The sequence below is a fragment of the Pinus tabuliformis genome, chromosome 7 (assembly GCF_031772625.1).
Source record: "Pinus tabuliformis cultivar Carrire ecotype Pingquan chromosome 7, CPIR1, whole genome shotgun sequence".
Taxonomy (NCBI): domain Eukaryota; kingdom Viridiplantae; phylum Streptophyta; class Pinopsida; order Pinales; family Pinaceae; genus Pinus; species Pinus tabuliformis.
Window position 1 is genome coordinate 1324637780 of NC_142293.1, and position 72089 is coordinate 1324709868.

Consider the following 72089-nt stretch of genomic DNA (forward strand, 5'->3'; position numbering starts at 1 on the left):
ATTTCATGATTTGCAAACTGACTTCATTCCATGGTGGCAACAGGCTCGTTCTTCGCACCCCATTTTTGTCCTCCAAGAATTCTTCCTCAGGTGGAAAGAATTCTTTCTTTGCCTGCTGGCTCAGCTTTCTTTCTTCCTTATCCCACGGCAAACCCATAGGAAGTTCTGTGATCCGACTGATATGTTGTGGGGTGAGATTGAGGCTTAGACCTCTGAAGTTTACTGTGGCCAGTGTCTGGGATTTCGGCCTCAGAGCCTGCAATAATTCTTTGGCCACTTCATCATCGTACCCTTGCAGCTTATCACAAAAAGACATCCATTGTGCTCGTGTGAAGAGCTCTACCACTGCCGGGTTTTCCCTTAATTTGGTTGAATCAGTGGGTTCCCGTCTTATAAACCCACCCAGCATGATGAACACGGTTGTTTAACTAAAGGTGGCAAATGTGAAAGAGATTTGGTCTATTGAGACAGAGCATGCACATAATCCACAAAATTCAACACAGTCTAATTATACTGACATCCTATAGAACGACAGTATAGGCACAGCAAACAATTTCACCCGCTTTCCTGTAGAAGACTGCGTTCCTGTAGAGACTGCGTTCCTGTAGAAACTGTGTTCCTGTAGGAGCAGTGCGCAAATTTCGGGGAGGACTGTAGTTGGCCTGCGCTCGAGGTGTGCTTCACCGGTGTTCTGGTAGCCAAAAGCTCGGCGTATCAAAGTGCAGAGGAGATCAGAATAGCCACTCGAGTTTGAAGTGGTGGTTGATAAATGCATGCGCATGATCTAGCCGATTAGATTTTGAATCGGCGCAATCCGTGGCGTGGGGGGTGAGCTGTCCCCGCCGGACCATTGGGCAACGTCATCCATCATTCGCCTGCGTATTCACTTGCTGCCGCATCCATTCCCACAGATCTGCCGCCGCCTTTTTCTGTTAAACTCATTGCTTCCGACGGGAGTGTTCTCACGTGCGTGCCGCTCATTCTCTTTGTCGTGGCCGCCACCCAAACATCCAATTACCATAACTAGCCGACGTGGCCAGTCGACTGGCCATACGGCCGCTCAACCATTCACTTTTACGCTGTGCAAACAATTCAAAGTAAAATTCATGCGATTTGATGGAAGGAAGGGTCGAGACACTTACCTGCGTGGCTGCACACGATTTTTCCAGTTATTGGACGATGGTGAGTGGATCTACCTGCTGCATGCGAACTTACACAGACCCGGAGGCTCGTGGTTACAGGCTGCCGACGATGGAGTGGATGCTTTGGTTGCATGCGCCCGCGTTTCATTGCAGATGGCGGTGCTGTGAATGGTATCCACTCTAGCAGGTTTAACTGTTACAGGATCCCCGTGGGGTGTCTCGTAACAGTTCTTCCTCCTTAGGTGCATGCTGCACGACGGAGGATCTGGCCTTTCGATCACGTTCCCGGAGCTTCTGATGCCTGTGGTATGAGATCTCAGCACTTGTTTATCTTCGAAAATGGCTCTTCCCGCGAGAACTCATTGATCTGCTTTGTTGGTGCAGAGAACTTGGTTGCATGTCGACAAGGATGGTGGAGCAAGGTAACAGCAATGTGCAAGGGTGCCAACAGAGGCTTGCATGCGTCCAAACCAATCCGTAGTCGCTAAATCTCCTTTTAAGATGAATTCTGGGCCGTCCCAAACTTCTACAGGAAGTTTCCTGTAGAACACAGAGCTTCCTGCAGAAAGTTCGGGCTTCCTGTAGAAAGTCTGCACTTTCCTGTAGAAAATCCGCGTCTTCCTATAGAAAGACTGCATCTTCCTGTAGAAAGACTGCATCTTCCTGTAGAGGACTCAAACCATGATAAAATTGCACATACCTTGAAAAAACATGGGTACCCTTGGAGGAGGTGCTGGTGAGGTCTCTTGACAGCATGATAAGGACCCTTGGCTTTGAGTTGAAGGGCTTCCTCTCCTCCATAGAACATCTCCAACTTGCATGCAATTTTACCATATTTTGCTTATTGTTTTTTTCTCTTTTTTTTTTTTTTTTTTGAAAGATAACAGGGGCGCCTCAAAGAGGTTTTCACCCGTGCCATCTGCCCTGAGCACCTCAGAGAAGTTTTCACTCAAGGATCTTTTTCAAACCTTTTCTCTTTCTTTTTTTTGAAAGACAATAGGGGCGCCTCAATGAGGTTTTCACCCCTACCACATGCCTTGGGCGCCTCAGAGAGGTTTTCACCCAAGGATCTTTATTATTTTTTCCTTTTTTTTTTTTTTTTTTTTTTTTCTTTTATATATCCCTCAGGGTATGCCAAAAGCAGAGGCAGAACCCCTCTCTAGGACCAATACAGATTTCTCCATAGTTTTGATGAACTCTTGTCTTGAGAGAGGTCTCCTGTAGATCTTCAATCGATGCCCATTGACAAGCATGGGAATGGCTTCCTCATCAATGGTTTGAATGAGGACAGACCCATTGTCATGGCATTTCTCCACTGCATATGGTCCTAGCCATCTGGTTCTCAGCTTCCCCTTGAAATCTTTGTATCTGGAGTCATACAACAAAGCCCAATCTCCCGACTGAAATTGCTTGTCATGGAGATGTTGGTCATGCCACACCTTTCTCTGAAGTTGAACCACTTCTAAGTGAAGGAGGGCCTGCATTCGGTGCTCATCCAGGCCATTCAGCTGCAGTAGCCTTTCTTGTTGTGCATGGCTGAGATCTAGGTCCAGCTGAGCTGCCATCCTCAAAGTGTTGTATTCAAACTCAATGGACAGCAAAGCTTTCTTCCCATAGACCAGCTCATACGGTGTGAAGCCGGTGGTGGTCTTCCAAGTGGTGTTGTAAGCCCATGTGGCTTCAACCAGGCGATCTACCCAGTCCTTTCTGCTGCTGCTCACCACCTTAGTCAAGATCCCTTCTAATGCTCTATTGGTGACTTCCACCTGCCCATTTGCTTGAGGGTGATAAGGGGTGGAAGTCCTATGCTTGATCTTGTGATGGGCTAGTAGATCTTCAACCAGGTTGGAGGTGAACTGGCTCCCTTGATCGGTGACCAGCTCTCTCAGATAGCCAAACTTATAGAAGATGTTTTCTCTTAGGAACTCGGCCACCTTTTCTTCTGTTGCTGCTTTGATTGCTTTGGTCTCTGCCCACTTTGTCAAATAGTCAGTACACACAATGATGTAAGTCCTTTGCCTCGAAGAGGGGTTGATTGGGCCCACAAAGTCCATGCCCCACTTCTCAAATGGCTCAAGAGTCACTTGAGGTTGGAGAGGCATCTCATCCCTTTGGGTCGGTTTCCCCATTCTTTGGCATTGGTCACACTGACTGACATATCTTTTGACATCTTGATGAAGTGTGGGCAAATAGTAGCCTGCCTGCAGGATTTTGAAGGCAGTTCTCTTTGCTGCAAAATGTCCTCCACAAGGCCCATCATGACAAGTGAGGAGGATATCAAAGACTTCCTCCTCCCTTACACAACGCCTTAAGATCTGATCGAGGCCAAGCTTGAACAGATTGCCCCCGATCCAAGTAAATGAGGCACTTTTTCTGATGATTCTGCTCTTCTCTCTGGAAGATAGGTGCGGAGGGAACTGTGCTGAAACAAGATAGTTTGCTATATCAGCAAACCATGGAGAGAGTACTGAAATAGCAAACAGATGTTCATCGGGCATCTGGTCATCCACTGTTCCATCCTCATCTGCAGACAAATCCAATCTAGATAAAAAGTCAGCAACAACATTTTCTCTACCTGGTTTGTCAACAATGGTCAAATCAAACTGCTGCAATAAAAGTAACCATCTAATAATACGAGCATTCACATCTGGTTTATTCATTAAATATCTAATTGCAGCATGGTCAGTATGTACAAAGGTCTGGTAACCAGTAATATAATGTCGGAACTTGTTCAGTGCATGGACCACAGCCAAGAATTCTTTCTCGGTTACAGTGTAATTCAGCTCAGCTTTGGACAAGTTTTTACTAACAAAGTAAATGGCATATGGAAGTTTTTTCTCAACTTGTCCTAAAGCTGCACCTATGGCTTTGTTCGAGGCATCAGTGTGGATGTGGAAAGGTAGGGCCCAGTTTGGACCTCTCAGGATTGGGGCTGACACCAACTTGTCCTTTAATTCATTTAAAGCCCTCTGACAATCGTCAGTCCAATTAAACTCCACATCTTTTGCCAACAGACCAAACAATGGCGAGGCTAGCTTGCTGAAATCTTTAATGAATCTCCAGTAGTATCCTACTAATCCCAAGAAACTCCGGACATCCCTTACCTTTTGAGGAGGTGGAACCCTCTTGATGAGAGCAATTTTGTTAGGATCCACCTGCAACCCTTGGCAAGAAATGGTATGGCCTAGCACGGTTCCTTCAGTCATTAGGAATTCACATTTTTCAGGACTAAGGGACAAGTTCATCTCGGTGCATTTGGTTAGGACTTTTCCCAGGTTGGCCCCATAAGGAGTAAAGTCATCCATATAGATTTCTACCGCATCATGGACCAGCTCCGAGAAGATGCTCAAGACAGCTCTCTGGAAGGTAGCAGGAGCATTGCATAGCCCAAAGGGAAGGACTCGGTAGGCAAAGGTACCCCAAGGACAAGTGAAGGTGGTCTTATCTTGGTCTTCCGGGCTGATTTGGATTTGGTTGTACCCGCTAAACCCATCCAGGAAAGAGAAGAACTTCTTTCCTGCCAGTCCATCCAACACTTGATCTATGAAAGGTAGAGGGAAATGGTCCTTCTTGGTAGCTTTGTTCAGTTCTCGGTAGTCCACACAGATTCTCCATTTCCCATTTTTCTTGGGAACCAACACTAGAGGGGACACCCATTCACTATCTGAGATGGGGTAGATGAACCCGGCATCCAACAGTTTTTGCAATTCTTCCTTGACAATGTCCTTAAGGGCTGGATTCATCCTCCTCTGAGGTTGCCTAACCAATTTACAATCCTCTTTGATGTATATATGATGGGTACAGACCGAAGGATGGACTCCTTTCATTTCCTTATAGCTCCAAGCAAAAGCATCTAGGTGGTTGGCCAACAGACTACACAGCTCCTTTTCCTGGGAAGGAGATAGGGAGGAGCTGATCTTCAATGCTTTCTCAGGGCCGAACTCCACATTCTTGACTCTGGGAGTAACAGGGTTGGTTGTACAAAGATCCACTAAGGTGCTAGCTTGGGCATCCTCCACCAATTTCTCTAAGGGTAGTGCACTGGAAGGTGGATTCTGGATCAAGGTCTCGATCAAGTCATCCTCAGTTGGGGGGTCTCTTCTAGTGGTATCTAAGGTGCACAGAGGTGCTGAGTACACCTCGTCTTCTTCTCCTTCTTCCAACCAAAGTGGTAAGTCATGCTCTAAGGAGGGTTGGGCAGGAGGGTATAGGACTAGCTGCTTGGACATGGGACCATTTTTGATGGTCATGTTTCCTGCACGACAACTTATGTAAGCATCTGCAGTAGCTAACCAAGGCCTTCCCAAAATGAGAGGATATCCAGTAAGCTTGGCCTTTGGTTGCAGAACCAGGAAGTCTGCAGGGTATTCCCAAGAGTCAATAGAGACCAAGACATCCTCCACAATCCCTTCGGGAGTCACGGTGGAACGATCTGCTAATTGCAGTACTGTCGAGGTCTTCCTCAAGGAACCCTGAAGATTAAGTTTAAGCATGGTATCCCTGGTCATCACATTAATGGCAGCCCCCAGATCAATCAAGGTGTGAGGTATAATGGTGCCATTGATGTGAACATCTACTACAGGACTTCCAGGATCTAGGTACTTTGGGCAGATGACTTGTCCTAACATAAGGTCAGACAGTTGTCCTATGACATTGATAGTTGAAGCATCTTTCTTCCGTCTGCCTGGGTGTTTGAAACACTTCTCCTTAACCAGTTTGTTGTATATTGGCACATCCTTGATGGCTTGGAGAAGTGGTATTTTTACACACAACTGCTTGAGCTCACCCAGAAGCTCATCCTCCTCTGGGTTGGGTTGTGTGGTGGCTGTTAGTCTCTCAGGAAAGGGTGGAATAGCCTTTGGTTCACTTTCTTGTTTATCTTCCTCATCCTTTGGGGGAGGAGGTTGGCGATCTGGTAGAGTCTTTCCAGATCGAAGATTGATCTCCTGGATCTCCACAGCATAGGTAGGGCATGAGGTTTCCCCAGTGTATACCTGCTGGGCCTGTCTATTGTTGGGGTTCGGGTTCGGTTGAGTAGGCATTTGAGGTTGCCTTGGAGGAGCAGGAGGTAATGGCTGAGGTTGAACTGGTGGTGGAGGCAAGATGGCAGGAGGAGTGTTGTATTGGGGCCTCCACCCCGACTGAGGTGCATTCCATTGAGGCTGTGGCTGGGCATGTGAGTGATATGAATGAGAAGTAGGTTGAGTGGGGTACTGAGGTGGATAAGACCATGGAGGAGGCATGGACCATGAAGGATGAGCAGGGGGACCCCAGGAAGGCATAGGAGTCGATTGGTTGGGGCTGTAATAAGCTTGAGATGCCCCTTGCATCCCCTGCTGATAAGGTCTAGATCCTTGTGGCCTCCTTTGGTTGAGGTAATAGAGAGGTTCTGTGGGAGCTTCTGTCCCTTGGTACATGGCTTTAAACCCAGGTAAGGTTGGACACTAATTTGTGGGATGGTCCTCCTCACAAACGAAACACACTTCAACCGAATGCAATGGACATTCGTTCTTAGGGTGTCTCCTTGTGCACCTAGGACAGAAGACAGCCAAGGCTCTCTCAGCTTCTTCTTTCTTTTGCTGAATCCTGAATGTGTCAAGCTGCATGGCAATGGTCTGTCTCACCTCACTCTTAAGATCTTCTAATTGATTTGCAAGCTCATGTTTGGAGAAAGGGACACTAGTTGAGAGGTGGTTTCCTCTACCTCGTTTCCGAGCTGCCCTGGAGTGGTTTCTAAACACAGTCTTGATGTCCTCATAAGGCAGTTGGTAAATGTCCCCCCCAGCTAACATGTGAAGGGTATCTAAGAGGTCTTCAGGGACTCCTCGTAGCAGGACCAACTTGAGGGATTCAGGGTCAAGTGTGCACCTGGCCCGCTTATAGCTTAGTTGGAACCTCTCCTCATAAACCTCTAAGGACTCATCATTTCCCATGGTCATCCGAAAGATTTCCCCCTTTGTTTCCTTGGACCTACAGTAATCCCGGTACTTGGTATTGAAAGCTTGCTGCATCTGAGCCCAAGTGGTGATACTATTCCCAGGTAAGCCCATGAACCAGCGTAGTGCTGCATCCTTAAGAGTGGAAGGGAAAAGTTTCAACTTTTGCTCATCTTCAGTATAGTCATAGGTTCTACAGAGGACAGCAAACTCAAACAGGAAGGTATCCGGATCTTCAGTGGTCAGCCCATGGAAGTGAGGTAAGGCGGAGGGGCTAATGTTCTTCATTTTCATCTCTCCATTGGTCTCTCGGATGGGGAAGGCACCTTCTATTCTCTCATCTTCTCTTCTATTGTCAGCCATAGCTTCAGATGGAGTGGTCTCTAACTCTTCTTCTACTATAGGATCTTTGTATATCTCAGGATGTTCACCTATAGGTTCCTCTGGGTCACTGTCACCAAAGAAGAGAGAAGGGTGACTCAGTGATGTGGTGGGGGTGTTTGGTAGGAATTTGCCTGATCTATCTCGGTTCCTACGAGGCATGAAATGGGAAAGACTTTCTTTTTCTTTTGATTGTTTTTGCTTTTTTCTTTTTGGTACCTGTAAAACTGAAACAGATTGATCTACAACTAACTATGAAAGATGCAGAATTAAACTGAAAGCAGGAAAGAACTAATCTACTTTGCTCAAATGAAATTGCAAGAATGGAAATGCTAGTCTACGCTTGCAGAAAGGAAATGCTAATCTATGAAAGCAGGAAATGCTAATCTATGAAAGCAGGAAATGTCTATGCTACTTTTGCAGAATGGAAATGAAGTAAACTACTTAGCAGAAGGCAAGAGTAAGAAAGTAGAAGAAAAGCAACAATTACTAATACTCTGACGCTTCCCCGGCAACAGCGCCAAAAAGATGGTGGGCTCCAGTATTGTAGCAATAATGCTACAACTCCTGGAGCTTCTTATCTCTAATTTTATCAACCCGGTAGTTCGTACAAACTTGGAAGCGACGGTGTTGTATGCACAAGTACTAGCTCTTGTCGCAGCTGTCACTTGGTCAGCTGGCACAAGTCCGATAGGGCTCAAGCCAACTTCTATATGCTCACAGAAGAAGCTTTATGAATGATGGATGAAAGCTAACTCAAAGGAGACTAGTCTATTTGCAGAAAGAAACTGAAAGCCAACAAAGCATGAAAACCCTAGTAAACCCTAATTTGACTAGCTAGGCCCTTACAATGGAAAACTGTGAATGAAACTACTACCAATAATGCCATTACTTGCAGTGAGCTGAAATACATGCATCTAAGCTACTTGCATCTGAAAAGACATGTTTTTGTATTTTTTCATTGAGTGGTTGGATTTATTGTGATGGTGCTTTTGATTAGGGTTTGGTTGTGCAGGAGCGGTTTGAATGGAAGGAAAGCATGGGCAAGGTCAGGATGGCTAGGGGAGGTCCCAGAGGGTCTCTAGCATCAGTCCACAGAAGTCTACCACGTTCAGATGCTCAGCAACCGAGTTTGCAGGCTTCTACAGGAAGTCTGCAGGGGATCCTACAGGAAACTCAGGGATTCTACAGGAAGTCTGTGCAATTCTACAGGATGTTCGACCGTGGGAGTTTTGGGAGATGGTGAAGTGTTGGAGTGGTGTGGGAGGATAGGTGAGATGGAGATGGAACTGGTGATGTCTCAGGAGCAGAGAAGTCAGATGGAGGAAGAGTGCATGCAGTGGGTTGATGGCTGGAAGGATGGGATCAACGAAAGGTTAAGTAAATGGAGCTATGTGAGTAATGGGAGAGCTGGAAGGTAAACGAGCTGAACAGAGGTCGGTTGAGTGGCTTCAGGTGTGGTTGAAAAGACGAGGAAGGTAATGGAATGGTGTGGAGCAGTGTAGATGAAACAAATTGTCTATGAATGTCACCAAAACGAGAACTCTTTAACCTATGTTAACTGTGCTATTTTGAATCAATGAACAACAGTGAAATTTGTGAAAGAAACTCGTGCATGGGAGTGGAATGAAGAAGTAATGATCAAGACCAAAGTGCATGGATGGATCTACGACTAAAGTAACTGTTGCAGCTTGCATGGACGTGAGAAGAACTGCGTTTCTTTTTGGTGGTTGATATGGACTGCACCCCAATCCCTAAGCAGAGATGGCAGTGATCTCTAACAACCTTTTTCTGGAGCTCCAATAAATTATAACGATCCTCTTCTAACCTAAGCAACTGGAAGCAAATTCACCATAAACTAATCCTATTCAATCTCATGAAAAAGACTAAATTAGCAGACTGTAAATTCGAATTGCATGTCAAAGTAAAGAAACGAAGTGCTGGAACGAAATGCAAATAACATTACAACACCGAGGAGATCTATTGCTCTCAGGTTGGGCCCTAACCTGAGAGCTATAGCTCCCTTAGAAACTCAGAATGAGATCAAAATCTGCCTGCCTTTATTCATAACCAAAAATCTGATGTCATGCCAAAACTGGCTTACAAAAAGAACCAACACCGAGTTGTAGCTCGTACTTCCAAATTACAAGAGTAATGCAAAAGTTCAAAAAGCCTCTATCAAAGGCTACGGCCTCAGTACTTATGCAAAATGATAGTCCAACAGGTTTCCTTGATTTGTGGAGCTCGGCTGTCCAACTGAAGGTTAAACTGCTGATCTTGTAGAACAGTTATAACTGTTGTTCCTGTAGAACAGTTGGCTGCCTCTAAGCTCGGTGGGGAGATTGGTTGGAGCTCGGAGCTATGGTGGGAATCACGAGGAAGGTCCCCAAGACTGTGGACATCCTCTCCTAAAAACCAGCAGTGCCACCTTACTGTCTCCTTGTCTCCTTTCTCGTGGTCTTTGCTCCCTTTTAATGCCAAAAACCTGAAATCATCATGTATTAGTCACGTAGATAGAATGCCTACCCTTCTTCCTACAAACAACACGAATAAACCAAGAAATGAATGCATAAGCAATAAAAAATGAATGGTTTGAGCAGAGCAAGTAGGCCAAATGAGCCCAAATTGTATCAAAAATTGGGGCTCATCAATCACCTTTAGAATCTTCACATTCTCCTGCAATCTCTTTTGCATGTCATGCAAAGGCACCATCACCTTATGCAAAGTGATCATATCTTCATACAGTTGTCTCCCAATGATTTGATTTCATCATATATCGTTGATCATAGCTCCTTCAAGTGAGACTTAGCGAAAGACAGTCTTTGGTTTCAGCTTGGAGATGATCAATCTATTCTTTCACAACAAATAGATCCATTATGAATCGATTAGTATTCTCCATCAATAAATTTGTATTCACTTTTGTAGCTGATGCAAACACCAAATTTTCTACTACAATTGTCTTCAGATTTCTCCTGGTGTCAGTTACAATCACCCTTTCTATGTGAATGGAAGCAGGATGAACAAGGTCATTAGGAAAATACTTCCACCTTTCTTGTATGATTTAGATCTTTAGTTGATCAAAGGTCGAGTTGAATATGTCCATGACCATATCTTCATTTGTAGGAGATATTCCCATTTCGCTAAATGCGATGTGGGCATGATTAGGTGATTAGTATTTAGCTCAAAAATAAAAGTGCTTAGAATCACTCAAAACCTAAACGACTGCGCCTATCTCAGTGATACGATCCCAACGCAACTCATTTCACTCAAAACGAAACTCATATGACAAAGATATCGTGTTCTGTCCTCTTTGCCAAACAGAGGAATTTTGAAAAAAAAAGTGCAGTCGCTACATAGTCAACAGTCTATATTGTTGACATGGCAGGTGACTGTGTAGGTCAAAGGTATGGTCAATAGCTAGTGAGGTCATGCCAAGTGGAGCATTTTGATTGGTCTACATCTTGGTGAGTTGGCATTTTTTCATTGGATGGGGGAAGGACCAATGAGAAGGAGACATGTGGCAAGCTCGGAGGTTGCCATGTGTCCCTCCCCAACAACCTATCAGAATCAATTCGCAGTACAAAATTTTATTAGAGGGTCAATGGAGTCGAACACGTGACCTTGCCCAAACAAGCCACATGCTCCAACGTTATACCACACTATGTTACTTAACATATAAGGGGCACGCCTTCCATTTAAAGAGTTAAACCATGGCGGTTGGGGGAGGAGAGGGCCAGTCCCCTCCACATGTGACCACCACCACAACATCAGAGGCAACAGAAAACACTAACCATGCGCTTAGTACACCAACTAAAGATTAGTGTTAATTAAATACATGTTTATCCATTAATTTATGGTGGTTTAACTTGGAGGATCTTTTGGCAGGTACAATAAATTGGGCATTTCTCCAAATTTGGTAGGATTAACTGGAGTTTCTCTAGTTTTGGTGGAGTTTTCCTAGGGAAAACTGAATAGGTTATAACTTTTGCAAATTTCGACCAATTTTGGCTCAGAAAGAGTCATTCCTATATGATTTTGATGTTCTGAGCACATTGAAGCAGTTTTAGGAGTAGTAGAGCATTGTAAACAACATTTTTTTCCATTTTGAGCTAATACAGAGGCCCAAGCCATGGAAGTTGGACCAAGGAGATGTAGCCCAAGAGGGGTGAACTCCTTCATCAAAACACTGTGTTAAGTGTTCATTTTGATGGTTTGTTGTATATTTGTTTTTTGTTGTTCAACACTTTATTTACATGCTATTTTTCTCATGAATTTGACATAAAACTTGACAAAACTACCTGTTACATTCACAAACACCATAAGGAAACCTATGCACATAAAGAAAATGATAAGAACTTGTTTTTAATTCTGAAGTTGAAATTAGCACGGAAAAACTAAGATTCAATAACAGATCAAGTTGGTATCAGAGCAAGGTTTTTTGCTTGATTGCTTGAGTTTTGTGCAAGTAGGGTTTTAATGGTTGCAAATTTGTGATGCTTACAAGGTTAAAGTTGCAGAGATGAGAAGGGAAACTATTGGTTGAAAATCCTGAGGTAATTCCCAGAAGAAGGAGATCCACAAGGCCACAATATCCACCCAAAGTTTCAATCCCAACTGCACTTGAAGCACCTCAAGTTTTACCTTTGGTTGAGATTGAGGAGGTACAAGAAGTACCAAAAGCTGAGCTTGAATCCAAAGCCATCATCTCTGGAACAAGAGAGACTGAAGGTATTTTAGAAGAGGAAGTGTTCAACAAATATTTCTATGATTTAACTGACATGGTTAGATTCCTCTATGAAGAGAGGAATACTAGAATGGTTGGAGAGAGGTCTAAGTCCCCACATGGAGAGGGAAGCTCAGAAGATAAAAAAAGATGAAAAGAAGGATTCAAAGGGTAATGGAGGAAATCCTCCTCCATCTCCACCCTCTTCATCATCTTCCTCATCATCTTCCTCATCATCTTCCTCATCATCTTCATCATCCTCATCATCACAAACAACATTATCCTCCACTTCCACCATAAAATTGTTCATACTCATTCACAAACCCCAAAAGGAATAACTCCCTTAATCAAATTGGAAATTAAGTTTGAAATTCCCATGTACAATGGTGAGGTAAATGCAGAGAAGTTAGACAATTGGAATCGACAATTGGAGTTTTATTACATAATTCATATCCTTCAAGAAGATGACATAAAGATCCAATTGGCTTCAATGAGGCTAGAAGGAGCAGCACTAGTTTGGTGGGAAGCAAAGACTCAAGAGGAAATGTGAATTCATGGTAAGATATCCATTTCTTGGGTTGAATTTGTTTCTTCAATTAAAAGATAGTTTTATCCTTTAGCCTATATGAAAAAATCCATTATGAGTTGGCAAAATTTTAGGCAACTCAAGGGCCAAACAGTTCAAGAATATACCCAGGAGTTTAAGAAAAGGGCTTTGCTGTTAGGAGTAAACTTGAATTCCCAAGATACACTATTGAAAGACAATGGGGGTTTACATTCCTAATTAAAACACACTATCCTGATGTTAAATCCAAGAAATTTAGATGAGGTATGTGTGGAATCCATGCACCTTGAAGCAAGAGGAAAGAACATTCAGGAATAGGGTAGTAAGAAGAAGTCATTCAAGGGTAAGGAGAAAGTGAAGGGTGGAAAATGGAAAGGAAAGAAGAATGCAGGTGTAAAGAAAGAAAGGGAGAAAATTACATGCAAACATTTTTCCAAAGAGTGGCATGATGAAGCCCACTGTTGGAAATTACATCCCAAACTAAGGCCTAAGAAGCCAAACAATAAGGGGAAACAAAAGACGACCACTACCACACAGCATGATCTTGGAAATGATTCCGGTGATGAGACCAAGATTTCAGCCATGGTCACAAAGGTAAAGGAAGGTATAGTAAGCACTAGTTCCTCACATAGTCACAATAACGCTCCAAATGAAAAATCAAGGATATAGTTGTTCCATGTAAGGGTAATTTCAAATCATACAAAGATTGATGCATTATTTGATAGTGGGCCACAATCGAACTTAATTTCAAAAGAATTGGTCAAAAATCTTAACCTTAAAATTGTACCTCATCATAAGCCATACCCTTTGGGTTGGATAGTCAATAATGAAAATTTACATATTACAAGGAAATGCTTATTCAGGTTTGCCATTACTGAAAAATTCATTGATGAAGTTGAGTTAGATGTAGTTCCACTTGACATCTCAGGGATTATTTTGGGAAGCCCATATTTGTATGATAGGAAAGTAGTATTTTATCGCCATGAGAAAAAATATCAATTTCTCAAGGATGGAGTGGAGTATATTGTGAGAGCCCATCGCAAAAAGTTAAACATTTCTTTGGTTAATACAGGGCAGATGAAGAGACTAGTAAATGCAAGTAAAATATTTGTGCTTCTCATGATCAAGGAAAAAGAATGGTATAGATTATGAATCTTTTGAAGGATGTGATGATAAGTTAAAATATGATTTTTTTGATGTGGTAAGCAAGCATGGCGAGATATTTCAAGAACCAAAGGGGTTACCTCCCAAGAGGGGAATTCAACATGAGATATAGCTGCAGCAGGATGTTCCACTTCTAAACATTGGCATGTATCGCATGTTGATCATGGAGAGCATGGAGAGCATGGAAATCAAGAATAAAATTCAAGAATTGTTGAACAAAGGTATCATACGCCCATCTACTTCGCCATGTGGTTCACCAATTGTTTTGGTGCCAAAGAAGGATGGGACTTGGTGCATGTGTGTGGATTTCCGTGCACTGAATAAGATAATGGTAAAGAATCATTATCCACTCCCAAGAATTGATGATTTTCTTGATAAATTGAGGTATGCAAAGTATTTCACTAAGTTAGACTTACGAAGTGGTTATCATCAAGTTAGAATAGTTGAAGAGGACATTTGGAAAACCGCATTTAAAACTAAACAAGGATTGTTTGAGTGGCTTGTTATGCCTTTCGTCTTACAAATGCTCCAACTACTTTCATGAGAGTTATGAATGATGTATTGAGACCATTTCTAGATGATTTTGTCATTGTTTACTTAGATGATATTCTCATATTCAACAAATCCATAGATGAACATGTCATGCATGTGAACAAAGTACTTGATGTCTTGAGAAAAGAACAATTATTTTTAAAGATGTCAAAGTGTGAATTTGGCAAGACTTATTTAGATTATTTGGGACACATAGTTGGAGGAGGTGAGCTGAAGATAAACCCCTCTAAGGTTGAGGTCATTGTGAATTGGCCCAAGCCCAATACAGTTACAGAGGTAAGAATCTTTCTAGAGGCAGCACGATATTGGAAGAAGTTTATTGCTAATTTGTCTTCAATTGCAGCTCCACTACATGCATTGAGTAGTGTCAAGAAAGGAATCCATTGGGGAGATGTACATCAAAAAGAATTTGATGCTTTAAAACACAATATTAGTTCAGCACCAGTATTGGCTCTTCCGGATCTTTGACATCTATTTGAGATTCAAACAAATGCTAGTGATTACACAATGGGGGAAGTTTTCATGCAACATGGTAAGCCCATTTCATTTCATTTTGAAATTTTTAATGGTGTTGTGACTAACTATCCCACTTATGACAAATAACTTTACGCATTGGTACAAAGTGTTAAAAAATGGAAACACTACTTTATGGGGAAGGAGACCATTATCCATACGAACCATCAACCATTGTAGTACTTACAATCATAGTCAAATTTGCAGCAATAACAACACTTCAAATGGATGGGTTTTCTACAACATTTTCATTTGGTTATCAAGTACAAAAAGGGAATCTACAATAAGGTAGTTGATATGCTTTCTAGGCCTATTGTAAATTCATCTATTATACTCAAGCATAATTATGTTTTACATGAAAGTTACATTGAGCAATATGCATATGATAATGACTTTGAATATGTGTATGCAAGATTGAGGCAAGGAAACCAAATTGAAGAGCTAGATTACCATGTACATAACAATTTGTTGTATCACTTGGGAAAGTTATGTATTCCACAGGGATAAAGAAACAATATCATAAGGGAGGAGCACACTTCATTGATTGTTGGACATTTTGGTGTAGGCAAGACAGTGGCAAATCTCTAAAGGTATTGTTATTGGCCATGCATGTTTGATAATGTATCTCATTTCATTAGAGGATTTTCTTTGTGTGAAATAAGTAAGCCTAGCACTAGGAAACTAAGATTTTACACTCCACTTTTGGTACCTTAACGTCCATGGAGAGTATCTCAATGGATTTTGAAGGAGGTCTCCCATTGTCAAGGAAAGGTCATGATTACTTGTATGTAGTTGTAGACAGGTTCATCAAGATGTGTATTCTAACACCATGTAAAAAGAAAATTACAGCTAAACAAATAGCTCATCTTTTCTTTGAAAATGTTTTGGTTCATTTTGGTCTTCCTAATTCCATTGTAAGTGATCAAGATTCTCGATTTGTTGGGAATTTTTGGTCAAATTTGTGGGACATGATGGACACTAAGTTGAAGAAGAGTACAGTCTTTCATCCACAAACATATGGACAAACTAAGGTGGTCAATAGGACAATCATTCATCTTCTTATAGGATATTGCAGCAAACATCCCAAGTTTTTGGATGAACAGTTGCATTTCATACAACATGCGCACAATAGGGCAAAGAATTCTTCTACAAACACATTGCCATTTGAGGCATGTTTTGGGTACTTGCCAAGATTGTCGTTGGACTTCATCTTTGAGAAACATGCCACTATTTATGGTCATAGCGACATCGATAAGGCAAGGAATTTCATTGAGCAAATTTAGTTGATACATCACACAGTGCAAGAATAGCTTGAAAAGAGTCAAAGAAGCTACAAGGAAAGGCATGACAAACACCGTGTCGATCATAAATTTCAAGTTGGAGACGAATTTTGGTTATATATTAGCAAAGAGAGACTTCAAGGGGAAGGTAAAAAGCTTAAGCCAATCTGTTATGGTCCTTTTAAAATTTTGGAAAAGATTGGTAACAATGCATTTAAGCTAGATTTTCCTCCTTATATGAAAATATACTTTGTTGTTAATGTTAAGAATTTGAGAATGTTTGAGCCTCCTTTGATCGATGATCAAGGAGAGCATGTTCAGCTGCCATCAATAGATTATTTCTTGCCAGAATATCTTGATGAACTATAGCAAGATCTCATACTTGACAGAAGCACCAGAACTTCAAAGAGAGGGAATGTTGAATACCTTCAAGTGGGACTCAAGGGACAAAATCCTTCTAAGGCCAAATGGATGCATATTGAGAAGTTGAGGGAGTTGTACCTCACCTGCTGAACAATTGATAGTATCTTTTGGGGTCCAAAAGGCTTCCAGTGGGGAGGAATGATCAAGTGATCAATATTTAGCTGAAAAATAAAAGTTCTCAAAATTGCTCAAAACCTGAACGATCGCATCCATCTCGGTGATATGATCCCAAAGCAACTCATTTCACTCAAAATGAAGCTCGTATGAGAAAGATATTGTGTTATGTCCGCTTTGCCAAACAGAGGAATTTTGAAAGAAAAAATACAACCATTGTACAGTCATCAGTCTGTACTGCTGACGTGGTAGGTGACTATGCAATCAAAGTTTTGGTCAATAGCCAGTGAGGTCACACCAAGTGGGGCATTTCGATTAGTCTAAAGTTTGGTGAGTTGACATTTTTTCATTGGACAGGGGAAGGACCAATGAGAAGGAGACATGTGGAAGCCCAAAGGCCACCACGTGTCCCTCCCCAATGGCCTATCAGAATCGGCGCGCAGTGAAAAATTTTATTGGCAAGTTGGTGGAGTCGAACCAGCGAACTCGCCCACATAAGCCACATGCTCCACCGCTATACCACACTATGTTACTTAACATATAAGGGTTGTTCCTTCCATTTAAAGAGTTAAACCATGGTGGTTGGGGGAGGAGAGGGCCAGCCCCCTACGCATGTGACCACCACCACAAAACCGAAGGCCAGCAGAAAACACTAATTGTGCGCTTAGCGCTCTAACTTAAGATTAGCATTAATTAAACACATTTTTATCCATTAATTAATGGTATTTTAACTTGGAAGATCTTTTGGCAGGTCCAAATAAATTCGACATTTCTCCAAATTTTGTGAGATTAACTGGAGTTTCTCCAATTTTGGTGGATTTTTCTTAGGGAAAACTGAAGAGGCCATAACTTTTGAAAATTTTGACCAATTTTAGCTCAGAAAGAGTCATTCCTATATGATTTTGATGTTCTGAGCACATTGAAGCAGGTTTCAAGGGCATTAGAGCATTATAAACAACATTTTTTTCCTTTTTGAGCTAATACAAAGGCCCAAGCCATGGAAGTTGTACAAAGGAGATGTAGCCCAGGAGGGGTGAACTCATTCAAAAACACTATGTTAAGTGTTCATTTTGATGGTTTTTCCTATATTTGTTTTCTGTTGTTCAGCACTTTATTTACATGTTATTATGCTCATGAATTTGAAATAAAACTTGACAAAATTACATGTTACATTCACAAACACCATAAGGAAACCTATGCACATAAAGAAAATGATGAGCAATTGTTTTTAATTCTGAAGTTGAAATTAGCACAACAAAAATAACATTCAACAATAGATCAAGGCACCTATGAGAGGAGGTGAGGGTTGACTGTTGAATGGTTCTGCAATTGGCATAATGTTAGCCTCTTGATTTTCCTCTTCCTACTTAATCCCCATGTCTTGGGCCTGAATCTGCTCCTCAATCTCTTGTGCAAATTCTCCATCATGTTTTTACCTGGCTTCTTCATCTTCCAACTATTTGTGTTGTCCCTCTTCAAGTTGTTTCTGTTTTTCTTCTTCTTCTTCCTTCTTTCTCCTTTTTTCATGTGCCAACATATCTTCTCTATCTTTCCTTTCTAGCTCTTCCTTCTACATTTATTCCTCCTCCTACTTTTGTTCTTCCTCGTGGATTTTCTCTTCTTCCTATTGCTTTCTTTTTAGTCCTTCCAATTGTTTTCTCCTCTTTTTCACTGCAATGGCTGCTCTCAGGATAATGGGATTTGCTTTGAACTTGCAGCCCCACTCTGCTTATGTATTATGCACAACCTTCCTCTTATATTTTATACTAACTGGGATGGGAACTTCCTGCTACTTTCCTTCTAATGTAACACTCTGTTTATGTACTAGCACTTGTTGGATTTCTCATGTGTTTCTCATTTTTCATGTATTTCTCATTTTTCATGTAGTAGGGTCCATCGAAAGTATGCAATATGGCTACCCTTTAGATGAGGAATTAAATTTTGCATCCAAAGACTGATCTCTCTCAAAATTTGAGTAAAACCGTAGGGTGATAAGTTGAAAATACGAGTTGAAAAAGTCTTTTTTTTTTTTTAGTTTTAAATATTTTTACATTTCACTCCAAAAATGGTGAATCATCCTCCATGGTTGACATCATCATCTTGAATGCTTATAAAGTTTATTTTGGTTATACATTTTTGTTTTGAGACCCCTTTTAGAGCACAAAATTTCTCTAGTGACTTCTACTTTTGCGGCCTTTAAGCTCTTGAACACATAGCATCCCACCTGTAGAGGGAAGCAAGGCCAAGGTTCCTTCTTATTATTTTGTAGCAACTAATAAATAAATGTGCTAAGGTGGTAGAAACCTCCTGCATGACCACCTTATCTATCACATATCTCAACAAAAGATGTGGGGGTCGTTGCAAACCGAAAACTCTAAGGTATGTACCACTAGTTGAGGAAAATCAATCTGCTACTTCTACCATTGTCTTCATTTCTTCATGGGACATTCAAGGATCTTCTTCCTCAAATATCATCTAATACAACACCTTGAATAAATGCTCAGCAAGGTTGTCATGCATTCCCTTATAGTTACTCTAAAAATAGTTTGCAATATACATTGGCAAGGTGTCTCTTGGGGTCCAATTCCATTTAATACCTAAGAATTCATGGAGAGCACATATTACATCAAGTAGATAGGAAAACATGTAAAACTATGGTTGCTTTCCTTTAGGTAGCTTTTTTACCTTATTCAAATTGATTTGCAGTTTCTAAGACACTAAATGCAACCAATTGGATATCTTCCCTTCTCTGATGTTCGAGTACAACATGTAGATCCATCCTTCGGGAAAGGATTCATTATTCTTGTGTCCATAGACTCGGCAACACATAGTCATCAAGTATTGACACATCATTCTAAGAGACTTGATTTTGTAAGTATTTCTTGGCTTCTGGTGAAATTTAATTGGTTCTTTCAACCATGAATTCATCACTTCTTTAGTATTCATATAACTCCAAGTTACATAAAATTGAGAACCTAAGTGTTGCTCAAGCTTCGGAAAGTTGTAAATCAAGTGAATGTCATGTGGTCGATAAGAGGCAAGTTGCTTCCCACTAATGTTGTTCAATGCCATGCTCTTAGTGTTTAGACCTTGCAATATCCACTTGATAACATTTGCACATGGGAGAACTAGATATTTGCAAGCCACCGTATGGAACCATAATCGGTGTGCGTTCATATAGAATTCCTTATACTATAACTCTTCCTTGAAATCTCACGTGGTGAATGCATATCTGATGGTGATCCAAGTGATAGCAGAATCCTTCTCAATATAGAAATGTGTGCTTGCTAGGATAAGGACTCCTATCATGCTATTTTCAATGGCCTCTTCGGTACTTCTCTTAGTGACTTCCTTTGATGGTGCTTTATTGGGAAGCATGGTGCTACCTGATGATGAAAGAGTGATATGATCAAGATCTGTAGTACTTGTTACAAGATATGTACTTATGGAAATATTAAGTTAGTTCAAAAGAGATTAGCTGGAAAATCAACTTTCAAGTAGAAAAACAGTCACTAAGGGATAGGAATGTGCAATGTTGGGCATCAAGGAGACAATCTCATCATTGGAATTGTGCATTGTGCAGTTGTGGAGGGAGACTATGCAGTTTTGGTTTGCAAGGGAGCTGACAATGCAGTGGATCTGCACAATGCATAGTTTATGTTGGGGAAGGAGGCTTTGATTACGATGTGTGTAGTTTTAGTTGGAAGATAGGGGTCACTGCTACCTATTATTTCACAGTGCATAGTTGAGTAAGGTTAGTGACTGCAAACTATGTAGTTGTAGTTGGCAAGGGAGGGCCTCTACTGAGAAATATTGTGCAATGTGCAATTGTTGAAGTTAGTGAGGCTTAAGGATTGTGCAGTTTATTCCAGAAGAGGGGCGGGTTCCATATCTGTGAATGAATAGGGGAAGGGTTTGGATCATCCCAAAAATTAATTGGATCCACCACTAACATCAAGCAAACAAGATAGTGAAAGAAAAGGAACATGCATGCATAAATACACCCAACAATAATAACTATTGGTAGGTGAAAATACAAGAAACATAATGCATCAAATGTAAATAAAATCGAAAGACTATAAAGACACTTGTAGAAGTTAATAATAACATGAATTCCACTTGTTACAAGACGAATCGAGAAAAACAACACTTGGAAACACAAAAGCGACAGAAAAGTAGCAAAAAGCGACACTTGAGAAAGTTACCTGGAAAAGCAGTGAAAATGGGATCCAAAGCTCCTTGAACTCGTGAGGAAGGCTAGAACTCCAATGGGTAATGTGAGAATGAGTTCTATGATCCTTTATTATATATATTAGCACTCACAAAATTAGGGTTAGGGTTTCTGTCGTGGATGCCTAAAATCAAGGAGGGATTGACACTTGTCTTTAGGTCAAACTTGGAAACTTGTGCCACACTACTGGATGGATATGCACAAATCCTATTTTCTAGGAGTTCGCAGTTGACTAATCCTAGGGAATTCATAGTTCAATAGCTGAAGAGACTGTGTCGTTCCCAGTGACAAGGGATTATGTAGTTCTATTGCATAATGAGTTGCACAGTTTCATCTCACAGTGATGATTGCGCAATTTCTATTCACAGTAACTGCATGCATCCATCATTGCACAGTTTAATTTAAAAAAGAGTTGCACAGTTCACTGCGACAGAGGATTACGTAGTTTCTCAAGGCAAGGCATGCAACTGGTGCTAGATTAGGATGAGACTTAGCTTGTGTTTGAGAAGTGTTTGCTTGTCTTCATAAGTTGTGCAACTATTGTTGACAAGACCTAATTTTCATCATAAAAACATAGTTAAGACATCACAAGTCTAATAATGATTGGATAATCCATTGTGACACTTAATAAACAAGAAAAAAACTTGACGCCAATTAAAATGATAATTCTTATGATCAAAGGTAGGCTCCAAAATCGAAGCATAGGAAAAAATTGGAGGGGGTTTGTAGTACCTACAACACTTGGTGACACACTAGTAGAACTAAAACTTATTTGTATGGGTCCAACCTTACAAACCAAGTCTATCTTTTTAGGAAGTATTGTTTCATTATTTTGATCACCATAGTTTCCCTACTTAGATCGATTAAAGATATGGTTTCTTCTATTCCTTTCATCAACCAAACACTTTCAACAGCAATTCAAATCTCAGTTGTTTTGATAAGGGGTTATGAATATATAAAAACACAAGTGAAATATTTCAGAGTTCTAGCACCATCTCCAGTGTTTCTCTACTATCAACAGGCCTATTCAGTACCCCGATGGAGTCGCTACAGGAACACAAACATTTCTTCGTTGTCATTGACCCTATTCAATACCCCGTCGAAGTTATTTACTTCACCTCTTTGCACAGGAAGAATTTCTCTTCTTTCACCCATTATTTATTTTATAACATTATGCTCATTAGCACTTTATCGACATTTATATCACCATGAGCAGAAGGGGGATCCCAAATTATTGAGAGTAGGAGAGGTTGTTCCGTCAAACATTGTTATATATACCTCTGAAATAAAGTTTGCTCACTGTGGTTTCCTCCTTTCCCTTCTTTACTCAATTGAGTTGACGAGTTAAAACCAACCAAATATAAAATTTTGACTCAAGAAAGAAGACCCTATTAGATATATGAGCATCGTAGGTCTGCTAGGTTTTCTCTAAGAAAGAAATGTATTTTCAATCTACGCATCATGGACTGAAAGATAGAAAGCCCTTGAAAGGAAAGGGATAGAAAATTAACCAAGTGTTAATAGTTACACAATGTCCTCTTTAACTTTTTCCATGCTTGTGTAGAACCAAAACACACAGTTGTCATAGAAGGCTTATTACAAACAAATGTGAAAGAAAAACATGAAATTAAAGACAAAAAGAAAAAAAAATCAAGTCAAACAAGCACAAGACTATGTTATGTTAATTTTTTCAGATTGTTCTATGTTGTATCAATTACTTTAGCCCAATTTACTTCTTCATTAATAATGCATCTAATTATTAGCAGTATAACAAATTATAAATGTAATTAAAGATATTGCATTATATTCAGTGACAAAGAAGACAACAACACAACCATAAGAGATAGTAGATTGGTCTAAGACCAGGGGAAAACCCCACAAGGGGGAAACCCTTTCAAATCTTCTTCTTTTCCTCTTTTCTTTGGTAGGTAAGCACCCCCAGGGGATTTGAACAAGTGACCTATCGCAAGGAGTGCCTTAACAGTGCACCCATTCACCGTCAATCCAAAGCCCCATGGGCTTCCACTCAAATCTTCTTCTTTAATAGATCGTCATAAAAAGTTTTTATAAGAGAGTACAATGAGCCCAATATATAAGTTTGCAATGGATATTTACAAACCAGATCTATAGATCTATATAATAGAAGAGAGAAAACTAGATCCACCAGATCACTGAAGCCAACTTAAGCCAAAATGCCAAACCCTAGATCTTAACCCTGGACGCTGTCATTAAAACTGATTGTGTGTGTCTGAAATTCCCTTGACGCTCTCTCAGACACTGTGTGAGGGCGTCTGTGACTGCTCGGATGCTCTCGGGAAGACTTTATGCATGCATCCGGGGTAAAACACACCAAAAACCCTTGGACACTCCCTTACAGTTAATCTGTGTGTGTCCAGGACAACCTGGATACTCTCAAGACCACTCTGTGCGACATCTGAGGACTAATGTAGCCCAATCTATCTCTGAACCCTTGGATGCTCCCATAAACCTGTGTGTCAGCGTCTAGGTCTCTCTGGAAATTGTCTTTCCCAATTTTTTCCAGCGTCCAGTGACTAAAATGCCCATTTTTTTGCTAGTGTTCAAGAACCAGAAAACCCTAACTCAAAGTGAGCCTCACATCTGTGCTTTTGGACCCTTGTGCGAACTCCTTCCGTCGAACCTCTGCGAACCACGACAAAAGAGAGAATAGAATATGACTTGATCATTGTATGAAATGAGCTCGAGGTCGCTTCTATTTATAGGCTTCCTAAGGGTCCACTTGGGGTTAAGGCCAACCTAAGCAGTTACACATGTAGTTAGGGTTGACCCTTTCCATAATACATATATGAAGAAAATAATTCAAAACTTAACTTTTGCTTGAACAAATTGGGTGATCTTTAGGTTGATTTTTGTCCTCTTGAAAAGAGGAATTTAATGCAAGAATCATCTCAGTCATCTAAGTTGTCCAACGTGGAATTTAACCCTAGGTGAAAAAATTAACACTCCCACTCAACTAGGAAGAATTCCACCTGCCAATATTTGTTAGTTGATCTTCACATCATCCTGTCATGTTGTCGTAATGCTTTGATTGTATTTGATCAACTCTATCTATTGAAACTTTCTTGGATCTAAAAGAATAAGAATCGGGGATCAATATATTCCACCCATACCAAACAATAGGATAACTCATCATAAATGGGAGCACATCTTCGACCCTGGAATCTCATCGAGGAGCACATCCTTAACCCAGAATCTCAAAAGGGGAGAAAATATCAACCCAATCCTATTTCCTACCAATCTTCCCATCAATGGCTCTCAATAGTCATGTGGTAGAACACCTACATCATAATCAAATTGGGTTGTACACCCCAAGTAGACTCTCAAGTCGTTGACCAAACGAGGAGCGGTATTACCAACAAGCCTTACTTGTGAGTATGATGCCAACTAGGGTATAATTTACAAATACCAAACAGGGGAGAAGAATTATTTGACCCTATGAAGATAGGGGAGAAAAAACTTCAACCTTACGGGTAACAGATAGGGGAGTACCCTATTATCTAGAGATCCCTCAACCCCAAGAGCCCTCTAGCTTAATTCCTCACCCTGGGAGTTCAAACAGGTTAGTAAGAGTTATCGCAATGTCCTCGATCAGCGTTGCCACTTATCCAGAGGGGCCACATCCATTATTCCAAGTTTCTCTTTGAAGACCAAGAACTTTCCTTTCAGTAATGCCTTGGTGAGAATATCTACAATCTATCCATCTGTCAATATGTGATGGAGCCTGATAGCTCCTCTCTACACCATGTCTCGAATGAAGTGATATTGAATTTCGATATGCGTGGACTTGTCATGGAACACAGATTCTCCACCAAATGGATCCCACTCTTGTTGTTGTTGTATATCACTGTAGTGTCTAGGACCTGCTCAAATAACTCTCCAAAGAGATTTCTCAACCAAGTTGCTTTGCAATTGGTCATACTAGTGGCTATGTGTTATGCTTCAGTGGTGCTCAATGCTACAAAATTTTGTTTCCTTCTCATCCATGATATCATGGTAGATCCAAGGCTAAAACAACATCCATATGTACTCTTCATGTCGATAACATTTCTTTCCCAATTAGCATCAGTGTATCCATGAAGTTGAACATCTTCAACAGAATATCTCAAGCCAAGTGTGATCGACCCATGCAAATATCTTAATATGTGTTTGGAAGCTATCCAATGTACGTGGAGGGGTTGGTCATGAATTGAATTAATGTGTTTAATGCATAGAATATATATGGATGGGTGTTCGCAAGGAACATCAAGGCCCCAATCAGTGGTTTATACTAGGATGTATTTTCCAAATCGGGTCCTGTAGCTTCTCCACATAAGTTCTTGAATTTCATTTCCATCAGTCTAACCATGTATTTGCATTCAGTCATTGCAAATCTTTCCAACAACTTCACAACGTATTTTCCTTATGAAAGGAAAATATCACCAGGCCTTTGCCACACCTCAAGGCCTAAAACGTAGTGCATGAGACCAAGGTCTTTCATCTCAAATTCAGATGTTAGCTTCCTCTTACACTCGATCATCAGTGGCTCACTACCTATCGAGAATAGATCGTAAACATATAAAACCAAAATCAATGGCATACCTTGGACTACCTTGAAGTATAGGTTGTGATCAACATTGCTTCTTGTGAATCCTAGATTCACTAAGTAACTATCAATGCGTGCATACCAAGCTCGAGGATTTTACTTCAAACCATACAATTCCTTTTTCAACCTGCAAATATGTGTTCTTCGATCTTCCACTTCAAGTCCCTGTGGTTCTTCAACATATACTTCCTCTTATAACATGCCATGAAGAAATGTGGTCTTTACGTCCATCTGATGAAGAGTCCATCCTTGACTCACAATAAGGGAAACTTTAAAACGAATGGTTGTATATCGAGCCACAGGAGAAAATATGTCATCATAATATTCTCCCTCTTTCTTAGAGAATCCTAGAGCTAGGAACCTTGCTTTATATTTCTCAATGTTACCATCAATTCCATGTTTGTTCTTGAATAGCCATTTCGAAGTCACAACAGACTTCCCATCTGGTCTAGGTACAACATCCCATACATCACTTTTCACAATCGATTCATATTCCTCAGCCATAACATCCTTCCAAACTTGTTCTTTTACTTCTTCTTCAAATGAGGTCGGTTCGGCTTGAATAATAGTGCTCATGGCTACAACATATCCCTGATACCTACATATTTTCTTTCTTTCTCTAAATGATCTATGAATGGGAACATTTATTTCAGCATTCTGTAGAGTATCGTAGAGCCAAAGTGGTCTCTTCCTAGTAGGAGGATCACTTGGAGGAGAATCTAATGGATCCAGAACCTCCATATCAGACTCAAGCATGGAAGGACCATCTAGAATATCCTAGTCATCATTATCTTCCTTGGGAGGAGGAGGCGGGGAAAGATCCTTTTCTTTTCCAAGAGTTGCATCCTCATCGAATGTTACGTCCCTACTAATTTCGACCTTCCAATGAGAAGGAATATATATTCTATATGCTTTAGAATTTTCACAATATCCATAAATGTGCCTTTTCTACCTGCAGATTCCAATTTGTTCCTTTAGCCCTTTGGCACGTGAAAATATATGGGGCATCCAAATACACGAAGATGGCTAATATCAAGCTTGATACCTGTGAATATTTCTTTCGAGGTATTTTTTTTCCAATGCTTAATGAGGCACACTATTTTGAACATATACAGAAGTAGATGTAGCTTCTTCCCAAAGGAACTCCGGTACCTTTTGATCATGGAGCATAACACAGGCAGCTTCTAATATAGACATGTTCTTCCTTTCAGCTAAACCATTATGTTCAGGAGTATATCATACAATTTTGTCCTTCTTGATCCCTTATTTCTTGAAAATTGATATGAATTCATTTGAAATGTATTCCTCTCCATTGTCAGACCTAAAGACTTTGGTTCTCTTTCCTAATTGATTTTTTATCAAGGCTTTGAATTCCTTGAACATTTCAAAGTTTTCATCCTTATGCTTAGGTAGTATATCCATGTCTTTCTTAAGAAGTCGCCAATAAAGGTGATGTAGTAGAGATGATCACCAGTAGAATGTACAGGCATTGGACCACATATATCAAAATGAACAAGATGGAGGATCGTTCGTCTTGTTCTTACTAAAGGGAAATGGTCCCCTTGTTTTCTTTCCACTTTCACAACCTAGACAAACTCCATTATGATGAGATTGAACATCGGGGATACCTGAGACCAATTTATTCAACTTCAGAAGTGCATCGTAGTGTAGATGATCCATCCTATGGTGCCATAACTCGCTCACATGATTGGTATTATAAACCAATGCTAAAAGAGGTCTTCCAATGACTCTATAGAGTCCTTGAAATCTTGATCCTAATGTAAATGCATCTCTCATAGGTGAATCAATAGGTCAAGCAAAAAAATTTATTTTGATGAAGGCAAACCTCATCCCTTTATCTTCCAATATGTATATAGATACCAGATTCTTTATTAATCGTGGTACATACATAACATCATGTAGCAGAACTAATTCCCTAGAATTCAGTTGAAATTTAACGAACCCAAAGCCTTTCACAGGTTGAGTGGAGTTGTCTCCAAGAATGATGTTTAGCCTAGTCTCCCTCTCTACCAAAATAGAGAGGACTTCCTTATACCCAGATAAATGATGAATGGCCCCACTATCAACCAACCAACTATCCCATGAATCAACTGGAGAAGAAATAGTAAGAGAATAAATAGGAATGTATTCAGATTTATTTATAGCATTAATTTCATACCTGGGAGCCCTTGACTTCTTTTGAGGAGGGTGATCTTCTTCATGGTCACTTGAGGGTTCTCTTATTCTTCTTTCATATCTTCCATCACGGTTATTACTTTGATTGTCTTTTCTTCTTTTTTTATTGGTGTATCTTTTGGTGTTGTAACGTGGCCTCTTTCTCTTCTTGGATAGTATCGAGCATAATGACCTTTCTTATGGCAATTGAAGCATTCAATATGAGATAATGATATTTCATTCCTTCCTTTTTCATTTTGAGAAGGAGGCTTCCTTGATGGACCTCCTTTTTCCTTCTTCCTTTTGTCGTGAGTGATATATGCAACGGGCTCTCCCTCTTCATGTTTTTTAATCCTTCCTCTTACTATCATCCTTGATTAGTATTGAGTAATATTCCCAACAATTTCATTAAATGAAGGACATTGTTGTCCCTAATTGTAGTAATGAAGGTTTCCGAAATAGGAGAGAGACCTCTAAGAGTCACAACTACTAGCTTCCTGTCGGGCATATTTTCTCCAACTCACTGCAATTGATCTCCAAGGCGAGAGATCCTCATAATGTAGGATTGAACAAATTCTCCTTTGTTCTTCTTGGTTTCCTTGAGTCAATATTTTAAGGTGATGATCTCATTGAAGTTGTTGATTTCATACATGTCAGCTATATTGTCATACATATCTTTACACTTTCTTAAATTCCCAACATATGCAAGTAAATGATCTTGTAAACCATCAATTATAATTTGCTTTGCTTTGGACTCACCTTTCTTGTACCTATTCTTGAGGGAAGCGGAAACATTTTCTGGAGGCTCGGGCATCCTTCCTTGAATGTATTCCAGCACATCATTGTTGTTAGCTATGGTCTCCAATCTGACTTTCCATGCAGCGAAGTTTGATGCTTCACCCAACTTTTCATGCTTCTTGAAGGTAGAGGACGACATCTTGATCTTTACTAGTCAATCTGCTTTTTGAAAATGAGGGCTTCAATTCTTGTCTTATTTTGGGCTTGTCCTTCACCTCAGCCATGATACCATGTTAATTTTTTCAAATTGTTCTATGTTGTATCAATTACTTTAGCCCAATTTACTTCTTCATTAACAATGCATCCAATTATTAGCAGTATTACCAATCATGATCGTAACTGAAGAAAGAAAAATATATGCAGTGACAAAGAAGACAACAACGCAATGATAAGAGATAGCATATTGGTCCAAGACCAGGGAAAAACCCCACAAGGGGGAACCCTTTCAAATATTCTTCCTTAATAGATCGTCATAAAAAGTTTTCAACAGAGAGTACAATGAGCCCAATACATAAGTTTGGAGCAGATATTTACAAACCAGATCTATATATCTATATAATAGAAGAGAGAAACCTAGATCCACTAGATCATTGAAGCCAAAATGTCAAACCCTAGATCTGAACCTTGGATTCTCTCATCAAAACTAACTGCGTGCATCCGAAATTCCCTGGACGCTCTCTCGAACACTGTGTGAGGGCGTATGTCACTGCTCGTATGCTCTCAGGAAGACTCTGTGCATGTTTTCGAGGTAAAACACACCCAAAACCCTTGGACTCTCCCTTATAGTTATTTTGTGTGTGTCCGTATGGCCTGGATGCTCTCATGACCACTCTATGCGAGCATCTAGGGAATAATGCAGCCCGATCTATATCCGAACCCCTGGACGCTCCCATAATCCTGTGTGTCAGCTTTTAGGGTTCTCTGGACATTGTCTCGCCCACTCTGTGACAATGTCTAGGGACTAGAATTCCTAGTTTTATGCCAGCATCCAAGAACTAGAAAACCCTAAGTGAGAGCAAGCCTCACGCTTGTGATTTCAACCCTTGCTTCAAACTCCTTCCGTTGAACTTATGTGAACCAAGACAAAAGAGAAGAATAGAAGATGACTTGATCATTGTGTTGAAATGACATTGAGGTCACTTCTATTTATAGGCTTTCTTGAGGGTCCACTTGGGGTTAAGGCCGACCTAAGAAGTTACACATGTGGTTAGGGCTAACCCTTTCCATAATACATCTATGAATAAAATAATTCAAAACTTAACTTCCACTTGACCAAATTGGGTGATCTTTAGGTCGATTTTGGTCCTCTCAAAAAGAGGAATTTAATGAAAGCATCAAATCAATCATATAAGTTGTCCAATGTGGAATTTGACCCTAGTCACAAAAATTAACATGTTAAACCTACTCCTAAAATAAGTGACGAAAAGGTCAGGTTTACATGAAATTGAATTTCCAATGCAACCATCAAAGCATATCCTGACCTATATAGGTGAGGGATGGAGCGATAAGAAAGATCATCAAACAAAGTAAGCAAAGAGAAATATGAATCAATATAACATGCTCCAAGTCTCGAAGGCATAAAACATTTGCAAAAAAGTATGATAAGAAATATTATGATAAACAATCTATCATTGTGTCTCGATGGTCACACACACTTCAAAAACTTCCTACAAAAGGACATTCATTCAAACTTCTAATCTAGGAGAACATTAATAAATAGTGAAACTTGTTTCTAGTAAGAGGTATTTCCAAGAAAGACTCTTCTAACCATTCGACAATGGGATCATGATAACAAGGTGAAGAATCTTGTGATTGAAAATGTGATCGATTTTCATTATGTTTTCTCAGACTATGAATATTTTCCCATGATGAAACATCGGCATGATCATGTTCAGAACACACACCAAGATCGTGATATCTTGACATAACCATCAACAAAGGCTCAAGTGACTCGACTTCTTGGTAAGTTTCCAAACTATCCAACGATGAATCATCAAACAATGGTGGCTTGGAAAAATCGATAGATGAATATAAAAAATTATCAATAGGTGTATCGATGAACACGTTAAGTAAGCCACTACCCAAATCATATTTAACATTCAAATCCAAGGGCCCCTCATGATCGAATGAATCAAAAGAATTATTTGCTTGAATATAAGGAGTTGGAAACTCCACTTCTTCACATGCTAAAGGTGAGGAATAGGACATATCATGAGTAGTGGATTCAATCCTTTATTTTTTCAAATGAAAATCAACATCCCCACCATTCCTGATTGCAATTAATTCTAGTAATATTGAGATCATAATTATTAGGAGAAGAAATTGAGGTAACAAATTCCTTAGACATGTCAGGAAAGTGATTCAATGATGAATAAGAAGAGGAAATATAAAATGAGAAATCATCTACAACAACTTATTCATGTACACAATCTAAGGATTCAAAAGAGGATGATAAAAAAGGTTGATAGGGTTAATCAAAATAAATAGGATCAAAGGGAATAGTTGATGGAGAGCAGGAGATATATCTTGAAGAAACAATATCATTAATCGGATTAGATTCAAGATTTAAGCACGGATCCAAATTTTTATTGTGAGGGGAAACTCAACATGGGATTGGTTTAACAGTTTGGTCTTTGAGTTTTCCAACCTCAACATTGGTACATGGAGTTGCTTCATTTGATAAACACATGAGAGAATATGAGGAGTCACAAGAAAGACTAGATCCTTCCTTTGAAACTTTAAGAGCTCCATGAACAAGGAAAGCTTGTAGGATTGTAAGAGATTCAGATTCAACAAGATTCAACGAAATATTTACAATATATTGAAACTTCTATTTCATAAAATCCCAATATGTGTTTTTCTCAAAAAACTCATAAAAAAAGAAGAAGAAGCAATTCAGAAAAACTTCCAAAGATTCATTAGATGTCATTCTAAGGTGAATAATATTCTTATAAACACTTTGATAGTCATACCTGTCAAAGTCTTGGTGAAGCTCCATGACAAGTTGTTTGAAAGAGTGAATGGAAGTCGTCAGCAATGTATAACACCAGTATTTAACACAACCTTCAAGAGTAAGAATGAAAAACTTGCAAGCAGCATCCTCATAATTAACCTCAAAAGAATCGCAAAATTCAATAAAGAAGAGGGTGTGCTTAAGAATGGTTGTTTCACCCTCGCCATTAAATTTCAAATTCGACAAGTTAAAATTATCCGCGTGGGAAATTTTAGATTTTCAACTCTAGAAAAAAAATCTTGAGGTTATGATTTGGGAGGAAGTCATTCAAGATGAAAATTAACCAGAATTCATGTGTGCATCTTTTCATATGGTCCTCCTTCCAGCACTAACTATTGACGGCCTTGGAAATCCGTCAACTAGGGGGATCTCCCTGATATGAAGTCCCAATTAGACCTCACACCATTTGGAATATGAGACCCAACCATAAATATGGTCGGTTTCCATGAGTGTGATCTCAAAGATGTGCATTGACTGCAATAAATACATAAGAATATATACACATATCCTTGTTAACAACAAGTAATAGAAATTTGTGTGATATCAGTTCTAATTCATAAGAGGATCCTTCACGCAAAGGGAAAAGAGTAAGCGTCTAGAAGAAAAGTATTAGTATTGTCCTAAAAGAGACCCATGAGTGAATGAAATAATTGTTAGTTAGCCTAAAAAGTAGTTCACAAGACAACAACGATCATGATAGCATATACAACACACATCCAACAAGATACATACTAAAGTTAATGAAATAGTTCATTGACATTAGCATAAATGAAATAACATACACCACAAACATATAAAGAGTAATCTTACAACATCCATGATATATGCATGAAAGTGTGTCAGCTCCAAGAGATTTTGATCATTAAGTGAAAGTTCCAAGTATACAATTACAATGATATAACACTAGCCCCAATAGTGGAACATGAAGCCACCACTTGCTTCTCCAAAGAATGATACTCACTCCTATGTTAGACTAGAGAATCCAAGGCTACCAATATCAAGTGCCAAGCCCTTTGTTTGAGTTATGAGGGCTTATTTATAACAAATGGGATGAACTTTCATCTCCCTTTGTGACCTTTGAGTTTCCCTCATGACCCTTGGATTTGTTTTGTGCTTATTATAACTAATGACTCTTCATATTCCACATTTTACTCTTGGACTTCCACTTACATTTACACTTTATTATTTTCTAAATACAATAAGACAAAACTCCCCATATAAGACAAAAATGGGCTAGAGCCTAATAAGACAAAACTTTATACATCATGCTTGAGTTTGAGGAAACTATAGCTCGACAACTTCCACTTGTAACTATGTTGTACATATTGGTACCAAGATTTATATTGTGTTACTATGTCCTCAAACTTGGATGGAAGATATGGCTTATATCAAACTCTTTCGTCCATAGAATCTGGGTAGATAGTTTTGGAACCAGATTGAGCTTCATTCCATAATAAGAAAAAATTCATGTTTTTCTCAATAGGTCTAGCTACATACAATTGGATATTCTGCCTTCTAGTCTCAAAGTCATCTTTGGTAATAACCTACTTCAAATTATCCAAGTATTCTTGGATTTCTTGCATGATAACATTTCTTCCTTTTTTCCTTGCCAATGCTCCAATAGAAGGAACCTTGTGCACTCTGACCAAGGATTCCAAACTATGATACATCCTTGCATAAGCGGTTTTAATGTTGGCCACATATGTACCAAGTTGCTTGTTACTTTATAAAATCATTCTAACCTTATCTTTTTCCAATATCGCTTCTTGTCTTGTTTTCCTAGCAAACTTTGATGGTGCATTCCTATATTTAGTGTCCCACTCCTAGATCACATTGATATTTGCATGAATCACCTTCAAAAACTCCAAATTCTCCCGCGACCTCTTTTGCATGTCATGCAAAGGCACCACCACCTTATGAAAAGTGATCATCTCTTCATACAATTGTCTCATAGTGTCTCCCAATGATTGGATTTCATCATATATCACTGCTCGTAGATCCTTATAGTGAGACTCAGTGGAAGACAATCTTTGTTTTTCAGCTTTGATATGATCAATATGTTGTTTCATAGAAGCTAGATCCTTTTTTAATTTATTATTCTCCTCCATCAAGAAATTTGTATTCACTTTTGTAGTTGATGCAAAGGCCAAATTTTCTACTGCAACTATCTTCAAATTTCTCATGGTGTTAGTTACAATCACCCTTTCTGTGTGAATGGAAGCGGGATGAACCAATTCATTAGGAAAATACTTCTTCCTTTCTTGTATGACTATTCTCTTTAGTTGATCAAAGGTCAGGTGGGAGATATCAATGACCATATCTTCATCTGGCAGAGATATTCAAATTTCATTGAATGGCATGTGGCCATATGTAACAGGAGGTGAATTTTGATCGTTGACTTGTTCTACAATGGGGACAATGTTGGCCTCTTGATTTTCCTCTTCCTGCTCAATCTCCATGTCTTAGGCCGAAATCTGATCCTCAATCACTTTTGCAAATTATTCATCTTGCTTTTGTCTTCCTTCTTCATCTTCTAATTGTTTTTGTTGATCCTCGTCAAGTTGTTTTTGTCTTTCTTCTTCTTCTTCCTTCTTTCTCCTTTCTTCATGTGCTAGCCGGTCTTATTTTTCTTTCCTTTTTTTCTCTTCCTTTTGCATCCATTCCTCCTCCTACTTTTGTTCTTCCTCTTGCATTTTCTCTTCTTCCTACTGTTTTCTTTTCAGTTCTTCTTATTGTTTTCTCCTCTTTTCTATCACAATGGTCAATCTCAGGATAATGGGATATGCTTTGAACTTGCAACTCCACTCCACTTGTGTATTATGCATAACCCTCCTCTTATATTTGATACTAACTAGCGTGGGGACTTCTTGTTGCTTTCATTCCTGGGTAATACTTTTTTCAGGTACGGCACAGTAAGGGATTGCCTCTTCACCTGGTGCACATGGTCGGGAAGCATTATATAAATTTATCTTCTTCCTATTATCTATAATAAGACTAATAGGCCTAGGCAATATGAAACTTAGCATAGTGACGGTTGCACACTCCTTTGGGATTGTGCATGTGGAAGCTCATCTTATCGAATTTAAGGCTTTCAAGTTGTTATACTTCTACTTATGTATCCTTTAATATCTTGATAACATAGGATACCACCTACAAAGGGAAGGAAGGTTGAGGTGCCTTCTTCTTCTTTGTGCAACAACTAAGAAAGATATGTGCTAAGGTGGTAGGAAACCTCCTGCATGACCACCTTATCTGTCACATATCTCGGTAAAAGATGTGGAGTTATTTGTGAACCAAAAACTCTGAGGTATGTGACATTAGGTGAGGGAAACCAATATGCTAATTTTTCCATCGTCTTCATTGCCTCATGGGACATGTGAGGAGATTCTTCCTCAAATATCATTCAATACAACACTATGAATAAATGCTCAACAATATTTTCATACATTCCCCTATAACTATACTCTCAAAATAGTTTGCAATATACATGGGCATGGAGGTATCTTGGGGTCCAATACCATTTAATACCTAAGAATTCATGTGTTATGTGGACTTATCCTTCTTACAGACAAGAGAGATCTCCCTAGACCTCAGAGAAATCAAGTAACAAACAACCAAGAACTGCTACCTTTCTCTAGACTATGATTGACTCAAATAAAAAGTATGATAGAATCCACTTTCAGTTTAAATAGAAATGCCTGATGAAGTCCTATTCAGAGCTTTCAACCATCCGCTTCTCCTCGATGCTTTAGAAATATTCCCTTCTCTCCCCACAGCTTCTCTAAGATGCTTGAAGGCGATTTGCATAGACAGAAACATACACAAGATCAAAGCATCCAGCATATAGCATAAGAGATAAATCGACTAATGAACCCAATCATTTACCAAAATGGATCAATATGCAATCAAATTCTATGTAGGTGATCAAGAAATATCAATTGCCTTTATATTAATAAAAATGGAGAATAGACTTACAACCTTGAAGCCTTGATGTTGCAAGTACCCTCCCAAAATCTCCAACCCTCTCCTTGAATGAATAGCCTTCCAACCTTATTCCAAAAACATAATCCTACTTCCAATATTCCTCCCCAATCCTCAGACCTGTGATAGTTTTATAGGCTGAGAATGGGAAGTTTGGGATGCATTCTCCAAGGGATGAGATACACTAATGGTGGGATAGGGGTTCCATAAAGAAAGGGAGTTTCTCCATGATGGGAGGGATCAGGTTTGAATAGGCAGCGATTCGAAGCTTGTTAGTTGGGATAGATATGACTGACAATTATTATAGACTTTAATTTTTATTTTTACATTCATTAAGTCACGTGCGCGGCCAATGTAAGGCAAAGCGCACTTATACACAATTTCTAATGGACTTCTCTGTGTATCCACAAAGATTGACTAGGGAACTGCGTAGGAAGCCAAAAATAGAGTTTTGAACCATGGGATCCAGTAGTTTCACTTTCTTTGGGATAGTTTAGATTCTAACTTTACAGGGGAATTATTTGGGACACATTTATGGATAGTGAAAGATCCAAACCAATGGTCATTTTCCTAATGCGACAAAATGATGTGTAACAGATTACCCCCTAAAGTGCAAAGTCAGAAGATATGTTTGATCACTGAAGTGCTTTATCATGCCAAGTTTTGGATTAGAGACTACATTCAGAGACCAAAAATAATAAATCAAATGTTACAGTGCAATATATAATCATCGCTAAGGTAGGAATTCCCATACTCATAGTATAAATGTCTTAAGGAACAGTATGGAAATACATCTAAAGATCCATGTCAATAGAAGACATAGTATGGACACATCCATCAATGGATTTATGTTTACAATCATGAATATTTAATAAATCCATGCATCCTGGATGGATGAAACTAGATCTGGGTTCTTGATCTCCATCTCTCAATCTGTAGTACGAATCTAGCCATGCGAGTAAATGTCTTGTAGTCGAACATGGTAGAAACCACTTGATTACTGGTCAATGATGTGAACCATTAACAAGCATGAGAGAAACCACCAATAATGAAAATGGCTCTCAAGGTACTTCCAGTATAATATATGAAGTGTGAATCAATGTGTTGATGTCGAACACTCATAGAATCATTCGATCGAAGGTCAATGATGAGAACCTGTTGTCGAAGGCGAGAAACCTGCCATTAAGGCATGCAGGCTCCAAGGTACTGAAGGTTTCTAGATCAACTTCCTAGATAGTGAGTTGAAGTCGATAGGAAGCGACCTGTCGCAGGAAGGCATGCGACATGAAACTCATGTCAAGTTTTGAAGAACATTAGTTTAAAGTAATCCAGGACTAACTCAGGGATGGTCGACACAACTGAAGGCTATGATTGACAAAGTAATTTGGTTGAGTTTGAACTTCTCTTAAACATATCAAAGATATGACATGATTACTTGGAAGCATTTGACTCAAAATAAAACCCAAACCAACTAAAGGCTTTCAATGAGGTATGGTCAACTGAGAAGAAAATGGATTTCCCAACCTAGAAAAAAATTAACGGAGTGTCATGTTCAAGAGCAAAATACTGCCTTTTATAAAACACAAGCAAAGGTTGTTTCCAACTTTTCCCCCACCATTAATAGCAAGTACCTCTTTATTTTTTACAATCTTGAGGAGGATAACATTTGTTTTTCCTATAAGCTCATCCTTCGTATGAGTCCTTCGAATTATTTTTAACAAACCCTATGAAGGAGTGATTCGGTCTCATCATGCTTAACGAGTCCTGCACTATTTAGGTTTACGAGTCCAGTGAAGGGGTAACTCGATGTCATTTTCATTTTTAAAGAGTTTGAAAAGACACAAAAATAAAACTCGTTCAATTCTTTCAACGTAAAATTTTAACGAGCCCGGAGAAAGTAAAGCTTGGTTTTTTTTTTTTTTCAGTTTAGGAAGTCAGGAGAAAAACATAAGTAAACTCCACACTATCATTTTTCGTAAATTGAGTCTCTCAAGCCCGAAAAAGGGTAAAATAATGCAAGAGACAACTCTATTGACCATGATTAGTCAATGTATACCTTTTTTCGTAAATATCTTATTTCACTTTGTAAAAGGGGTAAACTTATGCTGAATAGATGGTTGTTCATTTACTTTTACGAGTTCGAACAATCAAGTACTCAGTGATCTTTTCATATTTAAGGAGTTTGAAAATGGCATAAATCGAACTCCTTGGTTTCTCTTTTTTGTAAGTTTTAAAAGAGTTTGAAAAAGTGATAAAAATATACTCAACACCAAAATGTTATGTTTCTGTAAATAACCTGTGATCTTCACACTTGAACTCAAAAATCATATCATTGCTCAAAACCATAGTGAAAAACATCTTAAGTTTGGATTTTAAAGACTAATAGGCAAACAATAACATTTTAATAAGCCTAAAAACTTATAAAAATCAAAAAATTAAAAATAAATAATAATAAATAAATAAATTACCATTTGTGTTTTTTACCCTTTGAGAGTGATAGAGCTCATTTTTCACCAAGAACTTCAAAGGCAGATTCTGGGAAAACAGTTGGACGAAGTCACAAATCGTCTTCTCCATGTAAATCACCTCCCTAAGATCTTTTTTTTCATGGTTTTAATTTAGAATTTCACCATGGATTTAGTTTTTTTGGGGAGGGTTTTCAAATTGAAAAGTGCCCTTGATCTGCACAATTAACCCGTATTGAACTTGCGCACATCAACCGTGTTTTTCACACTGAAAATCATGATCTGTGTAGTTTCTATGGAGATAACTGCACACATTCATATTGTTCTTCACATTTGTCTCCACACGGTGCCGAGGGCATAAAAAATTAAATAGAAAAGGCCCAAATTTCTTGCAAATTTTCACCATGATTGTTTCTAATGATATTTTATGTTTGTTTGCAGAGTTTTAAGCTGAAAAAATGGAGTGGAGAGAGTGTGAGCATGAAGAACAAGATATAGTTGCTCTAAACCATCTAGAGACCATATAGGCATTATAAAACTATGGCATGTATAAGTTTTTCAGTATCTATGGCATGAAGGCCCAACTAGACTTGCTAGAATGGATGGTGAGCAAGTGGAGTGTTAGAGAAGAATGCTTCATAATTGGAGATCATAGGCTCCCAATTAATGCTAACGATATTTACTTCTTATCTAGGCTTCCACGAAGCGGAGTAGAAATCTCTCTTTATGGGCACAGGCAAGGTGGAGAAACAAATGCCACCTATTTGATACAACATTGTATTGAAGGAGTTGCTCTCAAAGATGGGAGAATCGACATCAAAACCATAGCGAGGCTTCCTTTGAAAGCTATTGGGTTCACTGTTGCATGGCTATGTGGTAGTGCAGCTCTTCATTTTCTCACAAAGGCTCAAATGCAAATTGTCGTAGAGTGTTTGCAACCTACTATATTCAACTGGAGCAAGGTTGTAGTTGCCAATCTGAAGGGGCAACTAACCAGAGTCAAAACAAGAAAACTCAAAAACTTTGGGTATGGTGCCTTCGTCATTTCATTTTCTCTAGAGCGGATTCCTCTTCTCGCTCCATAGGTAGCTATAGAGAGAGGAGGACCTTGTGACCCTCGCATGCTGAAATGGGTTACACTGATGGCACGCCACAGAGGTGGCAATGGACCAATGATCTGGTACACTCCTGATTTCTTCAGGTGGCTGGAAAATCAAATCATCATGATTGAGGATTTTCCATATGCAGGCATGGATTACACAGGTGATCCAGATATTCCATTTCCAACTGGGATGCAGTGGGGAAATCTAGGTGAAAACTTCACACTTTGGTTATTTTTGAATTTTTGAATTTTTTGTTGTTTTTTGGCATCCAAAACTAATTTTCTGAAATGATCATGCAGATGTGGCCCCAGTGAGACCAGCATGGTTACAGAGATATGATAGATGCGGTGAGCAACCAGTAACTCCTGCAGTGTCAAACCCAGATGTGGCAAAGGCATTGACTAAGGTAGAGCAAAACCTCGAGAGGTTGACCCTGGACATCTCGAATGTCAGGATAGATGACTTGCCTCTACGCTATCAGAGGCACATTGTGGGGGTTCCTGGACCTATTAGTTGCTTGCTACGATGAGTAGATCACATTGTTTTATGCTACCATGATCATCATCATGCATTGTCACTAGTCTTAGGGCTACATTTTTTATTTTTGATGATGTATCGGCATGTTTGGAAAATAAAGGCCACGGGGCCTTATGTCTTTGGATGACAGTTTTTTGTAAAACCGAATCTTTTTACAAAAAATTATCTATTGAAATACACCAATTCTATTTCATTCTATCTTGTACAATATATGGATGAATACTGCATTGATTTCTTTACATATGTTTTACAAATGCCAATTTAACACATAATTAGCCAATGCATCAGTTAATGTGTTTAAATTTCTCAAAATATGTTGATACTTTATATAATAAAAATCTCTTTTTCCAAGAGACAAACCCGCAAAAATATTCTTAACATCGAATCACTTCTAACTTAATATACACCATTCAAATTTAATATTATGAGTTGTAAATCTAACCAGATCAATCAACGAATGCCAAATGAAATGGCATCAGATAATAAATCAATCACTTTGTTATACTCTACAATATTATTCGTTGTTTGACCAAGGCATATCCCATGAATAGAAACTAACTCATCTGTGGGCGAATAAATGACCCAGGTTGTGGAAGATAAATTCTAAGTACTATGACTAGTGCCATCAACAAAGCCAATGTAAGTTTGAGGGAGCATTGACATCTGCAAATCAAGTGTAACACAAGATAAGCAGGAGAAGTAGCAGAAAAAATCATAAAAAGATGCTAAAAATTGCCACACATAAAATATGGCACAAAAATATACAAATTTTTCACTGAACAATCTAAGCATAATATTTCTTTAGGTAAAGGCCATTTCTGGGCTTTCCCAAAGGAATTCCATCATAATCAACTAGTTCATAGGCCCCTTTTTCCAATGCACTTTTTACAACATAAGGGCCATGCCACATGGCCTTGAATTTACCTGCGCCTAACTTATCATGATCTTGATCATAGACCAAGAATAAATCCCCTTCTGCATATGAATGTGGTTTTACATTTTGATGATATTGTGCCTTAACTAGTTTCTTTTGGGTCTCGCTAGCTAAGGTAGCATCATGGCGAGTCACATTGAGTTGTGCTAAGTACAAGAAACATTCTTCCTTGGCAAAAGTGGCTAGTAATAATTCATTTGCCAATTTCAAAGACAGTATTTCACATTCAATAGGTAAAAATGCTTCCATTTCATAAACGAGCTTGAAAGGAGTAAAACCCGTCGAAGTTTTTGTTGTGGTATGGTAATCCCATAAGGCTGGAATATTCCAATCTCGTTTATGGATCCTAATAATTCGTTTAATCATGGTGGTCAAAACCTTGTTAATGACTTCTACTTGACCATTCGCCTACGGGTAATATGGAGTAGAATTTTCATGACGCAAGCCTAGCTTCATAGTAAGATCGGTCATCATAAAGTTTCGAAAATGACTACCATGGTCCGTGGCAATGATTTTTGGAACACCAAAACTAGAAATCACATCATTGAATATGAAAATGGGTGTTGTTTCGCCATCATCCTTATATGTGGGCATTGCCTTGGCCCATTTCGTAAAATAATCTACTGCAAGGATAATGTACCCATGCCCCTCGCTGAGTGAGGGTTACATGTAAGGAAATCAATGCCCCATTTAGCAAAAGTACTGACAGCAATTATTAGTTGAAGAGGAGTTCGGTGTGCACATATTTTCCAATCGTAAATATGATAATTATGGCATTCAAGACATCAATTATACAGTCTTTAAACATAGAAGGCTAGAAATACCCCATGTGCTGGATCTTTTGAGCAGGGGAAAACCCTGACATATGACCGCCACAATCTCCAGAATGGTATTCATTTAATGCCTTTTCGGCCTCCTCATGAGTTAAACATCATCTAAAGATGGAATCAGCACCACGACGATCAATTCTATCGCCAACAGTATTGTATTGTTTGGATTGGTACTAGACACGATGATGATCAATTCGACTGAGTTATGGCTGAAATGTTGGGTCTAAAGACAAATGATGATATATCTATACCAAGGATCTCAAGTACTAATAAGAAAGAGAGACTCATCTAGAAGGGAATCCTTTGCCACATTTTTTGTCTCAGTACAGGGAAAGTCACACAATAATTCAGCAAATATTAGTGACTGCTTAGATTTGGATTTTATGAATTCCAAATCGAATTCTTACCGGATAACTATCCATTTGGAATACTTGTCCCCCAACAATTATCTTGTAAGAATATAAACCATGGGGTTGTAATCGGAAATTATAGTAGTTTTGTGGAATAGAATGTAGTGACGAAATTGTTGGACAACTTGAATGGCTGCCAAGGTAAATTTCTCCACATGTGCATATTTTGCTTCAGTTTTGGTCAAATTTCTGTTTAGGTAATATATCACATGCACTTCATTCAATTTGTCTTCCTGAACTAAAACCATGCCAATAGTGGCATTGGATGCAACTAAGTATAAAAAGTAGTCTCGATGATAATCAGTAGGATGCAACAGCATTGTATGGGTCGATGCATATTTAAGTGCATCAAAGGCATTTTGAGCCACTTCATCCCAAATAAATGAGATTCCCTTTTTCAACAGTTGAGTAAAATCTTTGGTTAAATCGGCATAGTTCTAGATGAATCAATGAGAAATTTTGCCTTCCCTTGCAAACTTTGAAATTGGTGAAGATTGGAAGGAGGAGGCAAGTTCAGAATAGCCTCAACCTTGAACAAATAAACATGGATGCCTTCCTTTGAAACAAAAATCCTAGCAATCGACCATATTTCACACGAAAAACACACTTGTGTGGATTCAAGTGTATATTGTAGTGACAACATATGATAAATATAGCTCTCAAATTCTTAGGATGGTCTTCTCGTCTCAGTGAATGAGTTGGCAAGTCATCCAAATAAGATTGCACAATATGCTTGATATCATGAAATGTGTAAGACATGGCCTGTTTGAAAGTTGCACCAACATTCTTCAAACCAAATGGGAGTTTTTTATAGGCTAAATTCCCCCATGGATATATGAACACCATTTTATGTTGATTAGTTGGGAGTATGTTGATTTGGTTGTAGCCAGAAAATCCGTCCATAAATGAAAACATTTCATTTTCGGCACAATCATCAATGGTTTGATTGATGAAGGGTGTAGGATAGTTGTCCTTCGGACAATCCTTATTGATATCCTTGTAATCAACACATACATTAATGGTTCCCTCCTTCTTGTTAATAGGTACAATATTGGACACCCAATCAGTCAAGGGAACTGGGTATATGAAACCTGCTTTGAGCAGTTTCTCGACCTCAACTTTAATCACAACAAACTTTCATGGATGCATTGGGTGTAATCATTGTTTGATAGGTTTTGCATCTGGGTAACTCTTGATCTCGTGCATAACAATGTTCGGATCAATTCCTGGAATTTCCTCATAGGACCAAGCAAGAATGTCACAGAATTCTTGAAAGATTTATACATTTGAATCTCTTCAAATGAGCATGAAGCACCTATGTGAATATTTTCAATAATATTTGTTTTGACTGAGATGCCAATGGAAATCTTTGTAGATGTATTTCCCAAATTTATTTCAAATTCATCCTAAATAATTGAAATGGGCCATTCCAAACTATCTACAATCTCAGGCGAAAACATAGTTGAAAAATGATTCTTGACTTTATCCGGGTTAGGTAGAAAATATGGACGGTATGATAATAATTCCATGGCATCTCATCTCCATAATACTTTCGTCAGTTGGAAAGGTACAGTATAAATGATCGGGAAATGAAATTGGTTCTAACCAAGGTAAAGAAGAATAATCATCATTGATCATATCTGCTCGATCAATCTCAAAAGATGATGGGTCGGAAAATGATTGAATTGTATGATAAGCAAATTCAAGCGGGCTCAAAGGCATCTCATTTCCATAGGAGGTCAATTCATACTCTGAAGGCATTATCCACGGATCAGATGATTCCATATTGCTTGATGTGATCATGTTAACCTCAGAAAAATTAGATGGAAAGTTAGGTGGAGGGAGTGTAAAGGTTCCCATCAGTGATGAGTCTTTGAGCAAACCAACACCAACACCCTCATAAAGAGCATTCATTTTGTGACAAAAGTTATGCTACCCATAGAGTTGGGGTCTGAATTGTAGTAAGACAACTCGTCTACTTTGAAAATTTTCCCTTTGTGAGGAAATTGTATCATTCGAAAAAACGATGAGACCACTGTTGACATACCATAGGTCCAAATTCAACCAAGAAAAAGGTTGTAATAGAGTTTAGCATCAACAACTTCAACTTCGATTATGACAATTTTACCCTCTAATTATATGGGCAGATCATTTATGATTCCATAAGGATGAAAGCCTCTTCCATCGAAGGCTTTCAGAGCGGTAGTGATTGATTGATGGTTGGAGAACCTAAATATTTCCAACAAGAAATTGACATAATACACCTAGCAAATCCTTCGTCAACAAAAGTACGAAACTCTCATTTGGTTTTGACAAAAACTCAAATCCGGAATGCCAGTTGAAGTGGGAGTCTAGGTATATGACTCTCAAGGTCAAAGATAATTAGATTAGAATCATGTAGATCAATAGCTCCAATGGCTGACAACAATAGATTTCTATGTGTTGGACATGTTTGTAGCACCTCTAGAGCTAACATTGAGGAAGAAGACATAGGCAGGTCTTCAACAATGTTGTAATTCTATGCAACTCTAGCATGTGGATTGAAAGCTAATTTCCAAAGCACACCTTTGGGAGGTGGTCAAATCATCATGTCAAGATTTGATTTCTCGATCTGTAATGGTTCAGAAGGAGGAGGAGGAATTGAACTGGAAGGTTGACCAAATGAACTAGTCTCGTTCCCATTGACCACATGACCCTTAGATCCGTAATCTTTTGATCTCGTAGCTACCATAACTTGTTGTGAAGACATCATCATGATATCTTGCGATGCGGAAGAGGAAGATGTGTTATGAGAAACCATTTTTTTGTCTTCAGAAGGAAATGGATCCTTCAAAACAACGAGAGTTGGAGAACCTTTAATGAATTTGTAAACCTCTACCTGATGTGGGCATTCCCTCGTGTAATGATCCTCATTGCAAATAATGCAAGGATAGTGAGGTTTTTGTTTCTCGTTAGTAGGTTCAGTTTTAGTGGGTTTCTCTTTTGGATAAGCATTTTGTTTTGATTTACCTTTCCCCTTCTTTTTACGTTCAGACGATTGACTCTTGTTGGTAGATGATTCTACGGCATTAATTTCATAAATAGTTTTAGGAGAAAGGTTTTCAACGGGTGAATCTTGTATGGCTAAAGTCTGAGTACTTTTAGAATTTTTTTTTCCCCTTAGACTGTTGGCCAACAGAACCTATTATACTATCAGCAACATTAGATCCTATTTAATCATTTGTTGGGTGCAGTAAATTCAGAATTTTTTCATACAATGTGTCGAATTGAGTAAAGAACAAGTCTAAATATTGGCTGTGAGCAATTACCTTCTCTTCGGTCATAACACCTCACTTAGCAACATCCTTGGTAATAACATGAAGTAATTACTTCGTAAACCATTCAGTTAAAATCTGATCTGTAATAAAAACTTTGACCAACTGACGTCTACGTACCCTTTCATGGATATCTACAATTTGTGAAGATATCTACAATTTGTTCTCGAGATAGGGGTTTTTTGAATATATCTACTATTTTTTCCTGATTGTTGACATACTCCATTTTGGTGTTTTGCTCTGCAACCTAAATTTCTTGAAGAAATTGACATTTGATTAGAATATTTTTTGTCTTTGAATGCATGACTAAATTTTTTGAGAGACTGATGGAACTGGTATTTTCATAGTATATGGTGATAGGTTGATGTGTTTCCATTCTAACATCCTAATTCAATGCTTCCTTCATCCATAGGATTTGTGTACAATAATTTGTTGCTACTATATACTCGTCTTCAGTAGTGCAGAGAGATATAGATGATTGTTTCTTGCTTAGCCAAGATACAAGACAATATCCTAAGAAGAATGCATTCCCACTAGTACTCTTTCAATCATCAATGGTTCCTGCCCAATTTGCATCAGTGTGTGTTTTCAAAATGAATTTTGTTCTCTTAGGATACCGCTGTCCAAAATCAGGATTCCCCTTTAGATATCTTAATATTATTTTCATTGCTTACATGTGTGAATATTTAAGGGCTAACTAAAAATTTTCCACCATTCCTACTACATGCATTTGTAGGTTTTAACCCTATACAGAAATTACCTGCAAATGAATTCTTCAAACCGAAAAATAAACAATGGCAAGAACCTAAAACAAATATACACTGAGATTTTCCCCTGGATCCCAAAACCGGGACTACTAGATTGATTTTTCATTATTTTCCTTCAATGTTACAATACATATATATACATTATGAAACATTCATAAACCCCAATCCATTAACCCTGGATTAGAACATAATTGTAGTTCCCTTGACTAAATCTACAAAATTCCATGTGAAAAAAACCATCATGCCCAAAACCATGTGAAAACCCCATGCACAAAACCATGGGTAGGTCTACCCACCATCTTTGGGTCTTCACCCCATCCTTGGGTCCACCCAACTATTAGTGGGTCCACTTCTAGTTGCAGAAAGAATAAACACATGCCCAACAACATGATGGTTGGTCATGAAGTTGCCATATATAAAATCCCTCCAATCAATGATCTGTAGAGATTTGCATCTATTGTAGAGGATTCATCATCCTTACTCAACTTGCAACCTATAATCATGGGTGTGCTTACAAAAACACATTTTTCCATCTCAAATTGCTTAAGCATCTCCTTGAGTTATTTTTTTGTGTTATTAACATTCTAGCATCGGTTTGAGTTACTTGAAGTCCAAGAAAGAAAGACAACTCTCTAGTGATTGACATTTCTTGGGTAAAATTGTAACTCATCTCATCATTGTTGCAACTCCTCTTTTGAATCCCTATTGTTGAAGATATTGATTTAGTCTAGCATACCAAGCCCTTGGATCTTGTTTTAATCCATACAAGGCCTTCTTCAATTTGAAAATGAAGTATTTATCTTCTGACAAGTCAAACCTTTCTTGTTGTTCCATGTATACTTATTCTTTCATATCTCCATTTAAAAAGTCTAACTTCAAATCCATCTAATAGTCTTTGAAGCCTTTTGAACAAGAAAATTCTAAAAACATCCGTATAGCCTCTAATCTAGTAATAGGAGTGAAAGTCTCTTCAAATTCAATTCCTTTAATTTGAGTGTATCCCTTGCACACCATTCTTTCCTTGTTTCTAATGACTTGTCCATATTCATTCATTTTTTTGTTATACACCCACTTGGTTCCTATGACGTTCTTATCCTTTTGACGAGGTCTTAGTTCCCATGTTCTATTCTTTTCAATTTGGTTCATCTATTCTTCCATTGCCTTTATCCAATGTGGATCCTTACTTACCTAAGTGAAATGCTTTGGTTCAACTAGGGATAGTAATGTGATATCACTCCTTTTTGGTGTGTTTTTCATATTTCTTTGATTTTGTATTCCTCCATCCACATCTCCAATGATTTGGTCTTCTGGATGATGTTTTTGTACAAACTTTAAGGTTTTCTTTGATGGTGTTTGAGATGGTTCCTCCTTTTGATTTTATAGCTCCTTCTCTTATTTTGCACACCTTCCTCTTTATCTACAAAGATATGGTATTCTTCATTGGTTTGCACAACTTATTTTTTAGGAAATGCCTCATCTATATTTACATCAATTCTTTCAACTATCTTCCGCAATCAATTGTTGTAGCATTTGTATGCCTTGTTTCTTAATGGGTATCCAAGGAAAATTCCTTCGTCAACATGTGAATCAATTTTCCTAGCGAATCATCATTAATATTCATAAATCATTTGCTTCCAAATATTCTAAAGTGTTTCACAAATGTAGTCCTTCCTTTCCATAGTTCATATGGAGTTTTATCATTTTTACTCAGAGTTGAGCTATGTTCATGATAGAAACTGCTACCCCAACTTCCTCCCTCCAAAATTTATCTTGTAAGTCAGATTCCAACAACATTTTTCTTACAATCTCTTGTACATATATATTCTTTCTTTCTCCTTCTCCATTTTGTTATGGAGTCCTAGCAACAAAAATTTCCCTCTTGATTCCATATTTTTCATAGAATTCATTGAATTCTCCTGAGGTAAATTCTCCACCTCTATATGTTCTTAAGAATTTGATCTTCAACTCACTTTCATTTTAAATTGTTGCTTTAGAAGTTTTAAAACAATCGAGTGCTTCTAACTTATATCTTATGACAAATTCCCACGTCATTCTAGTATAATCATCTATAAATAAAATAAAGTATATTTTTCCTTGTAGAGCTAGAGTTCTAGTTGGACAACACGGATCTGCATGAATGATTTCTAGAGGTTTTGATGTCAAACATTCCTTTGATTTGAAGTTGGTCCTCGTTTTCTTTCCATTTTGACATGGTACACAAATAAAATTTATTGAATTTGAGATTTTCGGGATATCTCTTACTACTTAATTTTTGCTAATCTTCACCAAGTTATCAAAGCTCAGGTGTCCCAAATGATTGTGGTAGAACTAGATTTCATTTGCTTGACTCATGTAACATTTTTATTCTTTAATTTCACTAAGAATATATACATTATTTTTTGTTCTTACTCCTCTTCCTACCAATTTTCTGAAGACGATCTCCTTATATCACAATCCTAAGAACAAAAGATGAGATCATGTCCCTGATCGCATATTTGGTTGACACTTAGAATATTATACTTGATCCCTTCAACATATAGATCATTTTGTGCTTTCCCTTTTCCATTAATGAGACTCATTGTGCCTTTCCAAATTTTCTCTCTTGGCTCTAGTGGACATTTTTGTGCTTCATGGCCTAGATTATTACATTTGTAACATTCTAGACTATACTTTGAAAGTGGAGCAAATGAATTATAAGTTCTGATTTGGTCTTTCCTCTTTATGTCAACAATATTGTCTTGGTGATTTTCCCTATATGCCTTGCAATGTTTTGCTTGATGACCAAAATTTTTACAATAGAAACAATTGCCAAGAAAAATAGTTTGATACATGTTAGTATAAGTTTGCCTTGATGAGATATTCCTTTCAGGGAGGGACCACTTCTCATTCCTTGGTTGAACCTTGTTTCCTACAGCATTATTATGATGAGATCCTTTAAGAACATCAACAAAAATTCTAGGTTTTTCTTCATGATGAACACTGGTATCTTCCTTTGAATTTGAAGATTCGCTTATATATCCAAGTCCATATTTGTCATGTGGCGGTCTTTGGGAACTGAGAATAATATCCAAGGTTTGAGAACTCCTTAAATTCTTGTTGGATTTGTCCAACTCCCTTTTTAAAGATACTACTTCAGCTTCCAATTTTTCACAAATTTCTTCCTTTTCCTTTAGTTTATTGTTCAAGGATTCTTCTATCCTTTTAGCTTCTTCTTTCTTACTTTTGAGAGATGATTTTCTGAGATAACCTTCCATTCTTTTTCTTAAGTCTCTCATTTTCTTCTATGGAACTAATCAATAGTTCGTATATGTTTCATTTTGCTTCTTATGGATTTTCATCTTCTTTTTTTGAATTATTTGTTTCATTTGTGAAGGCCATGAATAAAACTTCTATGCTTCCAACATATGCTTCTTCTTCATCAGAATCATCACTATCTTTCTTGGAGAGGAAATTCTTTTTGCTTTAGTCTCTCTTCTTGAAAGTTCTTTTCTTAGGTTTGTCTTCATCATCGTTGTCATCTTTAAAGGTACACTTCGTTGCATAATGTCCTATTTTACCAGATTTAAAACAAATGAGAGGTATCTTGCCTTTGATTTTGGCTTTTTCTTTAGCTTCCTCACAAATTGTTTCATTTCAATATTAGAATCATCGGTGTTGCAATCACGGTTCTTCCCCTTTCTTGAAGACTTTGATGCCTTGAATGTAGCTTCCTTGTGAGTTGAATTTCCTAACCTCATCTCATATGCTATAAGGTTTCCATGAATCTCATCCATTGATAGTGAGTCAAAATATTTTATTTCTTCGATGGCACAAACCTTGGCATCAAAATGATCTAGAAGGGATCTTAAAACCTTTTGGACAATCATATTTTCATTGACTTTTTCACCTAGTCCTCTTAGATATTTGACTACCTTATCTACTTGGAGAAAGTAAGCAGCAATATCTTCTTCATCATTCAGCTTGAGACTCTCAAACTACCTTCAAAAGGTTTGAATCTTTTCCTTTTTGACCTTTTCATCTCCTTCATAAACATTGATGATCTTGTCCCACATGTCTTTAGCTATTTCAATACCCATAACATTGTTGAATTATACATCTGACAAATTGCTTGCTATAGAATTAAAAGCCTTGGCATTTGAAATGTATGCTTTCTTCTCATATTGATCTATTGGTAGAGGATATGGGATCTTCTATCCATCTTTGACAGATTTCCAGACTTCAACTCCAAGAGACATTAAGTAGAACTTCATTCTGACCTTCCAAAAGGAAAAATTGGTTCCATCAAATTAGGGGACCTTAGCATCTTTATTGGCAATTGTGATTCAAAAATAATTCTTCCAGTTGTTAAGATTATCTTAAAGAAGCTTGCTCTAAAATAAATTATTATAAATATTGAGGGGGGTAGGGGAGGAGGGGGGGTGTGATTCAGTATTTACAGCAATCGTTATATTATTCCAGTTAATATTTTATCACAAATTAAACTAGAACATAAGAAGTAAAACAAGAAATTAATTTTATTAATGAAGATAGCAATGAATTCAATCATATTATACAAAACTTAATGCTCCAACCTATACAACAAGAATTCTAACTTCTTCAAGGCTCCAACCATGAATGCGGACACCAATCCTCATCCACAAATCCAAGCTCCAAATAGGTCTCAATGAGGACATAAATCCTCTTAGGCTCCAACCTAAACACTTCCAATATACTGCTTTTATCAAAAAAAATATCCAACTTCTTCTCTAAAGACTTCAAGAATCTGCTTCAAAATTCTCCTTAAGATCAGCTTTAAAGATTCTTCAAAACTAGCTCAAGGATGCCTTTAATTCTACACCAAATACTTCAAAGAATTCTTCCAAAGTCTGCTACACAAACATGTCTTCAAGAATGCTACAAAGGGCCATTTATCCAAATAGCCTTCAAATCTACTTCAACAATTGATCAATAAGGTCGATCAGAATTTTGCTACAACATTTCTTTAAGTTTGCTCATAAAAGGTTGACCCAAGTCCACAAAAATTCTCCAAAGATGGTCTCAACTTATCTCCTAAGGAGGTTTTAGAAGCAGCTCCAAAAGTTCTTCGAACTCGGCTCAAGGAAATTCCAAACTCTATAAAAAAACTACTCCAAAACGAAAGTCAAGTCTACTCATCCACAAGGTTGAAGTCTGCTTTAAAGGGTCACCAGAGTCTGTCCAAATGAGGCTGAGATACAGACCCTGCGACAGTCCAAAAAAGGTTGAGTTTTGGGCCTCAGTCATAAATCTTTTATAGGTCTGAAATAATAGAGATCGCAGGTTTATAATTATAGAGATCACAGGTTTGAACTCACAGAGATCATAGGTCTGAAGTCACAGAGATCATAGGTCTCAAATCATAGAAATCACAAGTTTGAATTCAGTCCCAAAGTCTGAATTTTAGGTCTTCATACGTCGAGTTTACTGTGCTTGAGAGGTAGGGGTCTGAGGTATCATTGGGCAGTTAAGGAAGCCCAAAAATAGCTCAAGAATTTCCCAAAGAAACTTATCCGGAAAATTCCAATAACATTTAACCAAGCAACCAAAAAATTCCTTCATTAACTTTGCTAATAGGTTCATGAGATATGAACCTTTTTATTCCTACATAGTTCTAAATACTCCCTTGTGCCTGCTTTATTGAGATGGTGTTCGAATGGAGGAGGAATGGCATGTATTTATATAAGGTTAATCACATTGAATCTTCATGAATTTTGAGGAGGGATTCGACTTGTACTTATGTAGGGCGACTTGAAAAAGATAAAAAAAAAAATAGGTATTTTTCAACTTATAAACTCAATTTATTTTCAACAAGAAGGAGTTAGGAAGTATGCAAGTTCTCATTGAAAATGGCTCAAAGTCCTCTTTAAGCCTATGCAATTTTCTTCTTCAATTGGACAACCATTTACATCAATAACAATTAATTTCTCCAACAATGGACACCATGTTGAAGACATCTACAACATTCCATCCATAGACAGATGGACAGACAAAAGTAGTCAACATGACTTTGGGGCAACTTCTGAGGGGATACAACCAGAAGCACCCGAAGACTTGGGATGAAAATCTGGTGTATATACAACACTCTTATAACAGAGTGGTCCACACTTCTATCGATAAGTCTCCATTTGAAACTTGTTTTGGATATTTGTCACCTTCACCTCTAGATATTTCATATGAGTAGGAAGGGGGAGTGAGGGAGTATCTTACAAAGGATGCCTTGAGGGTTAAAAATTTTGTAGAAAATATCAGGAAGATCCATATATAGGTACATGAGACACTTCAGAACTCACAGGAGAAATATAATTCCATGCATGATCAACGCAAAATAGTGGTCATTCAAGGTGGGAGACATAATATGGATACAATTGAACAAGGAGAGGCTATACGGGCCTGGTAAGAAATTCAAGTATCTGTGGTATGGTCCCTTCGAGATACTGTAAAAAGGTGGTTTATAATGCCTATCGACATAGTTTACCACCATATATGCGTATTTACTCATTTGTGAATGTGGAGAATATGAAATTGTATGAGCCTTCCATGCTAGATTGGGAAGAGGAACAAGTCATACCTTCTATAGAGGATTTGGAACCAGATGCTTAGGTGGAGTTGAAAGAAGATGAAATTTTGTAGAAGAGGTCCAAAACTGTAATAAATGGACAACATGACCTTTGGAATATTGGGTTCAAAGGATAGCTTCCAAGAAAAGCTAAATGGCACACCCAAGAGAAGGTGGACGAAAAAAACCTTGCCTCATTTAGTAGAATATTTTGGGGACCAAAAGTCTCCCAAAATGGGGAGGTTTGATCCCAATTGGATCATTATATTTTTTTTCATCCATCTCAATGCTTTAAGAGTAGAAAAAGTGGAGGAATCATCTCATAGGACCATTTTTACCAACGGGACCCAGTTTGTCAAAACGAGATCTAAAATCTTCTGAGAGCATTTTGTGTTAGGTCCCTATAATACTAGTGATTCCCCCATTACTATTGTCATTGCAGCCCATATTTTTATTATTGTGCCCCTATTGTCCCCATATTTTTATTAGCGTTCCCCATAGAAGACCATTATTGTTATTGGTGTGCCCTTATATTATTATTGCTATGTCGGCTTTGATTATATTGTGACCCCTTAGACTCCTATATATAGAAAGGAGGTTTACTCATTTGTATCATCAAATAATTTTTAATTTGCATAATGTAAAGGAGGTTTCCCCCTTGAAGAGGTTGATTTTGAAGTCATTGATCTATCTTTTCTATATTTTTGTGAGCTAGTTCATAACATTTGGTATCAGAGCTTTGGATTCTAGGGTTTCGCTGCGCCAAACAGGTCATCGTGGCATTTTCGCTATAACTTTTCTTCTGTGACATTTCAGAAGCTAAAACAAAACTCATTTGAACCGAAATCTCGATGCTCCTCGGGTCCGAATTTCATATCTCGTCTCACTATATTTTCGAATATATGTTCTAAGGAACTTAGGGTTTTTGCAGGCTCCCGAATTACATCCCAAATAGGTGACCTTGGGAAAAGCATCATAACTTTCTCTCTTAGTATCAGATTGAAATTTTGTAAGAAGTTATAGAAAGAGGACAGACTATAGTTTTATGTGTAACGTTTTCAAGTCCGAAAGTTGAAACAGTGACACACGGCATGTTGTACAATTTTTCTCTACTAAATAAGTGTATAATCAAGCCATCTTTGGCGATTAGACATAACTCTTTCTTGGGGAATCCAATTTCAATCAAACTTGTGGTGTTGAAAAGAGGACTCGGAGGGCTACCAAAGTTCGCAATTTTAGACCTTGGAGATTCGAAACTTCATAGATACATCAGATTCAATATCAATCTCCTACAAAGTGAAAAAAGGTGTGTAGTTTTTTTAAAATTTTGCATAAGTTTGGTTTGAAAAATTAGTTTAAAGGAATTCAAAGGGCATAGTGAAGCATAATTATTATTAATTGATTCCCTAAAGAAATAAAATGGAAATACCTAATAAGAAACCTAAAATCTCTAACATGACTCATGAAGAAGAGGAAGAAATGCAACATGATATATCAAAATTACAAGACCAAGTGAAACAAAATTCACTCTGACAAAAAGTAACAGAAGCTAAGATGGATGGTTTAAAGAAAGGCGTGGAAGAAAATATGGATAGCGTGGAAGATAAGATGGATGGTTTAAAGAAAGGCATGGAAGCTAAGATGAATGACATTGAAGTTAAGATGGAAGGAAAAACAGAAGATTTCAAGATAGATCTCACAAAGTTGCGACAAGAAAAGTTTACTAATGGTGAAAGCGTAGTAAAGGAAACTCATGATGAGAACAAAAGAAATTTTAATCATGATTTCATACACTCTAACGTTGGATTGAAGACCCGCCATGTTCCAAATATCGATATGAGGAAGTTTGATGGCAAGGATCCCGTAACATGGATACTACAGATGGAGCAATATTTCGATCTCCATAATGTGCAAAACACACAAAAGGTACGCATTGAAACTTTATATTTGGAACCAAATCAGTTTGTATGGTATCAATGGCTTTGCTCTCGTAAAAAAATTGTCACTTGGGAAATTTTTACAGAAGAAATGATAGCACATTATGAGGATACAAAAAGAAACACTTTTTTTAGCCAATTGATAAATCTCAAACAAAAGGGTTCAATGGTGGAGCACATTGAGGACTTCCAAAAATTGAATACAAGGGTAAAAGATATTCCAGAGGAGCATAGGATTGATGTGTTCATAGGGACTTTAAAGGATAACATCCAACATGAGGTTCGCCTTTGGGAACCTAATTCATTGGAGAAGGCATTCAGGTTGGCAAGAAAAATGGAAACCAAAATTATGGAAACCAGGAAGCCTACCACTAACAACTATACATATGGAATTTTTATTTCCCCTAGCCTTCCACAACCTACAAGGTTGACACCACAACAATTTGAAGAAAAAAGAGCAAAATGGATTTGTTACAGTTATGATAGAAAATACACTAAAGGTCATAAGTGTGCTGAGAAAGAATTATTTTACATAGATTGTGAAGAGGAGGAAGAAAAGGAACAAGAAACCTCAAAAGAAGAGGATATACACCAAGAAAAAACCCTAGAGAAAGAAGAAATGAATCTGACCATATCTTGTAATGCATTGGCTAGAATTACCACTCCTTAAACTATCAAGATAGAAGGACATATCAAGAAGAAAAATGTAATAGTGTTGATTGATTTGGTAAGTACCCATAATTTTATTCGTTGTAAGATAGCCAAGGAATTGAATTGCTTACTATATCCAGTACCAGAGTTTCAAGTGATGGTTGCAAGTGGAGGAACCATAAATTGCTTTGGAAAGTGCCATAATATCAAGTTATCCATGGGAGAATATGTATTGAATAACCCAATACTTTCCATTCCAATGGGTGGTGTTGATGTTGTACTAGGAGTCTAATGGATACAATCCTTAGGTACAATAGCTTTTAATTTTCAAGAACTTTTCATGAAATTTTTTTTGAAAGGAAAGGAAGCTGAATTAAGGTGTATTGCAGGGAAACCTGGAAAGATAATCAGCTCTAACAGAATGACAAATATTCTAAAGAAATAACAAGGAGTAATTGCACAATTATGTTCGCCAGAGGTTCCCACATCAAAATTATATATTTCTCCACATCTCCAAAAAGTATTGGACACTCATTCCAATGTATTTGAGACTCCTAAAGACCTCCCACCTATTCGTGACCATGATCATGCTATTCATTTGATTCTAGGAAGTGTTCCTCCAAACATTAGGCCTTACAGATATCCCTATTCCCAAAAGAGTGAAATTGAACGTATCATTGCAGAAATGCTAGAGACTGGTATAATTCAACCTAGTCAAAGTTCTTTCTCTGCTCCAGTAGTATTGGTGCATAAGAAGGATAGATCATGGCGTATGTTCCCGGATTATAGGGAGCTCAACAAGCTCACTATTAAAGATAAATGTCCCATTCCTATCATTGACGAATTATTGGATGAATTGCATGGATCAATTTACTTCACCAAGTTGGATCTTCATGCAGGATATCATCAAATCAGAATGAAGACCGAAGACATTCCAAAAATAGCATTTATAACTCATGAGGGTCATTATGAATTTTTGGTCATGACTTTTGGCCTTACCAATGCACCTTCTACATTTCAAGGTTTTGATGATATACTAATCTATAGCAAGTTTTGGAAGGATCATGTTCAACATGTTGACAGGGTGCTCAAACTATTGCAGGAGAAACAATTATATGCAAAAATCTCTGAATGTTTCTTTGGAGTATAAGAGGTGGAATATATGGGTCATATTGTATCTCATGAAGGTGTTAAGGTAGACCCTAGAAAAATTAAAGCCATTAAGGAATGGAAAATCCCCACATCCATAAAGCATCTGCAAGGATTTATGGGGTTGATAGGGTATTATCACAAGTTTTTTAATAATTATGGGAGAATAGCAGCACCTCTAACAACATTATTGAAGAAATATGCATTTTCATGGACTCCAGAAGAAACAAAGGCCTTTAAACATCTTAAAGAGGCAATGTGCCAAGCACCGGTCTTAGATACGTTGGACTTCACAACAACCTTTATTGTGGCATGTGATGCCTCAGGAAATGGAATTGGTGTTGTTTTAATGCAAGAAGAAAGACCCATTGCTTTCGAAAGTCGTCCAATCAAAGGAAAGTATTTAATGTTGGGAATACTACATGCACTTAAGAAATGGCGACCCTACTAAATGGGAAGACACTTCAAGGTAAAAATTGATCATGATAGTCTTAAATACATTTTAGAACAAAGCTTATCCTCAAAAGAGCAGCAAAAATGGGCCACAAAGATGTTGGGTTATGGCTTTGAAATCATCTACAAAAAAGGGAAGCAAAATGTTGTGGCAGATGCACTCTCAAGAAAGGATGAGGATGTGGAAGCATTGATTTCCGCCATTTCAATTATCCAACCAGATTGGATAAATGAAGCAAGGGATGAATGGCAGAATGACGAAGAAATGTGGGCACTCATTCAAAAGATACAACAAGATACCAATACATCTAATACATTTAGCTGGAAAATTGATTCGTTATGGTACAAGTATCGCTTATACCTATGTAAGAATTCCCAAATCAAACAAAATATTCTTATGGAATTGCACACTTCACCCTTAGGAGGGCACTCAGGATTTTTTAAAATTTACCACAGGGTTAAGAAGGAATTTTTTTGGGATGGCCTTAAATCATATATTCAAAAGTTTGTGGTGGAATGTTTGGTTTTCTAAAAAAATAAAGTTGAAACAAATAAGACCCCAGATCTATTACAATCTTTATCTATTCCAAGCCAACATTGGGAGGAGGTTTCAATGGATTTTGTCACAAGTTTACCCAAGTCCAAAGGAAAGAGTGTCATCATGGTGGTAGTTGACAGACTTACCAAGTATGCACAGTTTTGTGCATTATCTCATCCATTTAAAGCCAGTACAATTTCTACTGCATTTATGGAAACAATTCAAAAGCTACATGGAAACCCAAAGATTATTGTAAGCAACAAAGATCTCATTTTCACTGGAAAATTTTGGACAGGATTATTTTCTTGTCTCGATACTCAGATAACTCATAGCTCATCTTGTCATCGTCAATCTGATGGGAAAACTGAGATGGTAAACAAATGTTTGGAAGGATATCTTTGTTTCTTTTTCTTTGATAAACATACACAATGGGTCAAATGGTTACCTCTGGCTAAATGATGGTATAACACTTCCTTCCATACTGCAGCAAAAATGACCCCATTTATGGCATTTTATGGATATCACCCACCATCCATCACATCATATTTAAGAGAAAATTATAAGGTTAAAGCAGTGGAATATCACATCAAGCATCAACAACAAGTTCTCCAACTCTTAAAGGATAACCTCACTTCGATGCAGAATAGAATGAAACAACAAGCAGATCAACATCGCAGCGAAAGAAGTTTTGATGTAGGTTACTGGGTATTCCTACGGCTACAACCATATAAACAAATGTCCCTCAAGAAATCTAAGAAGGATAATAAATTATCACCAAAGTATTATGGTCCATACAAGGTTTTGCAAAATATTGGTACTATGGCATACAAATTGGAGCTTCCTGCAGGTTCTCGAGTGCACCCAGTTTTCCATGTTTCATGTTTAAATAAGGTTATAGGTGACAAGCTCCTAGTTCAAACAATATTTCCAAAACTTGACGAGGAAGGAAAAATCATATTGGAACCTGAAGCATTCATGGAAACAAGAACTTGATAGCTATGAAACCGATAAATTTCGGAGTATCTCATCAAGTGGAAGAACTTACCTGCTAAAGATTCCACATGGGAGGATGAGAATTTTATACAGAAGCATCTAGAACTACTCAAGTGTTGAGGACAACACTTTTTTTAAGGAGAGGGCCATGTTAGGTACCTATAATAATAGTGATTCCCCCATTACTATTGTCATTGTAGCCCTTATTGTTATTATTGTGCCCCTATTGTCCCCATATTGTTATTAGTGTGCCCCATAGAAGCCCACTATTGTTATTTTTGTGCCCTTATATTATTATTGTTATGTCAGATTTGATTATATTGTGACCCCTTGGACTCCTATATATAGAAAGGAGGTTTAGTCATTTGTATCATCAAATAATTATTCATTTGTGTAATGTAAAGGAGGTTTCCCCCTTGAAGAGGTTGATTTTGAAGTCGTTGATCTATCTTTTCTATCTTTTTGTGAGCTGTTTCATAACATTTTGAGGAATCAAATGACATTTTTTGGGGTGAAACTTTTCCGCTACAACTTCACACCTTTTTATCCTATTCTACACATAGATACATTTACAATGTCAGGAGATTCTCATTAATTGGAGTCTGTATGCAAAATTTATGCCACTAAGAAGTTGACCTTGCTCTTTTCACCTCCATAATTCGAGAGGATACCATGTTAGCCCCAATAATTCATGGAAAAGGGGATAGATATAATATTATGATGAAGAATATTCTAGAAGATACTATATTGTAACTATGGTTAATAGTTGAGGTGATAAAACCTAATCACTAGTAGGCTATTAGGTTATGTCATAATCAGGCCACTATGAGGAAAAGGGGTTCCATTCAAGTACAATTGTTTGATAGCTAAGAAAAAATAGTAGAGAGGGATAAGATATAGAACACATAAAGAGGATTTGTGCACTAAAGTAGCCCACAGGCCACAGACCATACTTCTTTGTACTCGCAACCATTTTCTATTAAGAGAAAGAGAGTAGAGCAACCTCACCTTCTAGCTGGGTTTATCTCACGAAAGGGTTTCCAAAGTCTTATCTTGTATCATATGTGTTTGTGATTCTTTATTTTCTTGTTCTCAATTTTCTACATAATTTTAATTCGCATGCATATGTTATTAACACAATCTACAGATCAAAAATTCTAAAGGTAACTAAAACTGTAATAATGTAGAATTTCATATTTTAATTATAATTTTATCATATATGTTGTGACGAACTGTCTAGTGGAAAATCCACATAAATTTACAGATCATATCATAGCTCTTACTTGCATATCGTAATTTTCTGATGCTACTTTGAAACCTTTTCATCAGGTACCTTCTTTTGTGCTATCTCTCTTTTCCTACACCTTAGATGATCCTCAAGAAGGATTTGCTTATCACATCTCCTCTAGAAGTATTCATATACTCAAATATGCAAGAAGTATAAGAAAGAATCAAAACAATAAGTCAAAACAAGAATATTTTCATAAAGAAGTAACATAAATATGAAAGGTACTTATCTTTAATGAGAAGTGATCGTCCCCCTCTTGAACCAACCTTCAAGAGTTAGTACTATCCATTATCCATGTAACAATGTTTCCTTCAATGATTCCATCGACCTCATTGACAACCAGGCCTAATTAACGTTATCCCATCTAGGTTTATGCTTAAATCTATCACAAGTGTCAGAACAAATTCTCATTTATCATGCTAGTGCTTCAAAACTGCAAAACTTAAGCCTTTATCTTATCCCAGGGTTTCTTCCAAACCCTAACCTCATGATATTCATCAAACCCTAATAACCAGATTGCCTAGGGTTTCCTTCAAACCCTGGTATTTTTTTAGGTCTCCTTCATCTTATTTTACTGTCATCAATGGTGTATTAACAAGGGTGATATCAATTACTTTTCTTAAGCATAGCTTTGATCCCATGCTAATTTTTCTTAGGGCTATATTGTTCTTTGTTTTAGATAATTGCATTTCATCATTTTACACATTGAATTCACCCCACAACACTATAGCATAATTATATCATATGCAATTATGTATAAAGAACAATATTAGTATCAATGCAATGGAACATAAAGGAACAATAGAAGAAAAGCATTCACACATAGAGACACCAGGATTGGTCGAATACTAGGGGAAAGCCCCACAAGGGGGTAAACCCTTTCAAATTATTTTTCTTATTAGATTTTCATTGAATGATTCAGCAAAGAGAGAGTACAATAAGCCAATTCTTTATCCACAATACTATCCAACAAAATCAACCAAACAATACCCCAAAGATGAACCCAGCAATAGTACTAATCAAAATCATTATTCACCAGCATATGGTCAACTGTCATCAATTGTCAAAATCTACAACCAATTGTGGTCAACTGTCAAAATCAAACCCTAAGTTCCAACCACACATAGAGAGATATATGTGCGGCTTAATCATTCCAATTGTGGGCATAGGCTTCCATGTGTGTATTTGCAACGGAAAATTCCTTGTGGCAACCCTATGGCTAAGAACCAAAAACCCTAGATCATACGTGTGAGCTTCAAACCCTGTAATCTCAAACCTATGTGAACCAAATTTTGCAAACCAACCTTAGACCTGTGTGAGCCAAAGCAAAGAAATAAGAATGATTGATGATCTCCAAATGAGGGTCACTTGACTTGTATTTATAGCCATCCAAGGGTGTCCAATTTCCCTTTTAGGCCAACATGTCCTTTTGTGCACATGTGGGTTTTCATATGAAAATTATATTTTTCCTTAATGAAATTAAATTCTTACAAGGGCAAGGTGGGGCCTTTCTTGATGAGGAAGACTATCCAAAGGAGGGAATTTGTCCCCAAGTTGCCAATTGACAAGCCAATGAGTGTGGTAAATCCCATTGGATTATCCATGTATAATTTTAACATGGAAAAGCTATATAAGTCAAATAATTGTTCCTTTATATGAATCCCTAATTGTAAACAAAATTTGGGCATCTTTAAAATCTCATGTTGGTATCTACAAGTTAAAACCCTAACAAGTTCAAGGAACAAGATTCATCCAAGTTGTGGTTTGCATGGTAAAATATTTATAAAGGCAAAGAAAGGGTCCCCAAACATAATGACTAAGAAAAACTCATTTTTCTTTCACTATGGGTGATCCCAACTAGTTAAACCATCAACAAAAGAAACTACTTTGCATCATCAACCAATTTGTATAAAGTCATGTATGTATATTAATTAATTAAACTATATAAAGGATCTAACTTCATATGATTTCAATAGGAAACTTTCTTTATTGTTTGTGACTTGATAGATGGTGTTCAAGGTTTTAAAGATTAGCACTTTGACGCCTCTTTGAATGAACATGCTAAACTCGAATGCCTTACACATTGTGATGATGAATGACCATTCAATGCTATTGAAGGTCTTATAATTTTAATGAAGAGAGAATTAAGCCTAAGCATTTTACCTACTCCATTCTTTCAAACACCACAATAATATTATCAAAGATGATTTCTAGGTTCATGAAATGATTTGTGTGGGGTTTAATAATATCCACAAGCATATGTTTCATATTGGAGTAAGGACTTTATCTTATATCTTGTAAGAAACATTTAAGATGGTGAAGGGATTCTATCTCATGATAAGCTTAATGTCACCATCATTGGGATCAAGTTTGATAAAACCTTTGTCAATTGAAGTGCTTAATGATTTTTTTTAATAGCCTCCTCTATAAACTCAAAGTAGGTTTTTCCCAGCAAACTCCAAAGAGGATTTCTAGGTTTTTGATATAACAAGTTATACCAATCATAATTCTACCTTGCATGCAAGAAAGTGCATATCATAATAAACAAAATCAACTAAAGCATTTATTTGAGGGTACTATAAGTATGGGTAGTGTCTACCCAAATATTTTTCATCTTTATAAAAACAAAAAACAAAAAACAAAAAAACTATTACTAAACATCATTATTGAAACATAGACAATCAACTTCTCTGCAAGTGAATCTATGAGGGGATATGCTTTGTCTTCTATGTCAAGCCTCATACTCTTATATTCTTGAAAATTTAAACTAGGTATTCTATGATTGTCGATCAAAATGGGTTTGTTAGTGATGGATGCATCTTGGCTTAGTCTTGTATTGACGGAATGTGATGATCAACTTGTATCAAATGAACAAACATATTTGGGTCAAACAGTTAGGTTGAAATAATATCATGGGGTGCTTGTGGTTCACTTAGATTCAAGCATTTATTTTTCGAGCTTTCCCTTCCAATTTTCACCCAGAAAATAGGTGTCAAGGAGGGAAGTTAGAATTTCATTGGCGGACTTCACAATTATACCAATAATTAATGTTTTCAATTATTTTGGTATTGCAATAGTCGATGCCAACAATGAGAAGAAAGGATGGATTGACATAAATATGAAAATGAGGCCCTTTTGAATAATACAAATTTGGTGGAAATCCATTCATAATTTCTTCATAGATTGATGTATTTTCATATAATGGGTGTTTACCTATCGTTTGTGAATCTCGAAAAATGCATTGCATCTTATCCCAATTATGTGTATTCCCTATAGCTATAATAATCATGTTGGAGGCCATTTCTCTAGCACAAGCATCAATGCTAGCATTTTGACTTATTCAACTATTGAGATCCACAAGAGAATGAGGGAATATAATGGAATAAACCAACAAATGCCCCTAATGCTCCTCAAATAAAAAAACAAAGAAAACCTTATTTCTCTTCAATCCTACTACATATTGAATGAACAAACCAACAAACCCCAATGTTTAAATACCTGTGTGAGTTGTGAGAACACTGATTGTATTGTATACATGTTGGTTTCAATATAAATGGGTATCTTATTTGGGTAAGTTGTGTTGGGTTAGGTAGGTTTATTTGTTAGGTTTGTAAGAGTAATCTTGAACATCATTCTCCTTCTCTTATATGTAATTTCATACTAATTCTATTTTTTTCATCTACAAGAAAATGTTGTTTTCTCATCGTTTTAATGATAAGTAGATACAAGATACATATGTTATCTGATTTTGATGTGGTTGCAATTGAATAGACATATTTGTGTGTGTGTGTGTGTGTGTGAATACATTGATGTCTATGCATAGATATGTTAATGTCTATATGTGGATAAATTGAGGCTTAAACATGGATCACTTAACACCTAGGTAAAGCATTCAAATAATGTCAATGGTAATGGCAAAGTCAAATCAACAAGCCCATCATGATTATAAAACTTGTATTGACGCCAATAGATAAACGTTAATGAATTTTTTGAGGAGATACAACCAACCTTCAGACCAAAATGACATAAGGGGTTTATGGAAAAGTTAATGTTGCATTAAATATCAATTTTTTACCCTAGTTATATAGTGAAAATGTTCGAAGATTGCATTGGTGTCAACAAAAGATGCATCATCCTTTGAGATCACAATTCATTTTCTACAGGGGATGGTTTCAATTGTGCAATATAGAGAATGAGAGTTGTTGGAGAATTAGATAATTACAAAACTAAATAATAGTGAATTATGGGAAAAGATGTTGTCAATGAACACCATTGTAGTATTGAGTCACAAGAGTGCATAACACGAAATATAATGGATAAAACACATATCATGATTATACATTGATCCATAGTATCATATGTGTATAATCCAATGTCTAGATAACTCCCACAAGATGAGCAAGATATAGTCAACTTTGATCACCTTAGGTATGTATATATCTATAAATTTTACCTTAACCTACTCACTAGTCGACTTAGCCTAAGAAACCTTTAGTCAATATGTCCAAACAATTAACCTATTCTAAACAATAATTAGTTAGTCTAACTGACTAGTCATTACTCAGTCAACTTCTTAATTGATTTCCAAATCAACCTTCACATGTCAATAGAATTATATCATCTCTCTCCATAATATCTAGAGATAGGTTGAAAATGTTGTTCTAACACCTCATGAACACAACCCTCTAAAGATTAGGAGGTGGCATTACCTATATACAACCCCGTCATGAAAATATTTTCCCAAATCCCAAGAATAGCCCAAAGTTTCACATACTTAGATTCTACCAAATGGCTTCATAAAAAATCAATAATCTAATCATTGACCCTACAATAAACAAGAGACACAATTTCATGTACCAACTATCTCAAATAATGGGCATGAAGCTCTACATACTTCATTTTACCAAGGTTATCATTTACTTGGGTTACACTTTGAATGTCATGATCTAGTACAATGGATTCATTAAAAGGGAATTTGGGCTTACCCATTAGTTTGTAAATCCATAATGATCCTATGCTAGCATTAGTGGCACCTCTATATTCAATTTTTGTGGTTGATAGGGAAATCTCTTTATGCCTTTTATAAGATCATACTATGGGTCTAGATCTAATATGAAATACATAACTAAAAAAAGTGTTTTTCTCATATTCATCTCCAAGCCAATCCAAGTTAGTACAACCAACCAAATGGACTACATTTTGGCTATAATACACTATATTGAGTTTATATATACCCTTTAATATAATGAACAATTATCTTTGCAACCTTCAAGTGGCTATAACTCATATTCTATGTGAACCTAGAGACCACATTGATAATAAAGGAAATGTCACATTGACTATGAGTAAAATAAATGAGGCTACCAATAAGTTGCCTATAGAGTATATCATTGACTTTCAAAGAATTGTATGCCTTAGTTAGATTTAGTTCCAACTAATATGGTGTAGCACACAACTTACAATCTTCAAATGTGAACCTCTATAATAGATCCAAAGCATATTTAGGTTGAAATATAAAGATATTATTTTTCATCTACAAGACTTGGATGCCTAGGAAGAAATGCAACAAACCCAAGTTAATCATTTCAAGAGTATTAATTGATTATGACTGCAAACCAAAATTAAGTTATCACTACCTCTAGTAATGGCTAAATCATTAAAAAAAGTTCCATAAGTAGCATCACTCAAATGTGAAACATATATATGATAATTTTATTTACAAATTTTGAAACCAACACTAAGAAAGAACTCATCGATCTTCTCATACTAATTCCTAGGGGCTTTTTCCAAGTCATAAAACTATTTCTTTAATCAGCATGCAATACTACCATCCTTCTCGATTCCTAGGTGTTACTCCATATAAATATCTTTTGATATCACCATGTAATAAAACACTAAGGATGATTTACCTCCATTCAAAACAAGAAGCTAGTGAAAGAATAACCCTAACATAATTCATCTTCGTAATAGAAGGAAAAGGTCCTAATGTAGCCAATACCTTCTTGTTGAGAAAAACATGTTTCTATAAATTGATCCTTGTGACATTCAACACATCTTCAAAAGTGAATTTAGACTTGTAGACTCATTAACATGTTCATTGTATTCTTTCCTTGCAATCAAGTAACTAAGTCACAAGTTGTGTTCTTCATCAAGGAAATGTACGTTTAGCCATAGAATTATCCTATTCATGTTGACCACATGCATCTACCTTTTTATCAAAATCACATTCCTCTTATTTTGAAAATAGCAACAAGAAATGTTAAAAATAACATCAAGAAAGATCTTAATTTAATTTTCCCTTGATTTAAATTAGGAATAAATTGTAATTCCACATCTCATGACAACTTGTTATAGCTAACTAAGTTAATTTGACTTAGTTAGCTCAATTAATTCAAGTTGAGGGTCTAGCTAGAGTCATGTAGAATGTATCCTACAATTAGTAGCACTATTTGAGTTTATTTTGAGCTGTAACTATTTAATTAAGTCCAACTGAGTTAAAGTCAGTTAAACTAGTTCCAACTGATGGAGAAATTAGTGGGAAGGCTAGTAGTGGGATGTAACCTGCAGTAGTGGGGTGTAACCTGCAGTAGTGGGGTGTAACCTACAGTAGTGAGGTGTAACCTATAGTAGTGGGGTGTAACTTGTTGTAGTGGGGTGCATCCTACAGTAGTGGGGTGCTTCATGCAGTAGTGGGGTGCAGCCTGCAGTAGTGGGGTGTTGCCTACAGTAGTGGGGTGCAACCTGCAGTAGTGGGGTGCTTCTTGTCAAACAATGGGGTGCTACCTGAAGTGCGGTGTGGTGCTAACTACAGTGATCAACTAGTAAACTGAATATTTGCTCACAATTAACTCATGCATGTCAGATCAGAGAAAGACCCAATTGATATTGGAGTTCAGGGGCAGTGTAGTATCAATTGTAAAATCATCTAAATTAAACATATGGTGCATGCAGTCAAGGAAATGCCTGTGAGGATTGTGCAATTCATAATTGAGGAATTTCCCCATTAAATAGGAGCTAATTCCTTGAGGAACAACGTAGGGAAGTAGGAGCTTTGAAGGCTAGGAATTTGGCTAAGTATTGGTCAAAGGTAGTTAGTGAGGCGAAGGATAGAAAATAGTTGTGCATGTTGAGATCAAGGTTGAGCAGAGCATATTGTATTCATCCAAGGCTTCCCTAGGAAGCCGTGAGATAGATAGAAATAGTGCAGATGTTGCTCAGGCTTAAGAAAAGCATTATAATCTTCTCATATTTTCTGACTAATGTAATATATAGATAACAGGGGTTTTCAGTTGTGGCTTTCCCCAGGAAATCATTGTGTAATGTGTTGATTGTATTCTTTCTCTTGTATGCTTCATGATTTTGCGATCATTTAATTGTTTCCATTGATGAGTAGAGTAGATTCAAGTCAATTGTTTTAGCATATTACAATATGCAGTTTGAATCTACAAAGAATTTCTACATGGTATCGAAGCTAAATTTGTAGAAATTTCTACATGGTATCAGAGCTAGATTTTTAGAAATATCTACATGGTATCAGAGCTAGATTTGTAGAAATTTCTACATGGTATCAAAGCTGAAGTCGCGATAGAAGATAAGAATTCGAAGTTATCCTTGCAGATTGATAGAACTCTAGTTCAGGGTAGATATAGAAGACACTATGTGCAGACTTCTTAATGGAGCAAGAAGGCTGCTTGTGGGAAGATCTGTGAGCCAATTTTTAGTGACACAAAAAAAGATTTTTGATCATTGATATTGGTAGATTGAGGAGCAGAGAGATTTCCCACAGGGGGATCGAAACTCAGAAGGAGTTTAGTTTCATAGGGAGCAGCCCTATGGAAGCTAGTTCTTCAGGATCTAGGGAGATTAGACTCATTATTGTAGTAGTTGAAGCAATAGTGCAAGTCAAGAGCATGTATGCACTTGAGGTACAATATGCATGAAATTCCTTGAGGAGAAAGGAAAAGGTTAGGGACTTGGTGGTTGAGAGGGAGCATGAATTACCTCTCAACGTGCAGCCTTAGAAGCAATCTTAGAAAGTTGTGGAGCAACCATATTTAGAGAAATCAGAGAGGAGACTGAGTGGAGACATCCACTTAAGAAGAGACCTCCAACAGGGTGAAATTTCAAGCCAAGCGCACAGAGGGATCACATGCAACCATACCTCTAGGTGAGAAGTTGTTGGGTCCCTATAATACTAGTGATTACCCCATTACTATTGTAGTTATACCCCTTATTTATATTGTTGTTCCCCCATTGCCCCCATATTGTTATTAATGTGCCCATAGAATCCCTCTATTGTTATTTTTGTGGCTTTATATTATTATTGTTAGGTCGGCTGGATTATATTGTGACTCCTTAGACTCCTATATATAGAAAGGAGGTTTTGTCATTTGTATCATCCAAGAATTGTTCATTTATGTAATGTAAAGGAGGTTTCCCCCTCGAAGAGGCTGAATTCTAAGGTGTTGATCTATCTTTTCTATCTTTTCTTGAGTTGGTTTCATAACATTTGGTATTAGAGCTTTGGATTCTAGGGTTTCGCTGCTCCAAACAAGTCATCGTGGAATTTTCGCTATAACTTTTTTTCTGTGGCATTTCAGAAGTCGCAAAAAAAAACCCATTTGAGAAGAAAGCGCGTTGAACCTTGGGTCCGAATTTCAGAGCTTTTCGCGCGATATTTTCGGAGATATGATCTGAGGAAGTTGGTCTTTTTGCAAACTCCCGAATTACACTCAAAACAGGTGACCTGGGGAAAATCGTCATAACTTGCTTTCTGAGCATCGGATTGAAATTTCGTAAGAAGGTCACTGCGGGAGATTGTGCATAACTCTTTCTTGGAGAATCCAATTTGGATCAGACTAGTGGCATTGGAAAGAGGACATAGAAGGATACTACAGGTCACAATTTCAGAACTGGATGATTCGAAATTACAGAGATACATCAGATTCAATATCAGGCTTCTACAAAGTAAAAAAAAGGTGTGTAGTTTTTTTTTAATTTTTGCATAAGCTTGGTTTGAAGGAATTCAAAGGGCATAGTAAAGCATTATTATCGGTAACTGATACCCCGAGGAAAGAAAATGCAAACACCTAGTAAGGAACCTGAAAGCTCTAGCATGACTCATGAAGAAGAGGAAGAAATGCTACATGATATATCAAAATTACAAGAACAAGTGCAACAAATGTCACGCTCACAAAAGCTAACAGATGCTAAGATAAATGTCGTGGAATCTAAGATAAAGGGCATGGAAGCTAAGATGGATGATCTGAAGACAGATTTGAGGATAGATTTGAAGACAGACATGGCAGATTTGAAGACAGATTTGACAAATTTTCTACAAGAAATACTTACTAATGGTGAAAAGGTTGTAAAGGAAACTCATGATGTGAACAAAAGAAATGTTAATCATGATTCCATAGACTCTAATGTTGGATCGAAGACCCACCATATTCCAAAAATCGATATGAGGAAGTTTGATGGCAAGGATCCCGCCACATGGATATTACAGATGGAGCAGTTCTTCGATCTCAATAATGTGCAAAACACACAAAAGGTACGTATGGAAACTTTATATTTGGAACCAAATCAGTTTGTATGGTGTCAATGGCTTTTCTCTCGTAAACAATTTATCACTTGGGCAATTTTTACGGAAGAATTGATAGCACATTATGAGGATACAAAAAGCAACACTTTTTTTAGCCAATTGATAAGTCTCAAACAAAAGGGTTCAATAATGGAGCACATTGAGGAGTTCCAAAAATTGAACATAGGGGTAAAAGATATTCCATAGTAGCATAGGATTGATGTGTTCATAGGGTCTTTAAAAGATAATATCCAACATGATGTTCGACTTTGGGAACCTGATTCATTAGAGAAGGCATTCAGGTTAGCAAGAAAAATGGAAAGCAAAATTATGGCAACCAGGAAGCATACCACTCACAACTATAAAGACGGAAGTGCAGTTGCCCCTAGTCTTCCACAACCTATAAGGTTGACACCACAACAATTGGAAGAAAAAAGAGAAAAAGGGCTTTGTTATAGTTGTGATAGCAAATACACTAAAGGTCATAAGTGTGCTGAGAAGAAATTATTCTACATAGATTGTGAAGAGGAAGAAGAAAAGGAGCAAGAAAGGTCAAAAGAACAGGATATGCTCCAGGAACAAAGCCTAGATGAAGAATAAATAAATCCGACCATATCTTGTAATGCATTGGCAGGAATTACCACTCCTCAAACCATCAAGATAGAAGGACAAATCAAGAAGAAAAAGGTGATAGTGTTGATTGATTCAGGAAGCACCCACAATTTTATTCATTGTAGGGTAGAAAAAGAATTGAATTGCTTCCTATATCCAGCACCAGAGTGTCAAGTGATGATTGCAAATGGAGGAACAATAAATTGCTCTGGAAAGTGCCATAATATCAAGCTATCCATGGGAGAATATGTATTGACTAGCCCAATGCTTTCCATTCCAATGGGAGGTGCTGATGTTGTACTAGGAGTCCAATGGCTACAATCCTTGGGTACAATAGCTTTTAATTTTCAAGAACTTTTCATCAAATTTTCTACGGAAGGAAAGGAAGTTGAATTAAGGGGTATTGCAGGGAAACCAGGAAAGATAATCAGCTCTAATGGTATGACAAAGCTTCTAAAAAAGGAGCAAAGGGGTGTAATTGCACAATTATGTTCGCTAGATGTTTCCACATTAGAATCATCTATTTCTCCAGATCTCCAAAAAGTCTTGGACAATCATTCTAAGGTATTTGAGACTCCCAAAGGTCTCCCACCTATGCGTGATCATGATCATGCTATTAATCTGATTCCAGGAAGTGTTCCTCCAAACATCAGGCCGTACAGATATCCCTATGTCCAAAAAAGTGAAATTGAATGTATGGTTGCAGAAATGCTAGAGGCTGGTATAATTCAACCGAGTCAAAGTTCTTTCTCTGCTCCAGTAGTATTGGTGCACAAGAAGGATGGATCATGGCGCATGTGTCCGGATTATAGGGAGCTCAACAAGCTCACTATTAAAGATAAGTTCCCCATTCCTGTCATTGATGAATTACTGGATGAATTGCATGGATCAATTTACTTCACCAAGTTGGATCTTCGTTCAGGATATCATCAAATCAGAATGAAGATTGAAGACATTCCGAAAACAGCATTTAGAACTCATGAGGGTCATTATGAATTTTTGGTCTTGCCTTCTGGCCTTACCAATGCACCTTCAACATTTCAAGGTTTGATGAATTCAATTTTCAAACCATTCCTTAGAAAATTTGTGTTAGTATTTTTTGATGATATACTTATCTACAGCAAGTCTTGGAAGGATCATGTTGAACATGTTGACAGGGTGCTACAACTATTGGAGGAGAAACAATTATATGCCAAAAGATCCAAATGTTTCTTTGGAGTCCAGGAGGTGGAATATTTGGGTCATATTGTATCTCATGAAGGAGTTAAGGTAGACCCTACCAAAATTAAAGCCATTAAGGAATGGAAAATTCCCACATCCATAAAGAATTTGCGCGGATTTCTTGGGTTGACAGGGTATTATCGCAAGTTTGTTAAGAATTATGGGAGAATAGTAGCACCTCTAACGACATTATTGAAGAAAGATGCATTTTCATGGACTCCGGAAGCAACAAAGGCCTTTGAACATCTTAAAGAGGCAATGTGCCAAGCATCGGTCTTAGCTACACCGGACTTCACAAAAACCTTTATTGTGGAATGTGATGCTTCAGGAAATGGAATTGGTGTTGTTCTAATGCAAGATGAAAGACCCATTGCTTTTGAAAGTTGTCCAATCAAGGGAAAGTTTCTAAGCAAAGCTATTTATGAGAAGGAAATGTTGGCAATACTCCATGCACTTAAGAAATGGCGACCCTACCTAATGGGAAGACACTTCAAGGTAAAAACGGATCATGATAGCCTTAAATACTTTTTAGAACAAAGATTATCCTCTGAAAAGCAACAAAAGTGGGTCACAAAGATGTTGGGTTATGACTCTGAAATCATCTACAAAAAAGGGAAGCAAAATGTAGTGGCAGATACACTCTCAAGGAAGGATGAGGATGTGGAAGCATTGTTGTGCACTATTTCTATCATCCAACCAGATTGGATAAATGAAGCAAGGGAGGAATGGAAGAATGACGAAGAAGTGTGGGCACTTATTCGAAAGCTACAATAAGATTCCAGTACGTCTGATACATTTAGCTGGAAAAATGATTCGTTATGGTACAAAGATCGCTTATACCTCTGTAAGAATTCCCAGCTAAAACAAAAGATTCTTATGGAATTGCACACTTCTCCCTTAGGAGGGCACTCAGGATTTTTAAAAACTTACCACAGGGTTAAGAAGGAATTTTTTTGGGATGGCCTTAAATCAGATATTCAAAAGTTTGTGGCAGAATGTTTGGTTTGCCAACAAAATAAAGTTGAAACAATTAAGACACCGGGTCTATTACAACCTTTATCCATTCCAAGCCAACGTTGGGAGGAGGTATCAATGGATTTTATCACAGTTTACCCAAG